Raw genomic sequence first — 72089 nt, forward strand, 5'->3', positions numbered from 1 at the left:
AACATAAATGAAGATATGGATAACTGCATTTATGTTTAAGTGTATAGGATTGACAAGCATATTACTAGGTTTTTGTTGAGTAGTTGAACAGAACTGTTTGCAGTCTCGCTGTTTGAATTCCCACTTTATATGTTCCATTTTTGTATCTTGAACAACTATTTGTAAAAGGACAGTATGTAAACATTAACTAGTGATTTCTCACTGTTTATTTTTTCTCTGAACATATGTATTATTTCTACACATTTTCTACTTTGTTTAGTCTTTCTTTAAATAAAATTTTAAAAAATAATTATATTAGACTAACCTGTCTGTTTGAATATTCACCAATATTAATGTGCATGCATACCTATCATTTATATATATTCCAGAATATATAGTATGCATAATCCAGCATTTTCTTCTGTTCATAGGTTTGACTGGAAAAAATCAACTCCATAAAGTATTGCACAATATATGAATGAAAAGACAATACTGAACCAAAAGATTGTGTGGAATATTGTCTGTAATGTTCAGATCCTTTTCTGTTGATTATGTTGATGTATCAGATTTAGACTCATATCATTTTAACTACAGTCATGATTAATTGAAATCTTTTGTTAAGTGTTTCTAAAATATAAAACCACAAAGTGCCTTGGCAATATATTAAAATTTTACATGCAGTTTTAGCTAGGGAGGGCCTTTTCCTTTCCATTCCTCATACTCAGAAACCAGGTCACTGTTTCTGGAATAATCAGCTCTGGCATTAACCTAGTTTGAGAAGCAGGAACAGAGCCTTACACACACAGAGCTTTCATTCAAAGTGAGCCTCCCAGGCCTGAAATCTCTGGTATATAAGCTCCATCTATGCCTGAAAGCTCTGGTTTGTAAGCTCCATGTAGGCTCATATTCTTGGCACTACAGATCCTCCTTCTGACACCTCCTCAGCTCATTCCTGCTCCTGTCCATTCAAACATCTTCCCCCTGAGCACTCAATTCTGCAATCACAGTCTGTCTGACAAGGCAGAGACCCACAGTATCACAAGTTGCAAGGCTACGATGATATTTACTTCTTGTCTGTTCAGCTCATTCCACTGTCCACTCTTCTCACTATTCGTTGGGCTCTGGAGTGATCCCCCTGCCCGCTGTGTGCACTGGCCTCCGTGAATTTGCTTATGTTGCCTCTTTTGTTGGAACTGCATTCCTCTAAACCCTCTCACTGCTCTGATTCCATTACTCAAATTCCACAACCAGCCACCATTGCTTGCTTGACCTCCCGGTCTGAGACACCATCCCATCCCTTTGCCTTCTCTTCTCTGGTGCAGTTATCCCGGTGTGGCATATTATGTATTGATATTTTGTAATATGCTTGAGATAGTGGATCATCAAGAGTTATTTGCAGATCAGAGTCATTATATGACATGTATTTTGGAAAAAATAAAAAAAAATACAAACTAGGGGACTATTTCCTTCACCTCAAAGTATCCTTCAGTTCTCTAAGTTTCCTCTGACTGCATTCAGTCATGTCGAATGTTTCTGGACCTCACCTGGACTTCATCATCAATCACATTTTATATTATGTTAATAGTTATGACTTCCTCTCATGGAACCTACAAAATCTATAGTCCTGAACATCCCTGAAACCTACCAACCTACCTCTACTATTTGTTTTCCCATCCTTTAAATTCTAAAGGAAAATAATCTTCCAGTCATATATATTGTACCCTCTGTAAGTTTATACTTCATCTTCATGGACATTTAAAACTTCTTACAAATATTTCTTTATTGGAGTGAGAGTTTACTGTTTCTTTCTCTCTCCACTCCCTCTCTGTCTCTGTCTCTCTCTGTGTCTGTCTCTCTCTGTGTCTGTCTCTGTCTCTGTTTGTCTCTGTCTCTGTCTGTCTCTGTCTCTCTGTCTCTGTCTCTCTGTCTCTCTCTCTCTGTCTCTCTCTGTCTCTCTCTCTCTGTCTCTCTCTCTCTCTCTCTCTCTCTCTCTCTCTCTCTCTCTCTCTCTGTCTCTCCCTCTCCTGTCCTCTCCTACTCTTCCTTCCATTCATCATTAGGAAAGAATCTCCTTCTCTCTAGATTAAAAAAATTTTTAAAACCTAGCATATGCCACATCAGCCTGCCCAAGTGCTCTGTACATTGTGCAGTGTGATTCATATACATCACTTCAGCTGATTGTCACCATCACGAAAGACCACACAGTAGAACCACAAGATGTCACTTGCCCCCAGTGGACTGCTCTGTTCTGTCACATAAATCCTACATTTCTGCAACCCACCTTGAAATCCCTTTCGCTTGAATACTCCTGCCACGTATGTTGCATTTGTTTTTTATTCTCTTAATATAGATGTTCTGCAAGGTTGTCACCCCTGCTTTCTTCTTTTCTGTCTACACACATTGTTTATTCTCATCTCAATGTGAAAACTAACCGTCACCTATGAACTCATGGTGTCTAAATCTTTAGATATAGTGCTGAATTTCTACATCCCATTTTGATTAATGCACCCTTTAACTCTTGCATATTTCTACTTTCATATGTTCCAAATTAAAATATAATCACCTTGAGTAACTTATTATAATGTAATTTTATTATAATAAAGTGAAAGAGGAAGATATTGTTTACCATGGGTGCACTTGCAGATAAGAAAACAGGCTTCCAGGATGTAAACTGGCTTCTAGGACTCTCCACATTCAAACTCTTTTTATGTATGTGTGTTGGCAATGAGAGAATTTTTTCTCCACTAACTGGAGTAGTTTATTAATTAATTAATAGTTTTAATTGTAATGAAGTTTTAATTATAACAAAATATACAATAAAAATCTTGCCATTTCACCCTGTGTCACCATCTGTATAAAAGTATAACAGCTCTTTGTTGAATATTTGTGTCTTCTAAGTAAAGTATTTTTTAAAATGTGGAGATAGGTGTCTTTTTCGCCTTTATCACAAAATAATAGGACATTTTCCCATTAATGCTCTAAAATCATCTGGTCATGGAAGATGACTTTGTAAACAACACAAAAATAGCAGTTTTGTGTTATTGACTTTTCTTGTTTTTGGGTAGTAAATATTATCCTCACACTTCCTGTATTGTTAAAGAGAGGGAAATAAAGAAAGCCTCTATTTTAGTGTTGTAAACTAAAATAGTCATCTAGTTACCTTCAAATTTGGTGACTCAACTTACTTTATGAAGATAGTTGTTGCTTTCAGCCTCTAATTTTCAAGTGCCTTTTAATCTCTGGATTATATATTGCTTTTTATTCAATGAGTCACGTAATCCTTATATAATAGTAACTTGAATAAGACCTAGCAACTTTTGTTTGAAGCAGTAAATAAAAACAGAAAAAAATAGAAAGTAAGAAATGGAAATAAAGCACTCTTTGACTAAACATGCTGAAGCTCATCAAAATGATTAATGCAAGGTAGATTTTTTTTTAAAAATTATTGCCCTAATTATAAAGGCTGTAGTAAAAAAATTATGTACAATGTGGAGCAGCTTCCACTGATAAAATGCTTAGAAATCTCTTCCCAAAATTAGTAAATCGAATCATTTAGTTGCCTTCTCTAAATATGCATTTGTCTCTATATTAAGAAAAGTAGCAAGAGGTGAAACAGCTTCCCATAGGGATTTTTCAATATACTTTACATGTGTTTTCTTTAAAACACATGATACAAAGTCAGATTTCAGGTTTAACTTTAAACTCAAACCAATGAATGCTATACTACTGGAGTTATACTTCTATAACCAAAACAAAATCAATGAAAATATTCTTTCTGTTGTGACTATATTCAATTATCCTACTAGAAGGATATAAATTTTCCTAGAGAGACCAGGAAAATAGTTACTCTTCCATCATGTAAGCATACCACCACAAGTCACCCTGAAGCCCTCCCTCTGGCCTCCTGTGTCTGCAGTCTTCTGAGAACCCATCCCTGGTACCAAAAATGGTTTGTGGTTGGGGAGCACAAATTCACAATGGTTAATTTGGCTTACTTCCCTAAAGGATAAAATGGAGGTTTGGGATTATTCGCACCAGCCATCGAGATTTCCCATTGACTCTTCTTAGCATAACCTATCTGTGCCCTCGTGAGTCAAGCAGGATTGTACTCCAGGACAAGACCCTTCTTAGCATATGATATTCTACACCTTCTTGAGTCATCTCAGGATTATATTGCCCATAAAGTCATAAATGTCTGAGTCTTCTGCCAAATTGGAATCTTTCACTAAGCTCACGTATCTCTGTATAAACCCAGTAAATGGTGGCTGTTTAGGAGATGAGGAGGAGAACTCACCTAGAGACACTGACTTCCCAGCCATTACTAAACTTGTGTCTGCATTTTATTTTTCTTGCCATACCCTTAACACAATCAGGACTCTTCATCTGGTCCCAAATTGCTTGTGATCTCTGTGAGCCTAGAACATGCATTTTTTTTCCAAATCCATTTTATTCAAAGATAAATAGAAAAAAAGGAGAAGAAAAATAAAACTATAACACAATTTCAAAGCACATCAATCAGGGGGTAACAATGGTATGTCAATTGTGCATTATAGGACATGCATTTTACAGAAGACAAGTTTATCAAATCTTTAAGAAATTAGATTTTTACTGGAGGTATAATCATTTTATTGTTCTAAAGAACTGATACAAAATAATCTGGCACAAGTACTATGAATAAAACCTACCTTAAAAAGTAACAAGTCTAATTCTATTTGATATTTATCCTCAGATATGAGAAAATGGCAGTTAACAAAATTTTAGGTTTACCTCTTAGTACAAAGACATGAGGTTTTAGAAATGTAAAGCAATAGTCTCTTCAGGCACGTGTGACCTTCTAATTCACTTCTAAACTGAGATTACTCTAACAGTGACTTCCCAAATAGGCTGACATATTGACATGAAACATTGACATGAAACATTATAACTGAGCTTATTTGGTTTGTGACGCTCTACTGTAATAAACTTTTTATCTTACTTCCCAATACCCAGTGGGACTACATTCAACTATCATAATTGCATCTCACAACTGACATTATTTATTGCATCAAGATAATGTTTCCCATGAATTTTAATAGATTGACAGACCTGAAAAACACGTTATTTATTAGGTCTTCAAGAAAGTTAGAGACCTTAGTCTTGATCCCAACAAAAAGATGTTCATATATAGTATATGGTGCCTGTTTTCAAGTGTTTGCTGACTGCCACTGTTAGAATAAACTGACTTACAAAATTATGCATCTGTAATAGTATTATTTATAAAGAAAACATTTAAGAAGTAAAAATTATACAGAAGTGTAAAGGTTTCTTTCAGCACTTACCCATTATTTAATCAGCAATAACAATTACTGTACAAAATCAGAAAAGAGTAAAATGTATGAATCAATTCTGATATATCTGTAGCACCATAAAAACTCTTTTATAACAAACTTATTTCTGTTACATAATTTTATTATTCACATTTTAATAGCAACATGAAATTGAAACTTTAGCTCTATATGGTAAACAAATGCACACATACACACACACACACACACAAACATGTATTCTCTGTGATATCAGAAGTATATTATCTGTAAGTTTATTATTTCAAAGTTTAATAAAATTTTCAAGATATTCTATTTCCACCTCTAAAATTTCTTGTCTTTTTTTATCACTTCCTGTGTTAAAACCAATTTCCTTTGCTCTGAATAGTTATTACTGTGTAAAAATGAGATCATTTTTATTTGCCTTTTGTAGTTTTTATTCCATTTATTCATTTGAACTATATATAAAGTAATTCATTCTTTAAATATTATTGTTATTTGATAAATATGTATGTTTATGTGTTAAGAATTAGAAATTTTTAGAAAAAAATTTTTTATTTTCCTATTATAAAATCCTTGAATAATATGTTGTTTTTATTCAATAAATTCACTTACAAGGGTAAATTCACTTACAAGTTTTTTTACTTTTTTAGTTAATGGGGCAAAATGACAATTTTATTCCTGTGATTAAGTTATATAATAAAGCATTGTACTTTAAGATAGAAATGTAACTCACAGAAAGGCAACATGTGTATATTGCATATAACAAAATAATATAAGGCAGGTTATATAAATTGACTATTCTAAAATATTTTGGAGTATACCGGTCATGGTGGCACACATCTGCAATCCTAGCACTCAGGAGGCTGAGGAGAATGATCATAAAGAGTTGAAGGTCAGTCTGGGCTACATAGTAAGTTCAAGGTCCGCCTGAACTAGGTAGTGAGAAAAATAAAGTGAAAATATTTTGAAGTAGGTCGTGAGCAGGCTGTCTGGAGGAGAGCCAAACGCCAGCCCTCTCTTGTGAGTCGACACCATTTGTAGACTCTAGGGGAGGAGAACAGAAGTTAAGACCTCCTTCAAGTCAATGGCGTGTGTGGGCTGACTGCAAAGATGCCAGCCCCTCTGGCATGTGGTCAGGGAGACGAGAAGAGGCCATGTCCCCTCTATCCCATCCCATAGGTAACCAGCTGATTCAGAGAAACACAGGCTGGGGGATAGCTAATGAGGTAAAATAAAACGTGAAGCTTGTAGTGTTTAGTGTTTCACTGACTTTGTAAGCCTAAAGCTAATAGTCTGATCAGCTAGTAAGAGGGTAACAATACGCAGTGTGGCATGTATGTGGGCTCTCCTGCTGAAGGTGGTAGCCGTTATTAATTCCCTATTATGCTATTTCAAAATCCTATATCATTTTCATTGTTTTTTCATTGGGTTTCATTGTTTTATCTTGTTTGCTTTTGTTGTATCTGATGGCATGGGTAGCTATGTTGAAGATAACAAGATATATTATGGTAGCCACTTTGGATTTACTATTATCTTGCTGTGAAGTCCTGTATTGCACTCATTGTTTTGTTTTTATTGATTCTAGTCTGTTCTATTTCATTTGGTTTTACTATGTCTGAAAGAATGGGCAGCTATTTTGAAGACAACAAGCATTTTTGTAGCCAGTGTTGATTTCCTATTACCTTGTGTTGAAATCCTGTGTCACTTACATTGTCTTGTTTTGATTGGCTTTATTCTGCTTTGCTTTGTTTTATTCTCTTTAAAATGAAAATTTTAAACAATATTTAAATGCTATATTATACAATTCTCACAGAGTATGTAAATATCCTCCTGTAGCTCAGTGAGTCAATCAACATACTGTCTCTGCTGCCCCTGCATTTCCTCCGCCTGTTTCCTCCTCATTGCCCTTCACCCACTGCCAGTGTCCACACTCGTGTGACCTCCTAAGAGTCCCTCGCCATCCTTTCCTAGTTGTTCATCTATGCTTTTATTTTCCTATGATCTTTTCTTCCTCATGGCTGAGGTGATCTTTCAGGAAATCCTATGTTCCCTACATTCCACGTGTTGTCTAAAACTCCTTTAAGACTCCCGCTGGCCTCTAACAAAATTTTAAACCTTTTGTCAAGGAAAAGTGCTGAGGTGTCTGCCCTGCTGACCTTGGTCCACAGCTCTGGGCGCACCTCCCCCCACCCCGCCCCGCTTGCATCCATCCCTGAGCCTGCATGTCCATGTCCTCCCTGGTCTCTGTGGTTTTTTTGAACTGGCATATTCTTTTTCTTTCTTTATTCCACACTTTGCTCTGCTGATGCTGAGACCCAGCTAAATACATACTTTTTCTTTTCAAGAATCACTTCTTGTTGCAATCAACACATTATATTTGTATATATTTATGGAGCATAGAGTGATATTATGATTTATGATCACATGTACTAATCGAGTCAAGCTGATTAACATACCCGTCATTTTAATACATTTTTCTGTGAAGTATTTAAAATTTATTCTGAATTTATTACTTATTCTGAAATGCAATATATAGCATTATTTACTATATTGATCCAAGTCTTCTTTTACACAGGCTATGTAAGATTAGCCTTTTAGTCATAACATTTTATAAATATTTCTATCAGCACACTTTTAGGATTTATTCATATATGTCAAATCTTTTGGATTTGAAATCTTTGATTTCAATGAAATTATGTTGTTTTTTGAGTCTCTAGTAGATAGTGCAGTAATTGAGAAGAAAGTACAGTCAGTAAAAATCCACCAAATAAATAAAATAATGAACTCCTGATTCACTCTATTCTTTCTTAGGACACCGACATTACATTTCTAACCTCAATAGCTAATGCAATCTTTAAAAACGACGATAAAGTTAAAGAGATCACACTAGCTGATTTCCAATTATATTGGAAAGCTATAGTGAGATAATCAAGCTTTGGTGTAGTGTCAGCTCTGACCCATGGAACAGAACAAAATGACTAAAAATAAACTTAACAATGTCTTTGAAAAGGTTACCAAGAATATACGCTGGAAACAGATAGTCTTTTTAGAAATGGTATATAGAAAAATGTGATATCTGCATCCAAAAACAAAAAAAAATTATATTTTTGCACAAGCATAAATTACATATTTAAATGAAAATATGTAAAAACAGATTCCATATTTAAATGTAAGGTATGAAACTGGAAAGAAACATAGGAGGAAAGTTCCATGATATTGGTAATGAGTTTTTGAATTAACTGCTTTTTTCTTTTTATCAGTACGGGGGATTGAACTCACGATCGCCTGCTTGCAAGGCAGGCGCTTATGCCGCTGAGCTAAATCCCCAGCCCCGGTAATGATTTTTTGAAGAAGGTATCAAAAGCACAAGAAGGCAAAAATTAACAAGTGGAAGTATGTCCAACTGGAAAGGTTCTGTACAGCAAAGGAAACAATCAAAAAAAAAAAACAAAGCAACGCCCGCCTCTTTGCTTTGGACCTGTCCTCCCTGACAACGCTCCAACCCGGAATCTGAAATCTCCTGCTGCTGCTATTCTAGCCAAGCAGCTAGATTCTAAGGGAAAGTGTGTCCTGTACAATTTCCCTTCCTTAATTTTATTTTCTATGTTGATTATACACTTGTGATACTCTTTATTGAACTTTTCTTGTTAGAGCTAGAGTTAACTATCTTTTCTGTTTTATTTTTTTGTTTGATTTTTGTTTTAGAAAAGCAATTAGTAGATTCTTTATCCTTCTCAGGCCTTCCATTTATTACTATTACATTCATTAATAGAAAATAATTTTCATTTCTCCTTTGTTGAAAACATGAAAGCCATTAAACAATCCGTGTTCTAGCCAGATCCTTGCTTAACCCATTCAATCCAAATCTGAACTTTCCTTCCAACTCAAATGATGTGCTGATTCTTCCCTACTTAAAGCTGATTTCTGTCTTCTTATTCTTTGCACAGGCCAATTTCACTGTGCAGTGGGATTTATATGCATTTTCACATTTTATTTTTATAACTGTTAATTGTCACATCTTGCAGATAAGAAAATAGCAAAAGAAAGAAATTAATTTCTCCTTGAGATCTCTATTTTATTCAATTGTGTTTATGATTTACTGCATGGCAATTCTCTTTATAAATTTCTGCATGCGATTATTTCTTTCAGATACTTTCATGGACTCTGCTGCTTTCCTGCATATAGTATTAATTTTGTATAGGATTCTCACTTCAGCATACTTATCTGACTCTCCACTTTTCCCGAGTCATCTTACTCACATTAATGAATTTAATATTACCTCTATCTTATGACTCCCAAATACACCAGCCTATCTCCTGTGCATCTCTGAATGGTTTATTTATCTTCCAGAACAGTAAGGAAGTACGACGATGTCAATGCTAATATCTTTATCCCTTCCGTCTCTTGGACTCAAACTGTGTCATCCTCCAGTTGTATTCAAAGGTTGTTTCAAACTTGTCAGTCTTCATATTTCTATATTACAGGAAAGTGAAATGATAATATAACACACCTAAATTCTTTAGGGTCTTAGAAATGAATTTCTTGAATATGTCAAATAATTTAGCAGAAGCGTTTTTAAGAACTCACTGGCTTTGTGTTTCTCTTATTAATATGAATTGACGGTTGAACATCACCCAATCATTGTAGGAAATTTCAAATCATAGAACAGCAAAGCATGTGACAAAAATTGGCCATGAGTCATATCCTTGTGCAATTACGCTTCTGAGGTAACAATATCTCTTTGTTGAGTTCTATCTTATAAGTGAGGTACATTAGCATTTTCAAGGACACAGAGTTTGGTCTTGTAGGCACATGAATTGCTTTTCTTTTATGGAAAGACAGCAGTAGATTGTTGGTACATCCGTTTTCTAAACTCATTCACTAGTCATGGAATATAAACTGTCTATAAGAATGACAGTATTCAGCTTTTGCAGTTTTTGTTTCCTAATATCATTGATAATCCACACTCTTATCTTGTTGAATGTTAAATCAACGAACTAAATAGTGGAACTGAGTCATATTTCATAATTTAGCGCGCCACCATAAAATGTGGCACAGTGAAGTTTATAAGCATTTTCAGTAATTAAGAACGACGTCTTTATCATGTGCTGAGATACTTAGATTGATGTCACGTATTAAATATTATTAATAAACACAAAAATGTAGGTTTTGAGATAGTGTTTTGATTTCCTTTGGGTGAAAATAACCACAAGTTAGATTTCTGGGTCATGCGGTAGTGTCAGTCTTAATTTTTTGGAGTACCTGCTTAGTAATTTCTATAATGGCTATTTTACCTTACGTTCCTCTAACAGTGTCCGAGATCACCCCTTCTCTACATCCTCACATACATTTGCTGTTTTATAATATGTTTTATATAATTTTATATAATATGTTTTATATAATTTTTAAATATTTACATTTGCTTATTTTATAATATCCATCCTAACAGCTAGAACATATCATATCTTCATCTATTTAAAATTAGCATTTGAACTTTAATTGTAAATTCCTTATGTTCAGTATACCCATATACTCCTTCTTGTCTCCCCAGAAATGTGACCTCAGTGTCTATACCACTGCTGAATCTATGTCATTTGCAAACATGGGAAGAACTACAAGGAGAAAAGAATGAAAGGAGAGTGGAAAGGAAAAAAATTATAAGGAAAAGAATATAATCAATCTCGTTGGAAATAGTTTTTTTTTAATTTCTAATAATTTTAAGTAATTATTTAAAATTAGCAGCGCAGATATTAAAAAGCACATTTACTCTTAACACTTCTGTAGAAGGAGTCTGCATATATACAATACTTAAAATTCAAATACCAAAAAGCTTGATTGAATTATCTAACTTTCACACTCAAACACACATGCTCATTTCTTTTTGACCCAGGGAAAAAAGTCAATTTCCAGTGGTGAGAAGGTCACTAATTTTTGTTATGAGAATCTGAATGCTTATTAATTGAAAGTCTAATATGTAACTATATATTTATTATATATTTATATATTTATTATGAAATTTGATTTTGATTTTCAAAGTTAATTCAGGATTCTCACATGTATAGAGACATATACATGTATGTAATATACGCACAGATGAACATACGGAAAGTGATGTTTTCACAAACTTACTGTTTTAAAGTTTGACCTGCTCCTTTCTGAATTTTGCTTTCTCTTTTCGTTTTATTTTTACCATGAAAACACTTATTTTGCATAATTAATGGCACAAAAATTTCTTCCCTGTTTTATTAATTCATTTTATTTGACTCAGTTTTTTAAAAAGAAGGAAAGTTATTTTGTTAAGCGATTGTACTATGTATTAACTAACTTGTGAACTGATTGTATCCTTTGAATTTGTTTTTCCAACGCCAGGAAATACGATCCTTGGACAGGAAAGATAAATCTAAGGAGAGAGCGTCCTCATTCTGAGAGGCACAGTCTGGCGCTCTGCTCGGGGCGCAGCCGGCCCCAAATCCTGTGCAGCGAGCGCCCCCGTGAGGACAAACTTCACCCGGAGACTTACCGCTTCCTGTTGCAAACACCTCGGCTATAGCAGTAAATGGTGAGAACCAGCAGCTAGAAACCAAAGCAACATAAAAGGAATCATTTTTCCCTTGCGGGCTTCCAGCCCCCTGCTCATCTGCTCCCCACAATCTTCTGGCTCCGGAAATGTCCCCCGCGTCCACTCTGGAGGCTATCAAGAGTTTCAGCGCTGGCGCAGCGTTTGGGCTTCTGAGCACATCCCATTACAGCACTTTGGTTAGCATATTGTATCTTAATTTTCTTGGTATCACTAACATTACAATACTTTAGCACACAGAATTTGCAGTGCATTCTTGACAAAGGAATAAATCAGCTGCTACTCTCATATCAATTTTATCAACTTCCAATAAATTTAAGTTTCTATTCTTTCCTTTATCCTTGTTCTGATGGCATCTGTATCTACAAGCACATGCTAAAATTGGCAGGAAATAATTCTCATAAAGTACATTAGCAGCATCTGTTCTGAATTATGTTTGTATTTACCTGCTTGTTATTAAATGATATTGTTTGCACATGAACAATTTCCTCAATTTAGTTTACAAAAACTCCTTAAGGTAACAAATACATTTTCACACACCCAGAGATGCATCTGACACAAAGTCAAAATTTAAAAGAATTAGTCAGTAAAATATGGGTAGACGAGCTGACAGAGTGTTTGTAAATGTCAAAAGCTCTGGAACAAAAGTCAGTGTTTCCTGACATGAGGCCAGCTGTCTCCATGGCCTTTCCTGTGGCTTCCTGGATCCACCTTCCACTTCTGGCAAGTCGAGAGGAGTGTGTGTCCTCTGACACTCCTGGCGCTGGGCTCCCGGAAGGCCGAGTGTGCCCAGGGGCTGTGCTCACAGAACCCTCCGCTCTGAGTTTTGAATGAAATGAATTATGAAAACTTAGGCACAGATATTTTTTCTTTCAATGTTTATTTCATCTTCAGACTCAATCTTCATCAAATTACCAACTACAGAAAGACATTTATCCCTTTTGAAGTCATGACTTGATTCATCAGAGAAATAAATATAACCTGGAGAAATACTGAGGTTTTGATATTATTAAGATCAACCTAGTTTAGGATCCTAATGATATCTTTGATATTGTGTTCCTCTTTTTAATGATGGCAATCATTTAAATTGATTATCATAAATAAGAACCCATAATGTAATGTTATTTCTGAATTTCATTTATCTTAACGTTTTACTAATCAGATATAATTTTGCTATCTCATAACAGCTATGGCCTATCATTGTAGAACCTCAAAGCTGTCTTCTACCTACCTTATGTATTAAATAAATAGTAGCTGTAGTAAATTTAAGGTGTAAAACTTTGTCCAGAAACACTACAATTAAAGTAATAGAGACAAGTAAATTTAAGACTTTTTAAAAAAAATACACAGATTAGCATGCATCTTCTTTCGTCTTTAAAAAATACAAATTAAAACCAGCATGATGTACAACTGTGTGCATGACAGATTAGCCAAAAGCAAAAGGACTGAAAAACCCAAATGCCCATTGGCGGCGTAGTAGCTGGAGCTCTCACACATTGGTAGTGGAAGGGGCAAGTGACCTGAAATACTACTGCAGCAAACTGCTGCGCACATTTTTAAATATTAGTTGTGCATTTTCTGTACCACATAATACCATTCCTGTCTTATCCAAGAAAAAAATAAAACATGTCTTCAAAATTCCTTGTACAAGCAGTAACATTGGGCATTTTTATCCATATACTTTCAAGCCAAACATATCTGGATTGTCTTCGATAGAAGATGGATGGCACACTGTGTATAATCAAGCAGTGGATGACACAGAAACCTCTTGAGCAACACAGACAAATCTTAAAAACATGCTGCCGTGTGAGTGAAGCTAGATCCCGCAGAGTGAGCGCCACGCAGTCACAGCAAGTGTTCTGCTAACCCTGCAGCAGCCTCAGCAGTGACCCAGCAGTGACCCAGCAATGACCCTGGGAAAGGGTCAGAGGAGGCTTTCTGGGTGGTGGAAATTTTAAACACATCTGCCCTGATATCTAACAACTGACACAACTAAGCTACTTTATGATCCCTAATTACAACTCAAGTCACGTATTGAGTTGAAAAACTGAGCGACTGAATCTTCGTCCTCCCGAAACCAAGCTGTGAATTAGGCCTCCTGTCCCAAGCCCTCCACCACCCTGCGCTACACAAGCCAGTTACTTTGACGCAAGGAGATGTGTGAGCTCAGAATCCTTTAATATGTAATAATGTAACATTTTTACTGTTTTCAGAATCAAAAACTGTTACGTTTTGAGTTTTAAGATAAGATTGCTTTCATAGATTTCTCAAAGCATTCCAAAATATATATCATAAATTAATTCTTCAGTTTAGAAAAAAATTGTTAGGAAACATTAGTAAGACATTGTTCACCACCCAGAGTAATTCAGTGTGGGGTTTGTTCCCTACCAAGGACTGTCTTCTTTCTCTCAGACTCAGAAATGAATGAAAGTTCCAACCATTTCCAAGGTGCTGGTATTCAGCAATCAGTGAATTAGCTCTTTTAATTAGTGAATTCATTAGAACTAGTCAATTTTGTTCTTTTGTTTTCTTAAAATTTTGTTCAATATATGTACTGCCTTTTAGGATAATCAAACAGTATGAAATAGTAATTTTTAAACTTGACTGGTACACATTAGTTACACAGAACGGTGTGTTTTACCTTGGCACATTCACACATGATACAATGCACCTTATTTTCAACTCTCTGCTGATTTACATCCCTTCATCCTCTCTGATACCACACTTTCTTAAAGACAACTGACATTTCTTTACTTCTAGCTCAATTAACTAACCTTCAATTTTTACTTGCATTTTTCTGAAGCACTTAGTCTTTCATTTGTTTGTTTTTTTAAGATTTACCCCTCAGTTCTCTCAGCTTTGCAAACGCACTCACCCTTCTGTTCTACGTGACTCATACACCTCAGGACGTTTCTGCTGTACAGAGTCTCGGGGAAATGTCAGTATCTTCACTCTCAGCTGTGCGTGGGCTTTGTACACAGAGAATATTTTGAATAGTTTTAATTTATTGCAAACGTGTTTTAAAATGTTTTAGAGAACAAATTTTAAATGCAGGTGACAACAGCAGGCCTTTTGCCTCACAGGGCAGTTGATAAACTGAGTGTTAGCTTTTCCCTGTGGCCAGGCCTCACTGTGGGACGACCCTGGGAACCAGCTGCCTGCCTCTCTCGGAAGCTGCCTTGGGTGCCCCCTCACCTCACAGTCACTTGGGCTGCTTTATATTGGACCCCCCAGAAAACTAGGTGCCAACTCTCCACATGTATGGTATTGTTAGCCATTAAACATTATAAATTGGATGAAATATGTCTATTACTACCATATGAACATAGAAATGTCTAACAGAAGAAAGTAAATGCTTATGAAAGTTACTATTATTGAGTAAGAGAACTGAATTTCCCTTTATATCACCTATACTTGCACATGATTAAACCTCTTTTTACTGTTGAAAAATTGTAAACCGTGGGCAAAGAACATATTGTTTAATCTCTACATAAAATTCTAATTAAAATATCAAAAATTTTATTGCAGACTGTCATTCTAGGTGCCATGACCTAGAGGAAACTGCCTCTAGGAAAAATACAAACTTACTTTGGACAACATAACTAATTCATGGCAGAAGCGAACTACACAAACACAGAACACAGATAAGTATTATGCATTATAACATCCTTGTTTCATGTTATCGTGTTCTAAATCAACCTGAAGGGTAGTAATCCTTGGAATAAGTGGTACAAGAACAGATGGAGAAACAATTTCTAATCATCATAACTTCTTAGAATTCAAAGCCTTTTTAGGTATTTGAAAACCACACAATTACCATACAGTGGAGTATCAGGGTTTAAATAGTGCTGTGCTAACTCTGTGCAGAGCTACCTGGCCTTCTTGTCTTCCACTTGGGAAATAAGGTAATATTTTCATTTTCTTGGTTGTTCTGTGTGACAAATAATATTGTTAAACTTACTAGTGTTCTACAAAAATTCTAAAGAAATAAATATAATCATACCTTAAATTGTTTTGAGAAATTGTTTTATAATAATTTAAAACACCTAATGATTTATTTTCTTTCGATATTGCTTGATGGAATTAGCATAGAGAAATTGGGAACTGTCTATTATACTGCTCTATCTTATGAAAAAATACCATATTTTAAAGACAAGGTCACCATAAAGAAGCCTGTGGAAATCCAACCATTCTTTCTTGACTCACTTCCTAAAGTACTTTATTTGTCTGACAGCCAAAACATTTACCTAACAGTTTTTCTGGAGACAAGATGTAATATATATATATATATATATATATATATATATATATAATACCTAGCATAACATCTGAGATGGAATAGATACTTAGTAATTTCACCTATGATTGACTACATTTTTATTGTACCATTCTAAAAGCATTTCTTTAACTTCCACTTACCATTTGTCTGTGTTCTAATTTCTTTCATCTATGGAATATGAAATGTATAACAAAAATTAAATTGAACTGCCATATATACTAAAGTAATTTCAGACATCGAGGAAATTAAATAATATATATATACATATCTTCTAGTTCCATGTATAAAAGCATATATAGCTGAGATACTGTATGACATTAATAATAAATATTAAAAGATTAATAATTGATTTAGGCAATGCAAATCATTTTTAAGAACGAATATAATTCTATTTGTACACACTCTAGATTTGTATAATTACAGGTCACTGGCATATTTAATAGTTTGAGGAAAGAAATGTATCTGTTAACAATAATTATTTGTAGGACATAAACTACAAGATAATATTATATACCAAAAATGCATTAGAATACTTTTATTTCAATTATCAGTTTACCAGAGGAAAAGCTTGTGCATCTGCATGCAGTTGTAGTGTTGGAGAGCGAATGAGCTGACGGCGTTTAGAAACTTCATAAAGCCTCTCATTAACCTGAGCATGAAACTAGGGGCAGCGGCACTCGGTGCCTGCCCACTTCTCAGAACCCAGCTCTAGGTCAAACTGTGACCCTGAGGGACTCTGAGCCTTCCACCCATCTCCACTTCAGTCTGTTGGCTGACGGAGCCATATGATCTCGTGCAGCACAGCTGAAAACGGGTTTACAAATGAGCTCCCTTTGAACTTTGCACTTTTGGTCATTGTTTGCATCAGCATGGGAGAGAATTTGTGAATAAAATGGTCTGAAAACCATCTATCAGGTGCATCACTGCAGCATCAAGTCAGTGATAGTAATCTGGCATGTGGTAGCAAGTACTCATCGAGTAGGCTAATAAACAAACCGATTATACACAGAGCCAGTAATCTTAGTAATTTCGTAGGACTGAAAGGATTTTTCACATTTTAGAAGCCAAGTTTTTTATTATAATGTTAATAAATTTCTCCTTAAAAAGAATTTGTCATATTTGTATTCATGTGATTGAATTTGTTTCTGTCAACCTTCAGTTCCTTTTCCCTGCTATTTGAGACAAAAATGAAAGGATACATAATGAACAATGACACAGGATTCTTAAGGACGGTAGAATATTATTGCTTGTCTATTTTACAGGACTCAGTAACCATGAAGCTCTTCATCTTCACCTGCCTCTTGGCTGTGGCTCTCGCAAAGCACGTAAGTGATGCCCTATTTATGAAAATCTGTTACCCAAATATCAAACAACAAACCCATTATAAGAGGGGGTTCCAGCCACGGGCAACAAGAGATAGAGATGAAGGACGCAACCCTCTAAACCTAGAGTCAAAGAAAACCTTGGCCCTCTTTACAGGACATATGCAGGCAGATGCGCTCTTTATAGAGAATTTTCCTGGTAAGGTTAGGGGCTGATTTAGTTATAGGTTACAAGGCATTTGCTTCCTTTGACATCTGTTTGAATTTACCAGAGGACTAGTTTCACGCCCCTAGTATATTTATCTGATAGCACAAGAAAGCAACAAATAAAAACCCAGATTTGAAAAACTATATCTAAAACACATGACACACCATTCATCTTGATCTCAGTAATCCAGAATCTGAGATGATTAGATAAGAAACATGGGTAACTTTTAAATACTTGCCAAATAGCATAACACAAAACAGTTCTATAACTTCCCAAAGCATCATCTTCTTTAGGTGAGAGTACTGTCATGAAATTCACCTTGCAAAGCGCTGAGCTCAGTACTGTATGTAAAGTGTTTTTAAAACACACCAATCATCTACTCACTGGTCAAGAGTATTCAGCGTCTCCCCTTCCCCAGGAACCCACACCCCGCCTCTTGTTCCCTCCCTGGATATCACCCCGGCAGTGCAGGACGACCCCTGAGGTGTTCAGAGTTCTCTGCCTCCCCTGTGACTCCACATCTCACACGTCAGTCTTGACAAGCATTTGTCATTTCTTCTCTCTTTTAGAGCTAATGCAATGACAAACTTTGAGTTTCAGTTAGAGCCAGGTACATAGAGCACCCCTGACCACGTCTCAGGGGCCACCTTACCCTCGGTGTCCCCGTGCGGGCATCACACCTGCCCCCTGCTTTCTGTCTTTCTCTCTATCAGTAAATGCCCTCAATGTTCCCTACACCAGAGCAAACTCATCCAGCTAAAACTACAGCCGTGTCCGGCAAGTGTTAGATCGGAGGCAAAAAATTAGATTTTACTACAATCTAATTGGGATCAGAGGTACAGAGTTACGTTTGTACAACTATTCATACTGAGAAATGAACTTAATTCTCATCATTCCTGTTACTGATAGAAGTGCCAGACTAGTACTTTTAATAAAAGCATTGTAAACTAGATGAGATAAAATACAGCATTCCAGCATTAAATCATCTTAAAATTCTTTGGGAACATCTATGTATATACAAAATTCCAATCTGTGACAAGATTAATACTTAAACACGGAGACCTGAACCACTTCCTGAAACCAAGAATTCTAGTGAGCTATAGCAGGAATGTATCTGAAGTACCTATCATTTGCTTATTAATATTGCAGGAAAACAAAAGAATACTATAAAGCAACTTCATTCAACTATAGGATCCCAGAAATCTATACAAAATTTCCCTACCAGAACACACACACACATATGCACACACACGTGCACACACACACACACAAAGTGACAGCTTCACATTTTAAATAAGCCATAAAAGTGAAATTTGCACTTTTTTTTTTATAGAAGACAGAGCAACAGTCCTCCAGTGAGGTAAGACATTTTAATATAAAGACAAAATCCTTTAATTTGGTAAACACATGATATACCCTAAACCAACAAGTGTGCATGTGAGTGTGTGTGTGTACACACGCACACATTCCATTCTACATTTCTGGAGCCAGAACTCAGGCTGCTCTAGGTATGTATAAAATGCTGATTTCCAAATGGCTTCCAGAGCCTGCATTTACAGCCAATACCTAGAGATGCCCTTACCAGTCATTGCAAGGACTTTGCTGTTTTTCAGGTCCTAAAAAAAGAAAAGAATAAAAAGGTGTGGGGAGGGGTTAGAAATTGTGCACAGGAAGCAGAAAATATTTTCTTTTGGTGTTTAATACTTAAGAAAACTCTGTTTCTCTTGTTTGTAAACCAAAGTTGATCAGGAACACTGCGTGGTCCTGTACAGAGTGAAGCTTCAGCCAGCTCTGTCCTCAGTACAGACACATATTACCTGCCTGCGGGGCTGGGTGGGCACTGAGGCTTTGCAGCAGTCCTAAATGCAATGAGGTAAATAATTACTATTTCTTTTTAACTTTTCTAAGGAATCTGTCAGCATCTCCCAGGAAGTAAGTTTTTTAATTTCTTAACTAAAATATATATTAACTTTTTTTAGTAAATCAAGATATTAAAATAAAACTTTATTTTGTAGAAATTTAAGGACAAGAATATGGACACTATTTCTAGTGAGGTAAAATTCAATTACTTTGGTCTATTAATCTTTGATGAATACCTGTTTCTGTAAAACATAAGTATGTCTCACTCAACAAAAAATGAGTTATTTAACTATAATTGTGAAAATATTTATCTTTTCATTGTTTTACCAAAATGTTATAGACCAGTGTAAATGAGTATCCAGGAAAGACTTGCTGGCTGTTTGTTTCCTCGTGCGATTAAAACAGAAAGTATTTGAAAGAATTTATTCTTCATGGCCCATCAGCTTCATTCTGCCTCCCTACAAAGTTGTGTTTTCTTTGCTATTACTTTAGGTAAAAATATATTATGTTGTAATTCAATAAATCATATATCATTCTTCTTTTTTTTTCTTCTTTAGGAGACCATTTGTGCCTCCCTCTGCAAGGTATGTATGATACAGAGAACATAAAGGAAAAATAGTGTTGCTTTGAGCAAAATTGAAATTAATTTGGATTAGGGAAATATATTTTGTCTTTCAAATTTGTAAACCATGATTATTATTAAAAATAAGGGCAAAATTAATTTTCTTACTTCAATCTGTAAATAATTCTATTGAAGAAAACACTTTTTTGCAAAAATCAGTTAACATACTTTATTATGAGATTCCATGAAAACTAGACAATCTCTTACTAAGAGTTAAAAATATTTCTTTCGATCTTTACATACTCCTTTCTCCATTTTATTTTCCTGTTTCAGTAAAGATGCATTGTTGCTCTTGAAACTGGTTCATCAAAATTTAAATCAGTATGTTTATAATAGAAGCATAATTTGTTACCAAAAATACATTCACTGGCTATTCTGATATAGTTCAACATGACTCAAAAACTGAAAATAATTCTGTTCTCATGCTTTACATTAGGAGGAGGGATTTCTCCCTTGTGTTCAAGAGAAAATATTTTATAAACAATGCTATAGAGAAAATACATCTAATTATTTTTCTTTTTTATTTAAGGAAGCTACAAAGAACACACCTAAAATGGTAAGAAACTTTATTTGAATAATTTTTATTCTTTCAATATGTGAAATTTAGTATTAATGGCATCTGGGAAAATCTTTAGTTTTTACTTTATTAAGCTAGAAAATGATTAAACTTGCTTTAAAATGACAATTTATCCTTTCCCACATTAATATTAACTTGAGACACTTCTTAAAAAATAAAGTGCTTTATCTCTTATTTGGTTACCAAAGTTGATCACTAATTGCAGTGACAAAACCTGATTTTATTTTTTCCTTCAATCCTTTTAACTTATATTAATGAGCATATAGATAATCTGAGAACTATTTGAAATAAACTTTAAATAAATAATGAGGGTTTAACGCAGTCACCATATTTTAATTATTATTTATTATTTCTCAAGGCATTCTTTAGCAGATCTTCTAGCGAGGTAAGAGATACTTTCTTTTCACCCCAAAATCAAGTGCATTCAGAGAGAGCAGGTTTCTAGCAGTGACACTGTACAGGAAATTGTTACCCAAATTTAATGTGATTGTGGAAAGATTGAAACCGACGCAGTGAACACTGGTTTCCTGTGCCATTTCTTTGACAAGCGTATGAGAGGAGATGAAAGTGCAGGGTACCTCAAGCCTGGGTCAAGTCAGAAGCAGAGCATTGGCCCTCAGAAGCCATGCGCTGTTTCCCGGAGCGCTGGTTCTCAAAGCACAGCCCACAGCTGGCAGCAAGGTGCTCCGAAGCATCTTAAAATCTGAAGGAGGGTCAGCTAGGTCATCACTACAAGGAAGCCCCACCACAGTTGAGATAGTCAGCAGCTCATCATGATGCACAAAGGCATCCGTGCAGGACAGAGCACAGCCTGGAGGCTCTCGGTGCACACTGAACTCTCCTCCCAGGGGCCAGGAACCAACCTTCATCTTCTAAGATGCAAGCACCAGGGCCGAAGGGAGTACCAGGGGTCACGTACAGGTAGCGAGTGCATCCCCTAGAAAACACGAGGACTGTGGGCACATGCGTCGCCCGCCGTGTGTGCAACACTTTGGGTCACTTCCTCTCTTCTGGGGGCCCTGGAGATTGAGATTGTATAAAGTAGGCATAATTAATGAAAACTTTCAAGCAAAAAATATATTTTAGTCATGAAATGTTATTTTGATATAGAATGACAGCTCAGAATATAAATGTTTTAATTTATTACGTTTCTAATAAGCAATGTAATTTCTCAGTAGTAATGGACTGGGCCATAAATGCTGAATTGTCTCTTGTACACTAGTACGAATCCATGACTAAATCATACAACTAATGTTAATTCTTCTTTCCTAAGGAATTTGCTGACATTCACAGAGAGGTAAGTGATTTTCCCTCAAACAATGTGGTAATGAATTCTCTGATGTTTTGTGGGATTTTATACCATTTTTTTTCTTACCACAACATTAAATTCACTGTGGAAGAAAAGCACTACAGAAAACAAATGTAATTTTCTCTTAAGTAACATACAGCCATTCCTTCAAATGTTCACGCAGTTTGCTCCATCCCTGTTGGACATTTACTCCCCGAATTTGTAGAAACTAATGTATCTTCCTATTCTCATTTTTACCATTTCTAACTAATATACTATCAAATAGACATGGATATTTGTGCTAAGAAGAATAAGTAAGCTATTATCCAACTGATTTGAAAATAATTAAGATATCAGTGCAGTCATTTTGCATTATTACTCATTAAATTTCACAATACTATCATAAATACATATCTACAAAAAAAGATTTCAAGGACACGGATGTTTGTGTAATTTTTCCTGTGGTCTAGAGGACTTTACTGTGTGCACAGGGAAATACTATATGATACTAATTCCAAAATTTATAGCAGAAATATTTAAAAATAGGGCATTCTAAATAAGACACTCTTAAGGAAATTTTAATTGTTTTAAGAGTCCTTCCTTGTATTTTGAGAAAATTCTTGAAGTAGCATTCTCACTTTATGCTACCTTTAATTATGTTTCTATTAACAAATATCCCAAGGTAATTGTAAAGTTTCATTGAGTTTCTAGGAATCTGTTTATTTTCACTCACTATAAAACAAAAATTCTTCTGAGACAAGATGCTTTTTTGATTTCATATTTAATCTCGAAAAATACCTTAATGAAGTCAGGTCCAAAGGTCTGGGACTTACCAGCATGTTAACTAGCAAAATGCTGTGTACTGTTTATTTTAACTGGTGTCATCCTCCATTACGTTTGCTGTGATAAAAAAGTTTAATCAGAGTCATGGTTTCCAGTGTCCATGGTCACACAAATTAAAGTTTGGTTCCTTTTCATTTCAAGGACCACACAAGTTTCTGACACAGATAAAGAAAAAAGAATGATAAACTTTTTGAAATGAGCACACAGAAAGAAAAGAGACATTGTGTAATGCAATATTTTTCCTTCTTTATACAAACGTCTGGTTATTTAAAGCAGATTTGTTTCCTCTGTAGAACCCTAAATAATGCCTTTATCTCTATAACCACCTATCAATGTTCACAGTTACAATCAATGTATGTATCTTAACTATTCTTGTGCTGGGTACATTTTCCACCATACATAAATTATTCAAAGTTCACTGAGTGCTACTAACATTTATTTGGGGCTATGGAAAGCAAAGTATGTAAATACTGATGATTCTCTTCTGCAGAACAAAAAAGATCAACTTTATCAGAAGTGGATGGTACCCCAGTATAACCCGGATTTTTACCAACGTCCCGTTGTCATGAGCCCGTGGAATCAGATTTACACAAGACCCTACCCCATTGTGCTTCCCACTTTGGTGAGTTCTGTGTTTTGGGAGGGCAGGAAGCACACAGAATGTAAAATCAGATACCTTAAATTTTAACTTAAATAGTAGAACAACTGTGAATAATAAAATCTCTTAGTCTAGAAATGAAGTTTCAAACAATATAATTCAAATACAGTAACAGCTGTAGCAATTGTGACATAAAAGTAATTGTAATATAATAGTAATTTAAATGTAATATACATGTCTTAAATAATTGTTCAGATATCATGTTACTTGGTCCCTCAAAATATTACTTAACATAAGAGAAGGTAGAACTTATTGTCTTAATCTAATGATAACAAAAAGTTATAATGTAATGTAAGAAAATGCAAGAAATAAATTTCCAAGCTCTAAGTAACATTTCCATTTGTTTCATAAAATGATTTTGTCTTAAGGAATATTTTTTTACATGAAGAATAATCACATCTGTTCTTGGCCTTTTCATCACAAACAAAAATTGCACTTTTTTCTTTTAATACAGGGCAAAGAACAGATCTCCACCATTGAGGTAAAGCAGTTTTCCATGAGGCAATTTTCTATGAATCCCTTTGTAACTAGCAAGATGTTACATAGTGTGCTAGATTGGATTTATCTTCACTTTCTTAAGCAATTACTCTAAATTTAAGGAATCCGGGAGAGCTGAACAACAACCTTGTAGAAAAATCAGGGGGACAGACCGAAAACACACACACCCAAGGATTCAGATAGAAATGTGATAAAAGATACCACCAAACATTTTGACACTATTTCCTTTCTAAAGGCATCCTTTAATATCATCATTACCCTGGGAGAGTGTGCTCCTGAAATTTTATAAATAAAATGAGAGGAATCACATGTGTGTTTCCTTTAAGCACTTTGTCAAAGTTAGGTATTACTGAAAGGGTACTCCTGGCCCATTTCTTGCTGTTTTTCTAAAGAACGCTAGAATGGCACTATATCCCTTTGAAACAGGACACAATTTTTAAAAATATTTTTCAAGAACAGAGCTCTCAGTACAATCCTAGGAGACCATCCTCCAAAATTTAAGAGATGCAGCAACTGAATTGTAATGTTTTTGATCAAAACCAGAAGTAAAGCAGACTTAGAACAGGTACAAATATCAAGCATTATTTGGAAAATAAGTCTGGCACAGTGGAACACATCTGTAATTCCTACATTCAGAAGGCTGAGGCAGGAGAATCCTTGCAAGTTTGAAACCTGCCTGGACTACAAAGTGAGCTGAAAGGCTAAAACTCCATCTCAGAAAGACAAAAAAAAGAAAAAAAAAAAGAAAGAAAAAAAAAAGAAAGAAAGAAAGAGAAACAAAACAAAAAAAAAAAGAAAGAAAAGCTTTTCTTTTTTAAAATTTATTATTTTAGGTTTTTCAGGCTAATAGGTATAGTATTACATCAGTATTTGAATACATCAAAGGTATTCTGTGTAAAAATACAATAATATTAGTCTAGTATTACTCATCCACCTGTGCAGTATCCCCTTGCAGGCCCCCTGGCCAGCAGGTTGGACAGATTCCCGTAACCACACTCAGCTTCTCAGCACCTCGCACCCCTCGTCTGTATGCTCAGAAATGCAGGAAAGTCAGTTGCTGTTTTCGTTCCAGCCCATGATACAGTGGATTTTAATTTAAAACCAGTGAACAGTTTACTAGGTAGGGAAATGTCGCCATTTCATGCAGATCAATCTTCTGAAAAGAATTATTGAATTAATCTGAGTCTACTAGATATTTGAACACATAAAAATTAAAAATCATTTCTATGTTCCATATCCTTGCTCTCAGAAAAATTAATGTATTTTATTTTTGCCTATTAAATGCAAGCAGGCATATGAGTATAGGCACAAATATATGCATATATTTTTCTTAGAATATCCTTTTCCTATAAACTGATTTTCCTCTTACTGATGACCACTGAAATTTTGAGTACGATAACTCAGAAATAATGAAGGCAACTACTTGTAAGAATATGATAAATAATCAATTAAAAAGATTTAATCATATGTAAACCAATTGATCAAGCTGAATTTGTCACTTTCCATAAGGAATAGAAACCTGATTGTTGAGTGACTTTTATTCTTTATTCTTTAAATTTTTTTAATTAATTACACTCTAGAGTGTGGCATGAAGGCTCACACTTTGTCATCTCAGCATGTGGGAGGCTGAGGCAGGAAGATTTCAGCAAGTTCTAGGAGAGCATGGGATACTTACTGAGTTCAAGACCAGTCTGCAGCCCTTAGTGAGGACCTAGCTCAGACTTCATGGAGTCCTCACGGCCATCACCGCTGAAAGGTTTCTAGCACACACATTAGTAGTGGCACCTGCAGCACAATCTCCTTTCACAGCGTTGAGAATGTTGCATGATTTAGTTTTTCTAGCTCCTGTTACAACTCATTTGGGTTTGTTTTATGTTTGAAAATATTTATTTCTAATTTTAATATATATTTGGGTGGACTCATGTTTTTCCAACACACGAGAATTCACAGTAGCTTTTTGCTGAGTTTAGCTGGTGGTTCTGAAGTAATACTGCAGATTTCAGCGCAGTTCTAGGAACTCTTCTTGCCTGTTATTAAGAAGATCTCTGCTCCAAGCAGGCTACAGTACGTGCAATGAGAGCAGCCCCAGATCACTTCATCAAGAGGAAGGAGCTAGTAGGTTTATCAGTACTTGAAAAACGTGCTTTTTAACCTCCCTAACACACCCATGTGTGATTTCCACCATGGATGGTTTTCTGAGTTCATTAGAGGTGCAAATAAAAAAGATTTTTCCAGCTCTGAAAGAACTCATTGATGGCAGAGATGGTAAGAGGCAGATTAACAGCAAGGAGGAGATCAGACCCCAAGAAGAAACCCCACCTGTGGTCACCGCAACACTGGGACCCGGGCACTGGGCAAGCAAGGATTTCACAAGCGAGTGACAAGGGAGAGAGGGACCAGCACCCACACGTCTTGCTTTTTGCTTGCAAGAGTAGCTTCAAAGAATTCAGGTCTTCTCTGGTAGGGAATCCCTGCACTAGGTACTTTTTCCTTTAAATTTGGACTCTATTAAATTTCGAGCTTTACCATGTGATTTGCCCCTTTACCTACCTAAACTATACTTTATTTAATATTTTCTTGAAATTGCTCATTTGAAAATTAGTCATAGAAATTTGATGCATATATATTTCACTCGACTCACACATTTGATTATACAGCCATTTTGAAAATAAACATAATTTTTTAATTATCACAATATGTCAATTTAAATTATTTGCGAACAATCTTTTGAATGCATTCACTCATTTATTCATTTTCTAGAAGATACATTTAATAAACACTGTGTTTCTTACATATTTGCATACCTGGTGAATACAGAAGTGATTAAAAGAAGAAACACAAATGGATTTATATTTCCTTTGTTAGCTTTACAAATAAAGAATGTTCTTGCATATGTCCAAGAGGAAATGATACACAACCAACAGAGTAAAAATAATGTATCTAACTCTTTTATTATTTCTTTTAAGGACATCCTAAAGAAGACTACTGCTGTGGTAATGTATTATTTCTATGTGAAGTTATATGTCACTCCTTTTCTAAAATCTAACATCAAAATATACATGCTTTTTAAATATTCTTTTAACAGGATAGAATATTCACTTTTAAAATATTTTATTTTTAAATGGCACACATATTATACAAGATACAGAGCATACAGTTATATATCAACACATATATGCAATGTGTAATGATCAAATCAGGGTAATTTGATATTAACATTTCAAGTTATTTAAAAATATGATTCCTTGCGATCCTTTGCCTGAAGTTGTCTCAACTCATCTGAATTGTTTTTGTTAACACCTATCACGTAAGCAAGACCCTTCTGTAGTGGTGCTTTCAAAGTGGTGCTTTCTTTTTTTAAAAAAAAAATCAGGTTTTTAATGCTTTTTAAACTAATAATTTAACTAGTAATTAGTCTTACCATATTGCTTCCTTGTATATGAGAAAGCGCTTCTATTCTACAAATACTGAAAATATTTTGCTAAAGACTCAACTACTATTCCTAGGTTTTATGATTATTAATTATTATTTTATTGTTTTATTTCTCTAGGAATCCTCTAGCAGTTCATCTACGGAGGTAAGTGACTTTTAAAATCAACTAACCAGCAAGTTCATTGAGAAATAGTTTTCCTGCTGTTGGGTAATTATTTTAATAAATTAAATGTTGCTAAATTTTAGCAGCACTACAGCAAAATATACCGTAGAAATAAAGGAAAGGCCTCATAGGAAATAAACCCAAGCTCAGTGAGAGGTGAGAAAGGGGCCCCCTCCACCGCCCTTCCGCCTCACACTCAGACAAAGCGCAGCACATGCTGGGCCTTGGAAATACCACTTTTTAACGACACCGAAGTTTAATCGGGACTGCCTTCACCACAGCTTTATCCAAAACCGTCTCTCCTTAGCTTGCCACGCTAGAAAGGGGCTGGATTGTGAGCTGCGTAAATCTGTTTCCATAAACACCTGCTGCCTGCCTGAGCACAGCGGACAGCACCCTGCCCTGGAGAGCTTGGTCACAGGCCGGTGCGGCCACAGGCAGGCTGACTGCCCTCTCTCAGAGCTTGGGGTGTGCTTTGCTGGAGAAGCACCACAGTCTCCAGGAGAGGGCACGCAGACTCCAACTCAGTGAGAGCAGTGATCCCTCCCCTTCCTTCCTGTCCCCCCTCCTCTCCTGTCTCCCCTGCCCTGCTCCTCCTTCTCCTATAGTTTAGGAAATATGACATTTCATTACATGAACAGTGAAGATAATGTAATCAACCAAGCACCATTACGTTAAAGAAAAGCTTTCTCTGATAATGAGTATTTAAACTCATTTAATGCATATTAAGTTCCTGTAAGGTAGGACTTTGATTTTTGGTAACAATGGCATGGCCTTGCAAATCTAGCCCTAACTCCCTAGTGCTGCAGATAAATTACTGGTGGATTATAAAGCTGATTTTCATTTTCTTTCTCTAAGAAATCCACTGACGTATTTATTAAGGTGAGTCATTTTCCTTCGCTGAGATTATCTAACGTATACCCAGAATACTTTCATTTGTATCTAATAATATTTTTTATTATTAACAGAAAACTAAGATGGATGAAGTACAAAAGCTTATCCAAAGTCTCCTGGTGAGTTTTCATTACAAACATTCACAACACAACTCAACACTGTTTATACATTTTCAAGTTGCTGTTTTTATGACAAAAGAAAACTATTTTAAATAAATTCCAGTTTCCCTGTGTCTTCCTTATGCCTGTGAAAACTGTTACAGAAGTATTTATCCTCTATATTAATTATATCACAGGGAGGTATCTGCCCAACTGTTATGCTCTGGGAATTCTGAAACACATTAATTTTCCACTTCATAAAAATGGGGCCAGGGATATGGCTCAGCAGCACAGCGCCTGCCTGGCAAGCATGAGGCTGTGAGTTTGAGTTATAGTACCAAAAAAAAAAAAAAAAAAAAAAATGGAAGTGTATCCCAAAGAAGGGTGCCGCTGTTTAATTACAATTTGAATCCCTACAGTAACCTCTGACCAGGCCATTTAGAGAGTTCAAAACAGAAGGAAAGGAGCGGAGTGCCTGGGGATCAGAAGCTGCGTGACAGGCACCCAGCAAACGCTCTCTCTGTATTAATTCACTTACGTCTGCAAGATAAATAACTGAGAGATGTGACTTGGCTCAAGGTCACGGGGTCTACTAATAAATCCACATTCTCCCTGATTCTAAGGACTGGTTTTTCTGCTGGACATGGAAGAGAAACAACCTGAGACATTTAGTAAATCAGGACATTTCCTTTCACATAAGCATTTTGGCCTTAAGAGTCTGAATTCACCACATGATTCTTTCAGTACCAGAGTTCATCCTGAGAATGTAGACAGAGTTAATGGTATACAAATAATCTTCCTTTTGGTTAGGTCTATTTGGTATCATTTAGAACTTAACCAAATATAGTTTCAATTCACTTGGTTAAACTCAAGTCTGCTCTGACACGTAGAATACAGAGATAATTATTTACATGTTTTTCCAGAACATAATTCATGAATATTCCCAGAAGGCCTTCTGGTCCCAGACCCTAGAAGATGTTGACCAGTATCTGAAATTTGTAATGCCGTGGAATCACTATAATACAAATGCTGACCAAGTCGATGCCTCTCAGGTAAGTTCTTTCTTTTTATTTTTAATTTTAAAATTAGTTATATTTTGTGATAAAAGCTACAGAAATGAGAGAAAACTTCAACAAGCTATCAATGAGAAACTGAGACAAAATTAAATAAAAATCTCTAGAATCAAAATTCAGTTAGGAATCATAGTGCAAACACAGCTATAATAAATGAAAATAAAAATTATACGTTGGATTTACATTGGATTAAAATTTAAATATTCACTCACAACATTTTAGTTCATTCCTGTAACAGTTCTTTGTGTGTGTGTGTGTATGTGTCTGTGTCTGTGTCTTTTTGAAACAGGGCCTCACAGGGGCTGGGGATTTAGCTCAGCAGCATAAGCGCCTGCCTTGTAAAGCAGGCAGTCGTGAGTTCGACCCCTGGTACCGATAAAAAGGAAAAAGAAAAAAAAAAAAAGAGAGAGAGAGAGAGACAGGGCCTCACTATGCAGTTCAGGCTGGCCTTGAGCTCACTTTGTAGCTCAGAGTGGTCTCGAACATTCAAGGATCCTCCTGCCTCAGCCTCCAGAGTGCTAGGATTATAGGCATGCCCACCACACCCAGCTCCTATAACAAGTCTTAGAGATCAAAATAGAAAATATTATTTCCTTTTTATAAAAATAACTGAAATTATAAAAATGCCTGAAACAAGCTGTATTTGCATTTATTTTCCATTTTATTTTTAGAAAGTAACATTTAGGAAAGAGTTTTCTCAGATATGAGAAATCAATGGAAAAACAACAGTGGATTGACAAGACAGAACTGATAACACTAATTCCTATCACCTGTGAGTTAGAACCAGAAGACTTGATGTAAACAAACATATGATTTTAGACAAGTCACTGTTTCCCAGAATAATTTTACAGTTTAATTTTAGATAGATAGCCATGTAATGTTTAAAGATATCTTCATATTATTATGGATGCTCAGTACCTACGCCTATGTTTGCTTATTGACATGACAAAGATTGCCCTAACCATTCCCATGGAAAAAATAAACATTTTGGGGCATTATTTATCAGAAATATTTTTAAAAATGAAATGTGCTATTTCTTTCCTTTTAAGGAGAGACAAGCTTGATTCTTGGATTAACTGTTTTTACCTTGTCTTGGTAAGTATGCCGCTGTGCCTAAAATGAAATGATAATTCAAGCAGGATTTTTATGTGATCACACTGTGAAGAACGTGATTTTAAATCTTTTGTTAAGCACTGTATTTCAGATTTCATTTTAGCTCAAGAAATATTTTAGATTCCAAGCATATCTTTTTGACTCACAAGTGCAAGTTATCATTGCATCATGCACACGTGTGGTTTATAAATATTTCTTAAATAATCAGCAGTGAGCTCCGGTAGCTAATGGCAGGTTCCCTGAAGCCAGGCCCCGGAGGAAACAGTCACAGGGGTACTCTTCACACAGTGTGGCCCCCACCTAGCTGTCTGCCAGGCCGCTCTGACTCAGCATTTCCATTTGCTGAAGATTCCTAACAATCTACCGGACCGCTGGCTCCTTGGCCTCTTCCCTTCAATGGTATAAAGTATTTTGAAAGGCCATCTTGTTATCTACAGAAGCTAACTTCATTACACCAAGACAGTTCACAAAACGCAGCCCAGCCAACACAGGGCCGCGGGTGGGATGAGCCTCCCAGACAGCACCCAGTCACACAAACCTAGAGCACCTCAGGATAAGTCCCTGCTTCTCCCCCACCCCATCCTCTGTCCTCGTCCCTCTCTGCTCCTAGTCAGAGTGGACTGGGAGGTAGTGAATGCTGTCTCAGTGCGGTCACCTGTGCTCTCCTCACAGATGCTATTTTTTAGATCTTAAATATACACTTTAAACATGACAAAGGGGCTTTCAAAAAAATGTAGTCTAGTTCAGTGAATACTTGCCTAATGTACACAACCTGAGTTTGAGCCCTAGCACCCCACGCGTGCATGCACAAAGTAACGTCTATCGTAACTTACTAAGAGCTTATGACTTACCAGCCACAGTTCTAGCCCTGTGCCTATATTAACTAATTTAATGTTCATAAAATCTACGACAAAGCTAATATTATTATTTGAGATAAGGGGACTGAGATCCAATTGGCATTGAATAAATTATTCAAAATAATTTAATAAGTGGCAGATCCAAAAACTGAATACGGGTTTCTAGCACTGGGCTTAAACACTCCACTATTTATGCCAAACCGTACTCAAAGTATGGCTTGGGAGTGCTGGAGAGGGTTTCATTTCTTGTTTCTCTTTTTAATTTTTGTTAATCAGTTTGAGCAAATTGTTACAAATATTCTTTGCTTTGTCCTGTCATTCTGGCACTCTTAAACAGTGAAGAAGGATCAGGTGAGCTAACCTCAACTGAGAAAAATAATAACATAACCATTATGAGTAAGAGCTGAAAATACGGTTGTATTTTACATTTAAAAAACCAATATCCCCTCTGCTGTCATTATCTATCACAAATGCTACGTTTTCTGTAAAAGCTTCTGATGTGCCCCAGGTTTTGAGTAACTTAAGGATAGGGAACTAAGATACCAAACGTACTCTCTTTAAGCCTGTTTAAATAATGACACAGAATGAACACTGCCCTGATAAACACTCCTATAGAGGTAGAATGCAGTAGCACAAGGTTGAGAAAAAATAAGGCACAGGATATTGAACTCACAGAAAAAATATAAAATAAACAAAGAAAACCTGAAAAGTATACCATAACTTTGAATTCACTTTTAAAATGACTTAATGAAATATCCTCACCAAGTCATTTTGCACTATAAAGTTATTTTACTGAAATCTAGATTCTAATTATATCAAAAACTTTAAAATATATGAAGCAGACATATTTTGTTTTCCCAATAAGCTATGCCCAAAATAAGAATAATTAAAACGTTCCTTCAAATTAATATGTAGCTATCATTTATTAAATGCATATAAATACTATTTTATATGGTAGACTGAATACATTATTAACTTATTAATTTGTTCAAATTTACTTTAGCATGAAAAAATTTCCCTTTTTACTTCATAAACTTCATTGAGTCTACCAAGCATAACCACAAAGAACTACTAAAATATTATGTCCAGCTTACATTTCAGGGCCAGACAATACTAACTAATAGTTATAAATGAAAGCAACCGGATAGACCCAGCAGGATATTTGTGTGTGTCCTGTAAATAAGCAAATGTTGACTTTTGGAATATAAATTCAGCACTGCCTTATGCTTTTGCAGGTTTAACTGGAAAATCTACCCTCTACAGTCTCTTTCTCTGCCTTTTAACTTCACGCTCCCAGCATATTTAGACAGACTTACAGACAAGACAGAAATCCTGAGCCAAAGAAGACCCCACAGGGCGCCTTCGGAATTCCAGTCTTTCTGCTGGTCCGTGTCAAATCTGTTGGATCCGTATTGTTGCATAGGAGCTGCGTTGATAACTAATTTAACGTGTTTCTGCAACTTTTTTTTCTGTTAAACCACATTACTTTTCCTCGCAAAATAAAACTCTAAGTGCATCCCTTAGTGCGTGGTTGTCTTTTGCAAAGCTTACGCTGACCCATGAGGCTGCTGATGCTAACAGCAGCAGTCTTTTCATCCCTGACATTCATCATCTGGTGGCTTTCATCACTTTCCCATCACTGGGACAGGGTACCTGACCCTGACTTAAGGAGGAGGGGTTCATTTAAATCAGTTTCCAGCGGGTTCTGTGCAAAGTTGACGAGGTCCAAGGCAGAAACGCGGGATGCAGGAAGACTGCTCATCCCATGCCAGCCAGCAAGCAGAGAGAGCGGGAGGAGCCAGCGCCAGCAGTGCACCCTTTCTGGTCTCTGCCAGGTTGCCTGACTGACTGACCCACCTCAGCATGTGATGCCCCGCACTCCAGCCACCTCCTACACTCTTGAGACTTCAGGGAAATATCTCACATTTAAACCAGAACACATAGCCACCAGAAAAATAATTGTGTATGTTTTGGGGCAGGAAACTTCAGTCTTACTTGCCATAAGCAATAAATCTGAAGACAGCAGATTATACTCCTGTAACCGTAGGGCTCCCAGTACCCTACAGCGGCTCTGACTTAGTCAGCTTTCAGCTGCCACAGAGTTAAACCCAGATCTTCCCCTGACCCTGGGCCCCCCAGGCCACTCCACACCGTCACCCTGTGGTTGGGAGTCAGGCCTGGAGAACATCGGCCTGTAAGCTCTGTTCCTTCCATTCTTCCCCAATACTGGTGCCACCGACTGAAGAGTAAACCAGCAGCTCAGTGTGCACATGGGTTATAAGGGAAGGTACGAGGCCTAAGCATGTCCAGAGAAGACATGGAAGAGACGGAAAATGACAGGAAATAGCATCAAAGAAGAACGAAGAAAGATGAAGGCTGTTTGAGCTTAGGAATTTGTGCTAAGCCTTTGGCTGTGATAGGAAAATATCAGAGGGATGAAAAGACAGTATTTGATGGGTTTATCTCTGACTCCATAAAATACTTCAGTCCCCTTCTAATGAAGTCCCTTCTATTTAGTTCCCAGCAGACCTCAAACTCACAGCGATCCTCCTGCCTCAGCCTCTGAAGTCCTGGGCTTACAGATGTACCCACCATGCCCACCATGGCTCCTTTCTTATGCAGGCTGGTCTCTGAAGAGTTTTTCAGAAGGTGAAATGTGACATATTTTGAAAAGTGGAACAGTTAAAAACTAGAACTTTCCTTCCTCTTTGTGGAAAGCTTAGTATGTAATGTATTACCTGATAGTTGACGTAACTGCTCTGTTACCTACACCAAACCAGCTTTTTCTGCAAAACACTTCTCCCTGTTAAACTGCAAGCCTGTTTCTACAGCCAAACCTTAAAGGATTTTTAAACATTGTTGTTTACTAATGATAGTGAACATTTTATCCTTGTCTAGCTAGCTAGCTGTCTTCCGCAACTCTCCTTAAGCTTCAAAGATTCCTCTGGCCAGGAAGCAATGGTCCTGTCCATAGCACAGCCTAAGATCACAAACTTTACTCACCTGCTTACCTCAATAACCTGAACTGAATCTGAAAATAACTGTAGCTCTCTTTGAGCCCCAAAACGTATGGAACTTTCTCTGATGTTCTTTGAAGCATTTTCTTCATTAATCTATCAGTTTTAGTGATTTACCTTACAGCAAACAGATGAATGATGTGAGGCATGATGGCACAAATCTGTAGTCTCAGCACTCAGGAAGCCGAGACAGAAGGATCACTGTGAGTTCAAGGACAGCCTGCACCACATAGTGAGACTTGACCTCAAAAAATAAATGTAGTGTGACTATAATGCCTGAAACTGACCTGCCAACATCATGAAGTTACATTTTATGCATTTGTCTCCAACTTATTTGTATTAAAATTCTACTACAGTACGTTGCTGGTAGAACTATTAATATTATACCTTGAGATGAGAAAATTGAAGCATAAATGAAACATTTCCTCCAGCTACACTATTCTATTTGGTCCTTTTGATTATGAAGAATTAATTCTTATAATTTCACCAATTCTCCAAGGTATTTTTTATGGATTCCCTTTCTTTACCCAAAGTTTGGTGCTGGGCCACTTCTTTTATAACACTGCATCTGTTTTATATTTGATGGAATCTGTTTGATCCTTACAATTGACATACCTAATCAGCTGATTAAAATCAGTCCCCATTTTCTAGATTCATCTCTAAGTTGCTGGATTTACCCTAAAATAAAACTAGACACATGTACTATATTGTCTCTTGAAAAACCTTTCATTATTGGTTGGTTTCCAAGATTAAAATGTAACATAAGTATAGGCATCATTTCACTTACATTCTCTTTACTAAAAATGCTATCTAGTACTCAAATTATCAAGTTATTTCTTATTTTGGGTACCTAATATTTTATTATTGTTGAGTCATTATTTTATTGAGTTTTATTATAGGCCCTTAATTATATGAGAAATGAATCTAGTGAGTAAAAGGAATCCAGGGACAAGGTTAGAATAAAGCACATGGAATGTAAAACTCCAAGTCATTACTGTTTTGTTAAAGAAGAAATTGAGAGTTGCATTCAATATGGTTGACATCATACCTCATTTTAGAATGGAAGAGCGAAAACAGGTGTGACTAACTGAAATACAGCATTTTTCACAGCTCCTTCTTGTTATCAGTAAGCATCATGGATTTTTCAAAGACTCTCAAACTCAAGATTATCAGCCTCCAGTATGCAGACCTCCTCTGCATGCTCCCTCATCCAACCCTGCAGCTGAAGGTTTCAGTCCAAAGTCACTCATGGCAAGATCCTGTGCAAGTCCGTATCAGGGTCTGCGATGGAAGACTGAAGCATCCAAGGTGGTGACCAGAGAGCTGACGGGATCTGACGTCCAAGCTGAAGGCAAAGACTGGAGGTCCTCCAAAGAACAGAAGCCAGGCAGTGCTTTCTCATTTCCCTTCTGTACCAGGTGATGAGACACCCTACAGTGGGTCCTCTACACTCTAGGGTGTAGAACTGCTGAGCTAACTTAGTTAAGCTTCTTCTCAAGTTAGCACAATCAATCAACTAGAACAGATGGATAAAGATTTTTACTATAATAAAAATATTGAAACATAAAACAGATATAAAAGCCTAACCAGGGGCTGCATATTTATGGCAAAATATTTAGAAACATATCTTTTTGAAATATATATCTTGTAAATTAAGTGTCAACATTTTCAAGAGCATAACAGTCATTCGCAAAAGAAAAATACCTATTTCCATTACTGTGGAACAGCAGCATGCCTTCTGGGCCACTGATCTTCTAAAATCTACAGTTCATGGAATGTAATATTGTATCAAACAAAAAAGTTATTCATATGCTTACCATTTGTTATTTTTTCCAACTGTTAAACATAATCCACAGACTTTTATCTCTTGTTAATCACAAAATAATGAATTTAGTGACATCTATTTTTAGTATTCCATTCTAAAATAAGGTATCAATCAAATTAAATGCAGGTTTTCAACTATTTCATTAATAAAAATATAATGAGTTGAAACTTTACAGATGATCTATAATAACTTTGATCCTAGAATCCTTTTATCCACTGGATTACATTTCTGAGATACCTCGGGTCCTATTCAATAACAGTAGTGTAAATAACTAAGGGAAAGAAGGAAGAAAGGGTGGAAGAAATGGAGGAAGAGCAAGAAGGAGAAAAAGAAGAAGGAAGAAGGGGACAGTAATAGAAAAGAAAAAACTACAGGAAGGGAAGAAGGATATAAGCAAAAATAGAAAGGAAAAGGCAAAATTCTGAAAATAAAAATTACCAATTGGCGGCTACAGTTGAAGAAGAAGAAAACAGTTGACTACAAAAGGGTCACACGTGGAAGTTAGAGGGAGGTAGAATTCTTATGTGCAGTGAGGTGGTGGACACATCACTAACAACTTGTCAATACTTAGCCATTAAGAAGACTAAGCCATTAAAAGTATTATCAATCACAATCAAGTAGCACACTGTTACATATACATGGTGTAGCTGCATCAGAGAGTGTAGGAGGAAAGCAAATCACCCAAGAAACTTTAAAAGTGCCTTGATATCATGCTGGGAAATGAAGAAACAGTAAAAAGAATATTTGCTAACTTATCTTCAGATAGCTTCTTTGAACTGTAAATTATTTGAAGGTATGAATCTTAATTTTCAAATATTTGGTAATTTTGTATGCTTTTTCATCTTAATATTAGCTTAATTGTACTGGGTTGACAAGATGCTTCATAGAATTTTATTATTGCGTTTAGGATTGTCACCTGATGACAGATATGTTCCTTGTTGTGGTTTGGTTCTTGTGATCCTTAGAACACTGTGTATTCCACTGCTGTTCAGCAGAGCATTAAATAAATGTCAGTCATATCCAGTTCAAAAGCGTGGATCAGACCATTTTTCTTTGTTGATCTTTTCCCTCAGGTGTTTTTCAGAAAAATTTCTCCTTTATTTGAAAGATATTTTTCCAGGACATAAAATTACATGTTGACAATATTCTTCCTTCATCCCTGTTAGCATATTATTTTTTTCTAACTTACACAGTCTTTAGTAAATTGCTATACAATGATCTTTATTTTTCTGTAGGTAATTTGTGTTTCTTATGTTGCTATCTTCCAATTTTTCTTTGTTTTTGTTTCCCAGCAGTTTTAATAATATAAATAGTGTGTGTGTGTGTGTGTGTGTGTGTGTGTGTGTATGTGTGTGTGTGTGTTAGATGGCCTTCCTGTTGCTAAGACACAGTACAGAACACTCACAATTTTTGGTGTAAGGTTTAATTCAGTGTGTGATGTCTAGGGATGTAGTTCACGTTTGGCTGCTCCAAGGCAGAGACATTATGGTGCAGGTGGCTAATGGATCAAAACTGTTTAGTTCATGGAGGTTTGGAAGAAGAACAAAGAGCTCTACCAGAGAGAAAGGGGCCAGGGAATACAGGGACTACATTTGGTACCCAAGGTCTCACTCCAAGAGCCACCAAGACACGCCCACAAGTGCACCTGACTAATCATCTAGCTATGTGTGGGTGGGTAGGTGGGTGGGCTTGAACTCATGTCTTCACAGGCTTACCAGGCCAGCACTTGAAATGCTGAGCTAAATCCCTGGCCCCTAACCTAGGTGTTTCTTAATTCAATGAAGTCACTTTATGGGTAACCATTACAGATTGCATTGTATATGTGTGTATAGAATTAGCCTTTCTTAGTGTTCTCTGGGCATTTTGTATCTGTGTTTTTGGTCTCTGTCGTTAAGCTTGAAAATTTCTTGGCCATTATTTCTTTAAATATTTATTCTTCTCTGTTGTCTCTTTTTATTCCTAGGTTTACAATTTCACCTATGTTAGTTCAGTTGCTATTTTTAATGTGTGTTTCAATTGGTAAGTTCTATAGCACATCTTCACACTGTCTGACTCTGTCCTGAGCTGAGTCTGACTGATGGGCTTCTAGCATTCCCATTTGGTTCTTTCTTGTATTTCCCATCTCTGGTACAATTATTCCTATGTTTTTGCCTCTTGTCTGCCTTCACCACAGGAATCTTCAATGTGTTCATCAGAGTACTTAAATATGCTGAATGAGTTCTCCAACCTTTGTATTAACAGCTAACTCTGATTCTAACTATTGTTTTTTGAATACTCAGACTTTTTTCTTACCATTCTTCATTTCTTAAGACTTTTACTGAATGCCAGATATAGAGAGACAGATAGATATACTGAAAACTATAATTAGTATACAATAACTATGAACATAAATACGCTTTCACTTGTGTGAGGCTTTTAGTGTGAAAAGTTGTTGTGCTGCTCTAGTTCACAAGAAAAAAATACAAAAAATATATACAGGAAATGAGGGTCCTCTCCCCCGGCAAACACTGTACTCACTGTTACAGTCCAATAGGGAACCAAAGGAAGTCACTTCAAATGTGCGAATCTGACACTGCCAGCCAGTGCTATAATTGTCATCATTATCATTTCTCACTTGATACTGCTTATCATGAGAGATACCAAATGGCCAATAGTAAATTCACAAACGAAAGGGTCCTTCTAGCTTTTGAATTTGTAATAGATAATTCATATATATAACTCTATACAGGAAAAAAAATGTCATTGTTGGTCAAAAATATTCTATTTAGTTGCATGCTTAAAATAAGGTGAAAAAAAATAAAGTTCTTCTATTGCACTAAATGATGCCAAGATGCAGTCAGGTACTGAAAATTTTCAGAGCGCACTTAGGAATTAAATTAAAATAGTTCCTAAGTTAGTCTTTTATTGTCATGTGTGATATTAACGTCTTTAGTTGTAAAGTTCTCTGAAACAAAAGGAAGTAATTCACAACCAAATTGATGTCTTTTTGACATTTTTTTGTGTTTAATGTTTATTTACTTTAAACACATAGAATAAACATAAAATTAAGGACATACTATAATTGTCCCTGCAGGAAAAGAAGTGAGGCACATTATTCAGTCAAGACCAGGACCTCCAGCCTTTACTTTCTACCCTGGGAATAACTCATCTTTTTCATATTAAGATCTTTCTTGCATTTTTAAGAGTCTCTCCTTGATTGTAGGTGATTTGGTATTTTATATTTTCTTCTGGTTTGGAGAGGTTGGTACCATGGGGTATTGTGTAAGTCTAATATGAATACAACTCCATTCCCATTTTAATATTGGGGGTATTTATCAAATGGATTTTTTCCCTTTAAATCTGGTGGGAAAAATTAAAGAACAATACGACCAAAAAAATTCAGTATGTCATACAATTTATCTTGAACATATAAGCAGCTGATCCAAAATAAAATTCAAGAAGGAAATAGCTGGTGCATGTCTCTTCCCGGACTTCTTCCATAAATACGGTTTTTCCATGGACTTTGGTAACTATCAGGGGAAAAAATTCACAGTCCTCATCTACAAAACTCAAGAAGACATCACAATACTAGAACTGGTATGGTATAAAAGTAATTCTTTTATTTACAGAAAATAGAAAATAATGAGAATAATCATAAAAAATCATCATCTAGTTTAAAACAAACTGTTAGGCACTTTAGCAATGTTTAAAGCTTCAATCAGCAATAACACAATTTAGTAGTAAATTGTGGCTGTAATATATTATAACTAATAAAACATTTCTTTAACACTTACATTTTTCACATTTTGAGGTTCTATATAATGCCACTTATCCTCACATGTACATTTTCTGTAAGAAAAGAAACATGCTTTTGAAGAAGGGAAAAGATAGTAACCTTTGCTAAACTTTAATAATCACTCAACTGGAGATTGGTTTTATGTCTTGAGAGAATGCAGAGCATAAACAGGACACACCTGCGTAGGTAACCTCCCTCTACTCTTTAAAGACAGAGGAAAACTTTCAGCCATTGAACACCTGAAGATTTATGCCACAAGGGATTTGTCAAAAAAAATTCAGGACTATGAGTTTTTCCAAGTAGGTGATACCAGTTTCCCAATGGGTACAGAAAAACAAAATCTCCTGAGGCAGGAGGACCATTGCAAGTTCAAAACCAGACTGCACTAAAAAGTGAGCTCATGGCCAGGCTGAAATGCATAGTGAGACTCTGTCTCAAAGAGACAAAAAAAAAAAAAAAAAAAAGCAGCCATAGAATGGCTCTTTCTAGACAATTGTATTTCATGGAAAAGTCCTCCAAGACAAATTAATTGCAGAATGCATCCATGGGCAACTAGATGAACGAACTTTCACTAAACTAATTTATCTAATTGTTGAATAATAGCTCATCAAAAACTTAACTTTGATTTTAGTATCACTCCTGTTAATATTTCATTGAAATCCCAATATTGAATATTGTAATTCAAATAGTGTATATTGTAATTATTATAATCCCTTTTCCAGTCCTCCTAACAATTTCAAAAGTTGCATTTGAAATCCCATTGAAATATTATTGAAATTACAGCAAGTTAATTCCAACTTACTACCTCCAATGCAACCCACAGTGAGAGTAAAGACACTAATCATGTTCAGTTATGGGCAGCCAAGAGGTCTCAAGTCTGAGCCAAGTGAGGATATACAAAGACCTTGATCCAAGGCCTCTCCCAGAATTTCTTATCTCACAAAGAAGGAAGTGGTTCAAAGATGAGTGACAATGAGGCAGGAATTCATGAGTAACTTGAGCTTTCTAGCCAGCAGGGGAGAAAAGCATCTTTGCAATATGTAGAAGAATGATATGTAGAAGGATCAGTCTGCATAATTTAATTAGGGTAGTATTTGATTTGTTTTAGGAAGCTGTTGTACTAGTAATACTAAAATGAAATTTAAAAAGCATAGCAATGTCATAACAGTCAAATAATTTTGACAGTGATTCATGCTAAAGTAAATTTGCTGCACTGTTTATAAAAATACTATAGAGAAACATATTGACGGGTATGAAAGTTGCTATGTCAGACTCTTCAAAGGATATTTTAAAAAGCAAAATAATAAAATTACAAAATTGGAAACAACAGCAAAGAATAATTTGAGATCAGAAATGTGGTGGGCTAGAGGATAAAAGAATTATAGGTAAACAAATCTAGTGTAGACAATTTTAACAGTGTATTTCTTCAAATTATGGAATGGTGGAGTTGTCCCCTCTAACAATGACATCTCATTATGAGTTATTTATGCAGAGTCACAAGAATGTTTTATAGGTTAGAAGCTAATGAACAAAGAGGACTTTATTGCAATATAGATAGATGAAACTCTAGAATAATAAATATCTGTGGGAAAATTCTTAATCTTACCCCATGAGTGTGGTAACCAACATCTTTGAGAAAACAGTAAGATAATTATGCGAAGTACTTAGCAGACTATTTAGTAGATAGCAGATATGTTGATGCTTTTGCTATTATTATAATGTAGTCCAAATTTCAAAGTATTATTCTAGTCCTTAAATTTACTTGAATTAAAATCTAATCCTGAGATATTATTTTAGTCCCTAAATTTACTTAAATTAAAATCTAATCCTGAAAATGGTAAATAATGAACTTCCTATACTAGTTTCATTCTATAGCGCATGATTTGTGGTGAACTCATAAAACATAGCAAACTTCCAAAGAAGAACAATTGGCTATGTGGCCCTTGGTATTAGGAAGAGATAGCAACAGAGCACACACACACAGCCATGCACATGCACACACACACACACCACACACACACACACACACACACACACACACACTAGAGGCTGAGTGGAAAGCAGAACAAAAAACAGCTTCTCTGAGAGTTATCATCCAGGTACTACAAGAGTATATTAGAAAATAGAGAGCTAACCCATGCTCTTGGGTAGGAAAAAACAATACATTGAAAATGGCCATGCTTCCACAAGTGTTATACAGATTCAGTGCAATCCCAGTAGAAATTCCAGTAGCGTATTTCACAGGATTAGAGAAAACAATCCTAAAGTTCATCTGAAACCATAAGAGATCTAGAGTAGCAAAAGCCATCCTGAGCAGCAAAGACAAGACAGAGGACATCAAAATTATTGATTTCAACTTATACCATAAAGCTACTATGATAAAAACAGTGTGATGCTGGCAAAAAGTCAGACTTGAAGATCAATGAAACAGATTAGAAGATGCATAAACAACAGTAGACTCACTAAGCCACCTTATCTTTGAAAGGTGCAAAACACATTCACTGGAAGGAAATACAATAAAAAGTGCTTTAATAAAAAGTGCTGGAAAAATTGGCCCTACACATGCTGAAGATTAAAACTGGACCCTTCCCTTTCACCATGTACCAAGCTAAAATTAGAGTGAGATCAAAGATCTTAATATTAAAACAGAAACATTAAATCTGCTGGAAGATAGAGTAGGTAAAACTCTTGAAAACATTGGTGCAGCAAAGACCTTATGAACAAAATCCCAGTTGCACAGGAACTATCACAAAGAATCAACCACTGGTATCTCATTCTATTGAAAAGCTTTTACACAGCAAGAGAAACCACCAAGAATGAAGAGACAACCCACAAAGTGGGAGAAATATTTGCCAGCTGTTCCTCAGACAAAGGATTACTATCAAGAACATGCAAAGAACTCAAAAAAATCAGTTCTCCCAGATTTTAAAATTCAATCCAAAAATGAGCATCTGAGATGAATACATACTTCTCAGATGAAGAAATACAAATGGCAAATAAATATGTGAAAAAATGTTCAGCATCACTGGTCATTTGAGGGATGCAAATTAAAACAACACTGAGATTCTACTTCACCTTAGAAACAATGTCTGGTATCAAGAAACCAAGAAATAACAAATGCTGGAGGGACTGTGGAGAAAAAGAACCTTTCTCCACTGTTGGTGAAATCAATGTGGAGATTCTTCAAAAAACTAGAAATAGCAGTCCTATTCAATCCAGCTTTTCCCCTTCTGTGTATCTTCCCAAAAGAATTAAAAAACATCATACCACAGTGATATATGTGCACCCATGTTTAAAGTAGCAGAATTTGTAATAGCCAGAGCCTGGAAACAACCTAAGTGTCCATCAACTGAGGAATGGATAAAAAAGATGTGGTATTTTTATGCAATGGAGTACTACTCAGCCACAAAGAAAAATAACTAGAGACTTTTATAGGTAAATGGCTGCCATTTACCATACTCATTAGTGAGATAAATAAGGTACACATGTGTAAGCATCTTATTGTCTTATTAGTATGGGAAGCTGAAAGAAACAACATACATATATGTTTGTGTGTATATATGCATATTTGTGTGTTTAAGGTCATGAAACATGACTTAAACTTAAACTTAAAATGACTTAAACTTAAAATGGTTTCTGTGACTTCTTACTTACATGGAAAAGATAAACCTAGTGCACTGCAGCCCAAGGGAAATATCCAGGTCCTACCAAGAGAAATCATACGCATTTCAATGACAAATTTGCGACAGTGTTCTTGGGGTCCTCATTGACAACACAAAGGCCATGGGAGTTAAAGATGAAAGCCAAGCACCAAAATGAAGACAAAAACCCCCACCCCATAAAACTGAATGCACTAATAATAAATAAATCACTTTTTAAAAAGACTATGCTGAGGAAACCTAAACCCAGTACTAGGAAATGAAGTATACTTTGTTGTGTATGGAAAGATATTTTTTTCTTTTTCAGGTAAAGAAATAAAATTGTCTATAGAACATTGCATTTGTTTCCATAAGTGATACATAAGTAACAAGACTCAGAAATCAAGGCATGCTGGGAACCACAGAGTCCCAAGGGCTAATTCTGCATCCTTCCCTAAGGGATAAATGGAGGCTTGGGATTATGGTATCATCTTTTTGAGACTTTTTATTCACCCTTTAGGGATGAACCACCCTCTCCCGCCCACTAAGACTAAACTGGAATCACTGGGATTAAAAAGCACACCAGGACAAGATCCCTCCAGCAAGGATCATCTCCGCAGTCTTAAATCGTCTCAGGTTTATCATTGCCACTGAGTCGTGGACCTCTGAGTCTTCTGCAGAATTTGAATCTTTCACTAGCCCTGCTTATCACTGAACACACCCAACAAACTATGGCTGATTTGCAGTGTTTTTGTCTCTTTTGTCTTGGGGCACTGACCTCCCTGCCCCGCTTCATGCATTACTAAATTTGTTGTTTCGTCCTTTTGCCGGTACCCTTTTACAGGCAGTTGGGGATCTCAGCCAGATCCCTGATAAGGGAAAAGACCAAGTCTCATCTTCTAAACAAGCTTTGAGCATTTTACTATACGAAAATAAAAAAATTGGTACCGGCGCCCAGAAACTCTGAAATGATGAACTCTTGTCCCATGTAAAGAATTCAGGCTAGTTGAGGACAGCTGGAAAGTTCTCCTTTAAATTGATCCAGGTTGATTGTGATTTGAATATTGAAAAATAATAGAGATAATATAGAAAGACATAGGGAACAGGGAATTGAAATGTGATCTAGAAGAGGTGCTGTTTGTTAAATTCTCACACATCCTTCTCCAGGCTCTGTGTCACATGCATAAATGTGTCTACCTTAGTTACTCCACTTGGAGAGCCACCATGTTAGGAAACAATTGGGAACTGAAGTCTCCCGGCCTCTACCTGCACCCCTTACACACATCCCACTCCTCTCCAAGACACATGCTTTGCTATGCAGAAAGGCTCCGGCCAAAAGTCCACTTGCATCCATTCAGTCATTTGATCAGGAAATAAGTGAGAAACTAGCTATTTAATTCCCAACTCACATTCCTTTGTCCCTTCCTAATACTGTTACAAATTACTATTATAAATACTCAGTAAGCAGAAATATGGAAAGATTATAGCTGTCAACCAAGAACGTGAGACAAGGCACACAGTAAAACATGCAATTAGAAATGCCAGGTAGAAAAGGATTGAGAATAAAACCTCACCTGATGACTGAAAACTAGTTACAGATTTTTTTTGGTACCAGGAATCGAACTCATGAATGCACACTTGCCAGGCAGGTTCTGTGCCACTGAACCATATCCCCAGCCCTGCAGATATAAATTGGATGCATCTTTCATCCAACGTATATTCAGCACCTGCTATCATCATGCTAGAGGTGACATTTGAGTTCAAGAGACTAGTCTAGAAAACCTGTTTTAAAAAATTACTATTTCTACTGCCATTTTATGTAATATTAAGACAATCAAAAGCTTTTGTTTTATGTAGCCATTATCTGGTGATTGGACATTTACTACATATTAAATATGTGACATACAGAGACCAGGACACTTGTTTCTAAGAGTTTGCTGCCTAACGTTAGAGAATCAATGACATAGTATAACATGATGAGCAGAAAAACCACCTGATCATAGGAATGTGTATCTCGAGCTGGGCATGGTGGTTCACATATGTAATCCCAGTACTCAGGAAGCTGAAGCAGGAGGATTGTCTTGAGTTCCGGGCCAGTTTAGATTACATAGTGAGTTCAAGGCCAGCCTGGATTACAAGATGAAACCCGGTCTCAAAAAACAAAAAAAAAGAAAAAAGAAAAAATGTAGTTCTCAAAAAATCCAGACTTCCTTAAATAATAAACAATAAATTCAAATTTGAGATGACTTTATTTCCATCCTTATAGTCAAATAGGGACTAATGCTAATTTGATTTAGTCAGGAATCTGCAGAACAGAGACCATTGATAATACTTCTCTGTCTTATATAGTTAGTATGCACTTATAAATAACTTCATGATACATTTATTATCACATATTATAGCCATTTTTAATGATTGGATTGTGAAGGGTCTGGCTAGAGTTTTTTGGTATAAATTAAAGCATTATGGAAGAAAACACAAATGTAAGTGGATAAGAAACAAGATGATGAAGAAATGAACCAATATATAAATACCAAGCAGCTATAAAGCTTTGCTAAATCTTAATTGTTAGCTGAAGATGTTTATAGTATCACAATTAGGGGTCTGGGGATTTAGCTCAGCGGCATAAGTGCCTGCCTTGCAAGTGTGCAGTCGTGAGTTCAATCCCTGGTACTGATAAAAATGAAAAAGACAAAAAAAATAGTATCACAATTAGAATGTGATCTTCTGATTAGTTTTTCATGAAGTGGCAGGAAATATTTAATCTAGGAAAAATTTTTGTTCATTTAGTGTTCTTGACTGCATTGACACAGGTTACACTGGGTGAAATGTGAACATGAATACCATCAATTCATCTCATTTCTGTTGTGAAGAACAAACTGCTAAAAGTGAAAAACAGAAAACAAATCTCAGACTTGAAAGAAAATTCATCCAAACCAGAAGATTGGGAATTTTCGCAGTAACCTTGTCTTCTGTATTAGAAAACTTGATTTGTCGAAAAATCTCATTAGTGATATGTTTTAAAAAGTTTACTCTTTTTAGTGAGGTCTCTAACACATTTTAATAAGTCAATGCAAATGTATGTCATCATGAGTAACCCTAAGCAGACACACTTGTAACTACTTCCGTCTGGACAGTTCACGCTGTTAGGAAACATTTCTATCCCTTCAAATCCTACTCAGTGTCCTTAATCCACCTTCTTCCCTTACGTGACTTACATATCTGTGCACTGAGGCGTCCCAATGTGTGTCTAGAGACTGGTTGTGTCCTCTGCATTCTGGACTCATCTATTCAGCTCCTTGCCTGACTTTTCCACTGAAAGCACTCCAAGCATTTCAGATATTCTGTCTGTCAATGATAAACTCTCAATTTGTCGCCAACTAGTTTGTTCCTTCCATCTCTTTCTGGTGCCATTTTTTCAATTGCTGGAGACTTACTTAACATTGTCTTTGATTCTTTTTCTAAAGTTATTCCCTTAATCTTTCAATAAATTCACTCAATAAATTTCCACACCATAATATAAAAGACTAATTTTAGGGGAAAGATAAAGGTCATGGAACCTCAGTGATGGGCTTAGTTTTCTTGATGTGAGCTGAGATTCAATTTCACAGCTATTTAAATTCTTGCAACATTGAAATCACATGTGTTCTCTTACTAATGTCAATATTTTCATTCAAGCATCATCAGAACTCAGTAAAATAACTATTAAATTTCATGGCCTTTATCTTTCCCCTAAAATTAGCAATAGTCTGGAGGAAGAGACAATGATAAGTAAGAGCAAACCTACCTTTATTTCTTGGGCAAAGGGTTGATGCTTCATCACCTGGAACAGGAATTTACATTTCAGTGGACATGACAACACTGTGACACATGACCACCAGTGTGATTTTGGAAGTATGAAAAAAGGGTTCCCAGCCATGAGTAGAAGCAGCACTCAATCCCTGGGCGGGCCCCGGAGACCCTGGCCTGCACCAGCTGATCTCATGACACACGAAGGGCTGGGGGCAGAATGGCATTCTCACAGAGGCTCTTTGAAGCACTGAACAGTAAAGTGAGACTAGGGAATGATATCTCCAGAGAGGAGGAGCTTTTGTTGGGAGAGTCACTGCCCAAGTAAAGTTTCTCTAATTCTCTAATTTAGAAAGAGAATTAGTAGTGTGTCATGTGAAATATTGAATTCAATGAAAAGGTAGTATTTTAACATTTTAGCAATTAAATGTAACTTTTAATATTTTAAGTTTTCATTGCCATATTTACAACTCACTGTTTTATTTTATTTAAAGAAAGACTAAACAAAACAGAAAATAGGTAGAAATAATACATACGTTCAGAGAAAAAAATAAACAGTAAGAAATCACTAGTTGATGTTTACATATTATCGTTTTACAAATAGCTGTTCAAGATACAAAAATGGAATATGTAAAGAGGGAATTCAAACAGCAAGACTGCAAACAGTTCTGTTCAACTGTCCAACAAAAACTTAGTAACATGGTTGTCAATTCTATATGCTTAAACATACATGCAGTTATCCAAATCTTCATTTATGTTGAGATTGAACAAACCCAAGCAGGTTAAAATCATTCTGAACAAAGAATAATAGTACTGCTGGATTTAACATCATGATACTCCATGATCAGCCCTGGATACTGTAGTGTCTTTTTTAAAAACTTTATTTAAAGAAAGACCAAACAAAACAGAAAATGGGTAGAAATAATACATAATTTCAAAGAAAAAATAAACAGTAAGAAAGCACTACGTGATGATTACAGATTGTCTTCTTACAAAGAGTTATTCAAAATACTAAAAAGGAGCATATAAAGTGGGGATTCAAACAGTGAAATTGCAACCATTTCTGTTCAACTATCCAACAAAAACTTAGAAATATGGTTATCAGTCCTATACATTTAAACATACATGCAATTATCCATATCTTCAATTATGTTGAGATTGAACAAACTCAAGCAGGCTAATATCACTCTGAACAAACAATAACACTATTTCTGAGTTTCACATTATGACACTCCAGGATCAGCACTGGGTATTTTAGTGTCTCTTTTTCTTCAAAGTATCTGTTCATTTCATCATGTATCATAAGATCAGTTCTCAAAAACTGTTTATAGATTCTACACATGCATGAGTCTTCACATGTATTTCTATCCTTTCTATATTAGAGGGAGAAACAAAACAAAATATATTCCTATAAACACACGAAATGAAATAAACATATAAGACCGTTGTACAAAGAGTTCTACCATGGTTCCTGTGTTGTCTCTTGGTATCTCCAATAGAATTGGCTATATCATCAGACAAAGTACAATTGAATATGTCAGTACATAACAGTATTAATAAAAACACAACTTTGTATATAGTATAGAACTTCAAAGACTGGCAGTTATCAAACCAGGATGTATTATCGTTAAGTCTTGTCATCTTCAGTGTAGTTGCCTATACTCTCAGACTTGATACTATCCATCATATCAGTTTTGAATAAAATCTTCTCTGCCTCATTTCTGTTATGCTCTTTTTTGCCATCAGTTGTCTGCTTATCTTCTTCATTCTGTTTTCTGACCCATTCATTGACACCTCTGTGCCACTGTTCCTGGAATCCTAGTACTTTTCTCTCTCTCTAGAATGCCCTGCAGTATTCTGTGTAGACTTGGATTGGTGGTTGCAAATTTCCCAAGTTCCTCTTTGTCTTGGAAGCATCTTGTTTCTCCATTAATTTCTAGAGCAGTTTAGCAGGGTATATCAATCTTGGATGGAGGTTATTTTCTTTCAGGGCTTGGAATATTTCACTCCAGGCTCTTCTTGACTTCATGGTTTGTGTTGAGAAGTCAAGCCATGATTATGATGGGCCTTGCTTTATAGGTTATCTGCTTCTTGTCTTTAGCAGCTTTTAATACCTGTTCTTATATTGAATTTCTAGGGTCTTGAATACTATATGGCTAGGTGTAGCTCTGTTTTGGTTGTAGGTGGCTGGAGTTCTATATGCCTCATATATCAGAATATCATTTTCTTTTCCTATGTTTGGGAAGTTTTCCTTAATTATTTCTGTGAATAACCTTTGAAGTTCCTTTGTTTGTACCCCTGCTTCTTCATTCACATTCTTTATTCTCAAGTTATAGATCCTCTTGTCATCTTCTAGCCTTTGTATTGTTACTGCTTGTTTCCTTGTTATTTTTAAGAAGTTTTTCCTTTCATAATCCCACATTGCAAAACTGTCCTCCAGTTTGGATAATCTATCCTCAGTTCTTTCAAGTTGATTTGCCATCTTTTCATAGAGTTTTTAATTTTCTGGTAATCTCTTTGAATATGTTTCATGTATTCTATATTTTTTTATATTCTTCATCAAATGGTTCTCTTTGTTTGAGTTCCTCCCTTCTTCCATCTGTGTCTGCTTGAGGGGTGCTTAGTATCTCTTTATTAATCTCCTTATATCTTGCTTTACTTGGCTAAATATTTCACTTTTGAACTTGTCTATGAGGTCCCAAATATATCTCTTTATGTCCATTGGTGCCATGTCTGATATTGCATGTTTGCTGTTCTCATTATCCTTTGTATTTACCTGTCCTGGGTCAATGTTCTCGGGGTTGGGACCTGGGGACTTTTTATTGTTGCTTCCTCTTCCCACCTTTTTGCTTCTTTCTGGAGGCCCCAATTTCTTTCTTTGTGGGTTACAATTCTGAAGCACACTGGCTAGGTGACCCTTCCCATTGTCATGTGCTAATGAGTTGCAGACAGGGACAGCATATGCTGGCCCCTCCCCTCCAGATCAGTCAAGCTGCTGTGGCCTGCACTGTATTACTTTTGCGCTGCCTCCCCTGTGGGTCAGATAAACTTTTGAGGCTTCACTGGGTTAGTGTGGTTAGTGTGCGCCACCACTGTAGGGACTTGATTTCTGATAACCTATTGAGTCTCGGCCAGGTGGCATGACCCAGACCTAGCTCACTCCACCAATCCCATTTGGGAAGGGAACAATTGACTGAAGTAACTGCTGCCCCTTTTTCTTTTCTTTCTTTTTTTTTTAATTTTATTTAAGGAGAAAAAGAAAAAAAAACAAAAACAGTAGAAGTTATACAGAATCTCAGAAAAAACAAACAGTAAGAAATCACTAGCTAACAGATTACATATTGTCATCTTAGAAATAGCTGTTCAAGTTACAACATCAAAGCATAGAAAGTGGACATTCAAGCAGTGAGACTGCAAACAGTTCTGTTCAATGATCCAACAAAACTCAGTAAATATGGTTATCTATCTTATACAGTTAAATATACATTCTGCCCATAATTTTGATAGAAATTTTGTTTTTTTGAATTTCTTTTTAGAGCCTTTTTTTTATTTAAGGAGAAAAGAAAAAAAGTGAAAGGGTACAAGTTATACAGATTTACAGAAGAAAAAAATGAACAGTAGGAAATCACTAGTTAATGGATTACATATTGCCATCTTAAAAATAATTGTTCAAGTCACAAAATTAAAGCTTATAGAGTGGACATTCCAACAATGATACTGCAAACAGTTCTGTTCAATGATCCAATAAAACTCTGTGATATCATTTTCTATCTTACACACTTAAATATACATGCAGTTATATGCCCCTTTTTCTTACCAGTCCTGCCCAGTCCCAGAATGTCATCTGCCGGAGCCCTGCTTTCTGTGGAATGGCCCCACTCCCATCACTCACCACAGGTTGATGCAGGCACCTCACCAGCTCAGCTCTCTGTTTGGCTCACTGACCCCTGAACTCAATGTAACTTCACCTCCAGTGAGTCAAAGCAGCGGGTCCTTGGACGGCTCGGCAAGTTGCCCACTGCGGTGGGAGCACTGAACCTTTAGCTCCAATAATTTAGTTCCAATAATGGCACTGGGACTGTATGTTTGATTGGTTCTTCCCACCTTAATTTCTTCTTGGGACAAAAGAATTCATCTCTCTCTATTTGGGGCTCCCCACTCTGTATTATGTTGAATTCTAAGTTGACTATCTCAGAGAGCCTCTGTAGCCAGTTGTTATCTATCCACCATCCTTGCTCTTCCCCCTACAACTCACTTATAACTCTCAAGTTATTATGGTCATTGTCAAAATCTAAAGTTAATAATATATTCATTAATTTTAGAATTTTTCTATTTTGAAAGGAATATTAGACAAAATAAAACAGAATAAAGCCAATCAGAAAAGAACAATAAAAGTAATGCAGGACTTCAAAACAAGATAATGAAAATCAACAAAGATTGCCACAATATATCTTGTTATCTTCAAAATAACTGTCCATACCATCAGACAAAAGAGACAGAATAAAATTAAACAAAATGAAGCAATGAAAATGATACAAGACTGCAAAACAAATTAACAAGAAATTAATAATGGCTCCCACTTTCCTTTTTAAACATATCCTCCCTATCACTTGGGCAATATCTATTGTATATTTTGGATCCCACGAACTCCTTCAGTTTTTTATGCTGGGAGACAACACAATGTTCACCCATATGAGTCAGAACCATTTCACCCATGCAAATGATCTCTAGTTGCATCCATTTACTTACAAGAGCCTTGAAATTATCCTTCTTTATAGCTGAGTAGCTTTCCTTTGTATAAAAGTATCGTATCTTTCTTATCCATTCTGTATGGGCAAGCTATTGCTGCTTTTTCCTGGTTTCCTGTCACATAGAGCATCATTTTCTCTCTTTTGATTTTCAGTCTATGAATGTCCTTTCAAGTTAAATGTGTTTCTTGTACACAGTATATTGATGGATCTTGTTTCTTGATCCACTCTCCCTTTGTTTCTTTTTATTGGTGAATGGAGGCCATCTACATTAATAATTACAACTGGCATGCATGGGTTCATTCTGCCATGTTACCCTCCTGTCGTTGGTCCCCCACTTTTCCCCTCTGTTTAGTTGCCTGACCTGTTCAGTGATCCTCTTTGCTGCTGTTCCTGGAACCGTGGTCATCTTTATATCTCTCTAGAATATCTCTCAGCACTAATTGTAGGATTGGTTTGGTGGTCATGGATTCTTTCAGTTTTTCTTTATTGTGGAAGTATCTTATTTCTCCATTAATTTTGAAAAATAGTTTTGCAGAGTACATCATTCTGGATTGAAGATTGTTTTCTTTCAGGGTTTGAAACATTGCATTCCACACTCTTCTTGGCTTGATGGTTGTGTTGAGAAGTCTGCTGTGATTCTGATCAGTTTTCGTTTATAGGTGTTCTGTTTCTGTTCTCTAACAGCTTTTATATTTGGTTCTTGTCATGAGATTCTGGGATCTTGATTATTGTATGTCTGGGTGTAAATTTACTTTGGTTATGGTAGTTGGAGTTCTATATGATTCACTTATCTGTAAGCCTGGTCCTTTTCCCATGTTTGGCAAGTTTCTTGCTATTACTTCTGTAAATAGTCTTTTTATGACATTTGTGTTGACTCCTGCTTTTTCATTGACACCTATAAGCCTTAAATTATTTTTCTTTGTGTCATCTTGCAGGTATTGGATTGCTATTTCTTGGCTCCTTATTGTTTTTAAGAGATTGTTCCCTTCTCAATCACTAGCTGCAATCTTGTTTTCAAGGTCTGAAAGTCTGTCTTCAGTCTCTTTCATGTGGTTCTGTCAGCTTTTGATTGACATTTTAGTTTCCTGGATATCTCATTGAATGTTTCATGCATTATAATTCCTTCCTAGATTGTTCATTCAAGGTTTCCATCATTTTCCTGTGCTCCTCTTTTTCATCTGTCTTCTTTAAATATGCTCAGTAGTTCTTTCATTATGATTGTCATTTCTTTTTTTTACTTGAGATATTATTTCTAATCTGATTACTTTTACAGTCTCATGAATTTTTTTCTTTTACCTTTCAAGTGTAGGTCAGGCATGGTGGCACACGCCTGTAACTCCAACACTAGGGGGGCTAAATCAGGAGGATTATTGCAAGTTCAAGACCAGCCTGGGTTGTAAAGTATGCTCAAGGCCAACATGAACTGCATAGTGTGACCAGGTCTCAAAAAAAAATAAATAAATAAAAGATTTCAGTTGTGTTACTTCTATTTCCTTCCATGTCTGTATCTCCAAGACTTGTTCTGTGTGTGCTGGAGATCTGAGATTCTTTTTCTCCTTTGTACTGACATTTTCCTGCGTTCTTCCCAGCAAGCTGGTTGTAGAGTCCCAGGTGCTTCCTACATCAGCTATCCCTCTGCAGTGTGGGGTAAGGAGCCAGGCCCTTGAGTTTCTCCAAACCTAGGTTCCTGGGAAGGTAATGGAGTGTGGGACAGGCATTTTCAGACCCACACAAGCTACTCTGAGGCTTCCTTGATGGTCATGGGTGCATGGTGGTGGTGCTGTTTCTTCTCTCAGCCCACATGGCTACACCAGAGTTCCCCAGTGACAGCAGGTGCACAGGGACATGTTTGTCTGAGTCTTCCAGCCTGTGCTGGCTACCCATGTGAAAGAAGCATCTCCAATGGCATCCTCTGAGTGCACAGGGCATATCTTTAGTGTCTCCCTGCAACACTGGTTACCTGAGGGAAGCAGGCATCCAGATGGGGGCAGGCACATAGGAACAGTTCTGGCTGTTTCTCCAGGCCTGTGCTGGCTCTCTTCATTAATATTTTTAAATTTTTTATTTTAAAAAATATTAAGATAAAAGAGGACATAACAAAACAGGTCAGAACAAAACAATTTAGGCAACATAGTGTTTCACCACAAGACAACCTGACACAAGTGTCTCTTTCCTTGAAATATTTGAGTACACCTTCATACACTATAGTATCAAACATAACAAAACAGTATAAAACCATTCAAGAAAATGAAAGTATTACAGGGTATTCAGAACCAACTAACAATGGTTACTATATTATCTCCTTGTCCATAAAAAATTTTGTTTATACTATCACATATAATAAAATCCAATAAGACACAACATGATAAAACCAATGGAGACAAAAGAACAGAAGCTTCATGGGACTTTGAAACAAGATGATATTAAATCAGCACTAGCTATTATAATGTCTTGTTTTCTTCAAAATACTCATTAATTTTAAAATCAATATAAAATCAGAAAATAAAGTTCTCCATTTTTAATGAGCTCAGCTAAATATTCTACAATGTTTAAATTTCTCTAATTTAAGGATGTTAGTTGAATAAAAGAACATGAAAGAACAGGACATGCTAAGTCCTAATTGCATATTTTAAGTTTGATTGAAATATTAATCTTCCCACTTTTCTAGTAGAGTAATATACCAGTAGGATGTGCAATGTGGAAATCACCCAGTGATATTTTAAATTGGAAAACTTCTCCACTCTCCTGCCACAATCCCGTCTTCTACAATATCATGTTTGCTTAAACCTACACAAATACACATTTCTCCAGAAAAATAGCTTTTTATAGCCACAATTGAAACTACTAATTTATTATAAAGAAACAATAAGAGATATGAAGGAGGTTAAATTTCCTTTTCAAAGTAACTATAAAGACACCCTACATTTTAATTGTGGAACTAATTAATGAATGTCTTAATTTAAAAAAAGAAATTTCTATTCTTCAGATTTTTAAAGTCATACTGTTATGGTATAATATGAATACTCAGCACCATGGAACATTCTGGAAGACATCTGGGAGTTAAAAGATATTCTGGCAGGGGAAGAGGCTCCCTCTCCAAATGGACTCTTCCTTCATGTAACATCTTCATTTACTTTCTGCATCTGCTATCTTCATCAGCTGCTAACTCCAGAGAAAGCCTGGGGTGCCCACTCACTGAATATGTAAAGGCATTCAGGTAGGCAAGGAGGATTATACAAAGATATTTGGCAGGTCTTCATAGCAGAAATAACTGGCAGCAGCCTGTCTGGGAACCGTAGAAAGAGTATATCCAAAAACCTGGCTTCAAAGCTGGAACCAGCAAGACCAAAGTCAGAATGCTCTTCTCATCACCTTAATAAACATTTTATTTCTCATTTGTCAGTCTTATCCTTAGGATTCACTTGTCTCCAGTGATGATGACTTCACATAGTCACCTCTAGAAGATAATTGCTTGATCCTCCAGCATATGAGGACTCTCTACTTTTTCCACACCTCTAATGAAAACAAATTAACTGAAAGTTTATCTACAAATGTGATGCATCACCTCTGAAATGAATTTTGGACAAATAAAATGTTTAGGCTCAGGTAGGGTAACTGTGATAAGCCATAGAATTTAACCGCAAAATAAGGGATTCTGACCTCAGACTGGGTTGAGCCACTGCTGAAGATCAGCAGAGCCTGAGAGGTCTCTGTAACAAATTGCTGGCCCTCTTCATCCTTTCATTTCCACATCTATAAAGTGGGGAAAACACTGGTATAAAACCAGGGCTTGGTACTAGGTATGGTAATAGGGTTTTAAGTACCATAAATGATAAAGTAATAATGAGTGATAGACATTATTGCTCCAAGATTTATTAACAGAACCATTTCTCCTGTAATGAATCTCTTTGTGATTAAATCACTAAAACCACAATAAGTATAATCAGGTATAGAATAATATTCATTTTAGTTCTAGCTCCTTATGACACAGAAATAAAAGCAAAAGGGTTTTTTTTTTTTTAGCTTTTTATAACATACAAAGGCCAAATTGTAGATGTGGCACACTTTCAAATACATGAAAATACCAAATTTTCTCTTTTTTAGCATAAATAAATTCTCAAAGGCAAGTATTAAAACCCTATATATCCTAGGCATTCTCCTTGAAACTATCTCTTAAGATATAATTTTTATAACAGTTTTAGTATTGCCTGACTCGTTTTATTGATGAGAAAACTAAAACACAGATTGCTAATTTGTGTGAAATCAAATTGTCAGTGGATGACAGAGGACTGACGCAAACTACTTTAAATTTCTGACTTTTTTTTTTCTGTAGGACCCAAATTTCCTCTTTGTGTCACACTAAGATTATGAAGTGAAAATGGAGATATTCTATTTACAATAAATAAATAAAAAGCCTAGTTCATGAAGGGCTCTGATAGAAAAAATATAAGGAATATGCTTTTCAGGGATAATACAACTACAAGTCTAGGAATGCTATATTTTTAAAATCTCCACTAACACATATTTTGACTATACCATAAGTTAGACATAATTCTGTAGTCTTATTACTTCTGATGGGCTATGAATTTCTGTAACAAATAATTCCCAAATCCCCAAAATCGTCATGTCTTACGTAAGACTGTTTCTCCCTCTCATCACATAACATCTGATGTAGGTATAATATATGAATTTCATGTTTCCTCGAGTATATGAACATGGGACCACTGGAGTTTCACATCAGGTGAGACCGAGGGGACACCAGATCTCAGTGGACTTAGCCAGGAAATGGCACAGATAACCTCTCACGGCCCACTCTTCAGTAGACACCAGTCTCACCCCCCGCAGCCTGCCCGTGAGGAAGTCTGGGAAATATAATAGAGAAAATGGAGCATTTGTTCAGTCTACAGGATAACACTGCCTGATAGTGTGGATTCGTGGTGGTGGAGGCTGGGGAGGATTAGAGATAAGCAAACAATTTATCAAAGTTCTGCTCTCAAATTTTGAATCACTAGTGTACCTATTTCTTAATTTTCTGGTAAAAATCTCTGAAACATCTCCCTTCTAGCACAGTGGTTTATACACCTCTTCTACCAAATTAAAATTTGATTTCATATTTATTACTCAAGAGTGATAGCATCTGCAGAACATGTCACATACAGTGATAGAAATGAGTAGTAACTGTAACAGCTTGGAATTTGAATTTCTTTACTTTTACCAATAAATATCCTGCAAGCATATAATTAATTGCCACATTATATATAATTTTTCCAGGACCTATCTATAACAAATAACCCAATTTTATTGGCTTCTCTAAATTTATATCTCCATTTGCTTCAACTATATAGATGTTACATAATGCATCAGAACCCTTACCATTTACCTAAAAGTAGCTTGTTTCTCCTACAAAATAAGAACCAAAATAGCAAACCAGACACTAAAAACACTTATCTAAAGGAGTGAGTTGTTACTCAACATGCATCTTCCAGGTTCCTTGTGTATTTTTGATGTGTGCCCAAAAACATAGGCAATGAAATTAGCAAGGAGCATCTTCACCTGCAGACTGTGTTACAGTAAAGCCAGGCATAAATCAAACAACAAGAATCAGAGTGAGGATTACTATGTGCTTAAAAAAAACAAAAAGGACCATGCTAAGCAAAGTATTGACACAAAATTTAAGGATCTCACTGACAATACTTTAGTGTATAAATTCATTTTCTAAATCTTCTCCATAACCAAACAGAAGGATTTTCATAAGGAACCTCCATATTTCCTTTTCTGCTCTTTCACCCATCATCACATAAACATCCTCCAGCAAAATTTAAAACATAAAGAAAGACCAGATGCCTTGACATGCTTACTCCCATTTAATTCTTCTTATTTATTTTGACTTTCTTTAGCCAAATTTAATCAGGGAAAGATCTGCATTAACAGCATGGACTTTCCATTTGAAATCCATCACACAACTCTGCAGTCTTTTATTTTTTCTGTGCTCCTGAAATGTCCTTGTGGAAGTGGCTGGGACTTCGGCATGATGGGTCCATGGCTCGGTCTTCAGTCTTCCTCTCTTCTTCCTGATGACAGCCCTGCTGGGACTCTCAGCCCTTTCACAACCTGCACACACGTTTAATGCTGGCACGAAGGTCACTACCACAATGTAGGTGTTAAAAGGTTGCATTGCATTTCTCATGGTTGAATTTGGTTTTTTTCCTGAGTTTCCTAAGTAGAAAAACTTAATCTAGTCACTGCCAAGTAAACAGCCAAGCTAGGTGACACTTCACTAATGCTGACCTTCAACTTGGGGATCCTTGAATATCTTCCTTCTCCCCTCATCAAGTTTCATGGGATAACCAGGTAACATCACATCTGTAATAGTGTATATATTTCAGCCAAAGTCTCTATGCACTCTTTTGGACTTCACCACTGGGCCATAGTCACCTAGACAGTCACATCCTTATGCAATTCCTCCAGAGACTGTTCCTCTTCCCTCTCCTGAGATCCATGCTCACCCACTGGTACGCCCATTGTGTTCTAAACTTCTCTAAACCTTTACATGCTTTGAACAAAGGATCCTTTCAGAAGAATTGTTTTGCTTACTATTAACCTGAAGCATAAATAACTAAAGTGTGATTTCATAATTTTCTTTAGCTCTATGAAGAATAGAGATATCAAATTCATGAGAAATTAACTCCATCTACTTGATGCAGGGAGTAAAACTCGTCTGAATCCAGATGCAAAGGTAACCGCAATGTCAGAGGAGCAGTGTTCCCGGCGGGCAGCCAGAGGATGGCTGCAAACCTTTCACATGAGGCCCATTCCATCCACCCAGAGTCCAGTCCTTTAATTCTAAAACACACATACAGACTTTTCCTCTCCTCATCTACAGCTACAGGCTTCCTATCTGCCAGAGCAGGTGGTCTAGTTGGAACTAGAACTATGAACAGAATTTTAAACACATTTATGTATAGAGTAGGGGAAGAAATATTGAAAAAACATTTAATGTAGTGTGATTACCCAAAAGTTCTTCATATTAAAATCATTAGTAAGCATTTAGCAGGATACGAGCGACACCTTTAAATAAAATGAAAAAGTTACAAGCACGTATTAAATTATGTGCATGATTTTATGTTTTCCACCTAATTTGACAGTGTTGCACAAATTATATTTACATGACACAATCAAAACCCAGGAATTATAATGTGTTTGAAAAAGAATACAAATCTTAAAATAGTCTTAAATAAACAGAAATTTCAAAAATTATTTACATTAGTTAAACTGTTAAATTGTTGAAATCTAGGCATCTAAATTTTGAACACAAGAAAGTCTTTATAAACGTTTTTCTTGAGGGCTGGGTTCTGACTACGAGTGGAGTGCTTGCCTAGTATGTGCAAAGCTCTGGTTTAAATCCCTGGCCTTGCAAAACAATAAACTAAAAAGGCAAAGTATTTCACTTCAAATAGTTCCATTCAGTGGTTTTATTCAGTGGTTTACACCAACTATTAATGTTCTGAGAAATGCCTGGGTCTTTCATAGTGAACATTACTACTTTTGTGGTGAGGATTTTATAAAAAGTGTGTCTTTTTCTATTACATCATCTTCACCCAGTGCTGATGCAATTTGAACCTGCACACATGATCAATGGTTCACTTGACATAAAAAAGCTTTGCTGAGCATGTGAATCATTCTGGTAAGTGTCCAGGGCAATAGCATCTGATATGTTTTTATGTCTTCTGAAATGCTGCGTTTCATTTTCAAGAATGATTCATAAGTACCTTCATCTAATAAAGCAAATTCTGCACTGTATAGCCCATTTTGTAAACACATCAGTTAACACCATCTGACTGACTCCTAATGTGCTAGAAGCTGGAGGGCCAGAGGGTTGAAGGTTCCCCATGGTGCCCTTCTCCTGAGGATAATAACGCTTGTCACTGTCAGTGCTTATAACTGAGGTCTAAGTGGGAGTATTCATCCTGCCATCTTTACCTGTGAAAAATCCGCACAGATTTCTCAGCCAAAATTAGAATTTTTATGGAAAACCTTCAGCTGTCTTGGCAGAAAAGACAGGTACTTACCCTCCAAATGAGTAAAGACAGAATGAATTTGAGGATCCAGAATTAAAAATATGAACACCATATCACTATATGGCTAAAAATCTTGAAATTTTTCAATGTGTATACATATAATTTTACAACCGTATTATTTAAAAAAGATTATTGACTACCAAAGCTTGTTTTTAAAAAGTAATTTGCCACCAAAATACATTGAAGTCATAAAGCCAGAGGAAGTCATTTGTGTCCTTTAGGCATTCAATAACTACTATGCTAATATTATTGTTATAATGACAGTTACAGAGAAATCAATAAAATCTATATGAAATATATATACAGATAGAGATGGAAAAATTGACAAAATTAGTATAAAATCTCAACTTAAATTTTTATTTCTCATTTTACATTTAAAAAATCCTTATCTCTTTTTTTTTCAGCCAGATTAATTATAACAATAATGGTTGTATGTATGAATCATAGCTAGTCTCTTTTAAGAAAATCAATAGATTCTATAACTGTAAAAGATTAATGTTAGAATCTAAACTGTGGTGCCTGGTGGCCTGTAATCCTAGCACTTGGGAGGCTGAGGCAGGAGGATTGTTGCAAGTTCCAGACTAGACTGGGCAAAACTGTAAGTTCAAGGTGAGCCTGAACTGCGTAGTGAGATCCTGTGTTGAAAGGACACGCGCGTGCGTGCGCGCGCACACACACACACACACTCATACACACATGAATCTGAAATTTGCAATGAAAATGAAACTTTATGAAGAAGTGCCACTTCATAAATCATTTAGATCACTTTACTGAATTTTTTTCTGTCATTTCCCAAATCTCTCTGTGAGTGTGAAAGCAGCAGGACAGGAGAATGACCAAGCGTTGATGCAGCCCCATCACTGCCCTGAAGGTGAGTCAGGAGCTTCGTTCATCCTGGCCTCCTCCCGGTGAGCAGTCCGCTCTGTGCTGCAGGCTGCAGGCCTTCCTGCCTCCTTCCTCCGCCGCACCCACGCGTGTCCCCGTCCTCCCTCGCCAGCCCAGGCCATCTCCGCGCTGTGCTTCCACGGCTGTTAAGTCTGATCCGGAATGCGGTCCTGGAACACTTACAGCACAGCCTGCGAGCTGCCTCCTGGGCTTTCACTCGGTGCTGCTGCTAAATTTAAAACACTTGAACCTCTGCTAGATACCTGGCAGTGTCTGAGCTCTTACTGTAGAACTTGTATTTTCACACATTTATTCTGGAGCTTTCAGTATGGCTCTTTTCTATTTTTAATGTTTTGCTGAATTGTTATACCTATTCAAAAATATGCAACTCATAATTTTGCAGTTCAGTGAAACATTACAGTTATTTTATTCTCGTAACAAAATCTGAATGCTTTCCCTCTGAGATTAAGCTGTTCTCTGTATACTCACGATTGCATCATACTAAGTAAAACAGTATTGCCGGACTTGGTGGCTCAGGCCTGAAATCCCAGAACTCAGGAGGATTTTCAGGAGACATTTGAAGCCAGCTGAGGCTACAAAGTAAGTTCAAAACTTGACTGAACTACATAGCAAAAAAAAAAAAAAAAAAAAAAAAAAATGTGTCTAGCTACTCGGGACAAAATCCTGGTGCCTTCCTTTATTCCACTCTTTGTTACATGCACCCAGACCACTAATAAAATCTTAACAGTGCAGATTTCAAAACATATCCAGAATTAATTATACTGTCATCTATACTTGTCTTTATCTATACTGTAGGTGTCTTGTTCATAATCACTTTGTCTGAGGTTTACAGTCACGTCCATCCTTCCCTTTTTGAGCAGTGATGTTTTCAAAGTATCAGTCATATTCTGTCAGTCCCGGGCCCTAAACATCCTGTAGGACCCCTGTGGAGCTCACATTTAAAGACCTTTAAACATCAGCTCTAGACTCTGGTTTTGTCCCCCAGGTTAGTTCCCAATCCTTCTATGGTCAGGGTGGCCTCCCTGCCGTTTTTAAAACACTGGACATCGCTCTCTTTTGGAGCTTTTCGGCCAGCTGTCTCCTTTGCTGCAATCCACATTTTTCCGACTCTGCACTCTCTGGTTGGCTTTGTGTGTGCTTACGCTTCATCAAAAATAAACACATAACAAAATATCCAGTTAATTTGTAGTGGCAAATAAAAAATAACTATTTTAGGATGAAAATGTCACATATTATATTTGAGATATAATTTTACCAAAAAATTAATGATTTATGCGAATTTGACTAAAATCCTTAAGAGAGATGGAAGAAAAACCAACCTCCCTGTTACACCTGTTTTGTTGAAAAATAATCCATTAGTTACTTAAACAGAGAAGCCACGTATGGAGAGTCACTGCGCTCATCCCTAGATGCAGAGAAGACAAGCTTGCTTGAAGCAGGTATCTGCATGAGGCCTATTTCTGCTTGATTTTGCTGCCACTCATATCTCAGTTTACCTCTGCTCCTGTCTCTCAAGACATACTCACCTGTAACCACACCCGCCTCAGCCATGGCCTGCACTTGGATAGGTGCTGACGGCACACCTGGCCGCTGCTAGGATCAAAGTGAAGTAGAAATAACAGCTTTTGTTGAAATTAAAACAAAACGACAGTTTTCTGTGAAAATCTAGCTATAATAAGTGTTTAAACTATGGCAAAAGTAAGTGGACTCAATCTTTGCTCAGAGAAGGAAGTGGTTCCCAAGAGGATAGAACAGGCCAAAGACTAATTAGCAGGCTAATGAAGATACATCACCAAATAGCTGTGTAAAGGAGCGCTCCATCCACTCTGGCAAGTGCAGTGGAAAATTTAAAAGATGAAGAAAGAACTGGACACATGCATGAAAATCCTCCACCCCCCTTCCCAATGTACTAAAGTTTCACAGATACAAAGACAATTTCCAGTGAAATATATGAAAAATGTTTCATTGTCTCTAATTTCCATCTCCAGAGGTTCTTTGGAAACTGTCATCATTGTAATTTCCTCCTGAAGAACCGACACAAAGACTCTTGTGACTCCAGAAAAACCCTGAAGCACTTTCAGACTTCAGCCTGGGAGGAAAGTGACCAGCTGAAGAGTCAAATTACCACCTTCAGGTAATTTCTTGACAGGCGAAAGAACTATCTTCTGGGACCAGCAGATCTCAAGTCTTTCACCTATATGCAGAAATCAATTGCTCGAGTATGTTATTACCTCAGTGTTATGCTTGAGACCCTCCATGAATCTGCCATACACTTCAAGCTAAGTCTAGCCCCAGTAATCCAAATGCTTGATCTTTAGTTGTCTAATTGGGAATGAAATTTCTCTTAGAAAAATTTCTCTTTTAACCTAACAGTGAAACAGGTCAGGAAGATAACAATCTATGAAGAACAATGTTCAAAAGTACAAGTTGCAGAAATAATTCATACCTAATCAGAAGATATCTTTAGTGTCTCCAGGCTCCCAAATTTGTTCTTTTAACCCAAAATATGCTTGCTTTCTTCCTGTTCTGGTCCTCTCAAGCCGATATCTCAAAGATGCTCTCACAAGAAGAGTCACTTTTGCAAAGCATGTTTTCCTAGGTACAGCCTGTCCTTCCATTTCTAGACCCCAGAGATTCAAAATCCTCATTACTTATTCATTTAAAAAAATTTCTAAATATTCCTTTTGAAGAAAAGTCAGCAACTTAGTCAAGTTGAAAGTTAGCATTTTGAATGCTACATATTTCAAAAGCTCAAATACAGAAGAAATCATTCTGTTCCAGAGAAAGTTCTGGCACAATGAGCAGGTGATCAACACAATGGATAGAAAAATAAACTCTGACCTTTGAAATTGCCACACCACCTAAAAAACTGGCAAAAATGCCGTGCAAGCTTGCCTTTGGGTATGTACACAGCTGCTGGTTTCTAGCCACTTTTTAAGCCACAGTGTACCCATACTGTCACTGTTTATGAGATTCTTGAAGGAAACCATTGTGTTGATTTAGGCTGCATTTAGTTTCCCTGGATTTTCGGCCAGACTTTGTTTCCTTTGGCTTCTCTCTGGTTGCCAAGGCAGGTGCTCTGTTCTTGTTTGTAAATGTCTTCATTGATTTTTGCTGTCACACCTATTTTCCTTGTACTAAACTTTAATCCTCGGTATATGTCTCAGGTGAGTTTGTCCTTTTGTGTAAATGAATTATTAGCCCATAGCTTTTTTAATGGAAATCCTACAGTTGCTTGATACATCCCCTAAAGTTTTCATGGGCCTTGAGGAATCACTTTGTAAACTTCTGAATTGGCTCTGAATTTCTCCTAGTATTTAATATTCTAAAAACATGCACATTATAAAATATTAAACTTAGATTTAAACAGATTTGCAATGCAAAAGGTGCCACCGTGTTAGTTTATCTTTTACATGGTTTTGTGGGTTGGTGTTACTAAACCATAGAAATCAAAGAAGTGCAAACTTTCTATCACAGATTTCATAATTAGGTTTCAGTAAAGACAGAGCTCTGCTGACAGGATCAGTTTGATTTTTTTTTTTTTTTTGGTTTTTTAACCTTCATACTTTATTTGCAGAAAAACTGCCAGCTATGAATCCACACTTCCGATTACCAGTAGACCTTAGCCACAAGTGAACCCAGCATAACGTGTCCCTTAGTTTTAGAATCGTTGACTCATCCTATACAACCATTTGCCAAAGATTAGGCTTAAATTAGATAGTTCACTAGAGCAGTGTCTTTTGTAGCATAGATCTGTGTTTATAAAATATAGAATATTGTACTATAAGTTGCAGGGTTTTTTAATTTAAAAATAACTAAAGCCAAAGGAGAAAATATCAAATGCACATGTTGCCAATGGAAAGTGCGCCCTCGTGTGGTAAGGCGCAGCACAGTGTGAGCACATTAAGGAACATACTTTACCTAGCTTTATGTTGATCTCTTGTTTTGGGACGTGTATTATGCCCACTGCAGCCATTAACATTGATTTAGCGTTAAAGTCTATCTCAGCACAAGAATCTGAGCAGCAGGAGACAATTAGTGTAACAGACACTTAAAATCAATTAGCCACAGAAAATTCAGGCAAAATATTCTAAATAACCAGATCCATCCAGAAATAATAAGACTCAATTTGTTAATGTCTCCAATTTTGCATTCATTTCACTTACTTTTTAAAATTTTCATATTCCTGAATGAAAACTTAATTGACAAAAACAAAAAAAAAATTGCTCTGATAACATATTACCAACAATATATTTTCTTTCACAGACACATATACATACACACATGCACCCCATTTCAGTGAGGGAATCCCTTAGCCTATTACCTTTATCTTGTGCTCCTCAAAAGACCCCTAACGGCTTTTATTTTACCGTCCCCCCATCAAGCAACATATGCGTAAATGGAGTTGTATAATGTCTAAGCTAAAATGGCTCTGTAAGTTCATAAACCTGAAGACTCCGCATCCTAAACTAATCTTAGTGACAGACTCTATACAGCGTGTGTTCATTAACGGATCTATCAGATATCTGACAGTGTTTCGAGCATGAAGTCAAATGTGAAGTCATAGTGGTTAACACGTTCTGAGCCTTCTGTGAGATCGGTGGAGAGTAAAGAGATACTGAGCTGAGAGCAGAGTACAGGACCTCAAGACTGCCCATCAGGGAGCAGATTGTCCCTCAGGGGACTCAGGCGCCTCAGGTTTCACAACACCAGGAGGTGACAAGCTGGAAGAGTTAGGAAAGTCCCCAACTTTGATAAGGGCAACATTTCTGTCTAGTGAGTCCTGACTCTGTCGGACAGTGTGCAAAGCACTCCCTAGAATGTTTCTTTCTCACATAGTTCCACTAAACAAACACTATTAATTATAATTTTGAAGTTGAGAAATACAGGGCCTGGAGAGGTGACTGTGAGCACCGCAGGTGAAATGTAGCAGAGGTAGGATGGTCTGCTCCAAGCGCTTTACTGTCCCACTGAAACTGAGACGGGATGAGAAGTCCTAGGAGAAAGCATTCATAGGATTAAAGGGAAAGATCACTAGGTTGGAGAAAGAGGAAGATCAGGGAATTCTGAAAACAAAAATAAAACATTGAAATCCATGATCCATTGTTTTAGCCGTATGTAAATCAAGATATATTTATTCCACTTATCTGTAAGTTCTAGTCTCAAGGTCTATATAACCAAAGGCCAAAATTAGAAGGATCGATAGATAAATTCCTTTCCAAATAAATCAAGAATTTCCTTAAAGATGTTCACCAACTTCCAGAGAGTAAAGCAGCACGGGAAGCAGCTGCCAGGCCCGTCCGGTGCTCCTGGAGACCAGATTCCCTCCACATTCTCGGGGCTGCCAGCTGCAAAAATACTTCTCCCATGCCACAGATGCAGGCACACTCGATGCGCAGTAACAAAGAACACCCAAGCCTCAGGGGCTTGAGGCCATGAGGTCCGTTTCTCTCTTACTCTGTCTTTTGAGGCTTCCTTTGACTCTGCTCCACCGAACTGAACTGGCCAAAAATGCAACAACTGAAATACCACCAGCAGCCAAAACGAAAAGAGAAAGTGGTGCGGCACCTCAGAGCTCCTGGCCAGAGCAGACACGGCTGCTTCTTCATTATATTTACCTGGTAGGAAGAAGTCAGTAAGTCCAAAGTCAAGGCACCAGAATTTTCCAAGCCTTCATCAGGAGGAAGGATGAATTTGGGAGCCATTACTAATGGGTGACGCACGTATTTTCTCACTTAATTGATGGATGTTGACTACGACCGGATAAAATTCTACCTTGTTTGTCTAAAAATATCTTTTTTGATATGATCTCTACCTGCTCTACCTCATCTCTTCTCAATTTCCACAGGCATCCTGTGTTCCAATTATCTTGGATCAGTGGTTACCCCCCAAATTATCTAGCTATGTCATGCCTCAGGCAGTTGGATCTAGTGGACACTCTGCCCTGCGAAATTCTTGTTTCCTGCAGGGACCAGCTTAGGGGTTTCCCACACTAAAAAGCTTGTCAGGCCACATGACCTCTGCTCTGCCCACAGACTGACTTGTCATTATTCTCATTAAAAGCACCACATTCACTTGCTCATATGAGAATGTAAGTTCTCTAAGAGCTGAATTTCTGGATTATTTCTGGCACTTAGCAAATAGTGTTTGGTTGAAGAAATAAAGTCATCTGTATTTAATAGTGATACGGAGGGAAGAAACTCCTCAACTCGTAGGTGTCCATACAAGTTCATGTTCACTAAAATTGAAGAATGAATTCTAGTAACAACAGAGGTTAAGAGCAGAATATATTTATTGAGAGAAAGAAAGCTTCTATATGAGAGACAGACAGGAGGGGGCCCCAGTGGGTCACCAAGGACCCTGCCTTTTCTAGGGATTTTTATAGAGCAAAATCACAAGGTGAGGCGGGTTCAAGGTGGGGGGAAAATGGGAACTCACAAAATGGGCATGAAATGGGATAGAACTGTGGTCAATCAACAAGATTACCAGCATAATTGCTCAGGTAAAATTGATTAACTAGGGATCAAATGGGACAGCTATGTAGCCAGAACAGAGGCTTTTTCTGTAGGGATTGAGTTAGTGGCTCCTGGCTTTCTTAAGGTGACAAAAGCCTATTGAGAATATCAATCCCTGCTGTTTATCCTTAGGTTGGGGGTGCGTTTGTTTTATCTTTTGTTTTGAGGGCTGGCCCACAGCGGGAGTTGCCTGTCTCCTCAGCCATTGCAGTTGCCAGGCATCTGATCTCCTGCACTGGCTTCTTGGAGCATCTAGCCCTGTCTGACTGCCCATAATACTTCTGCCTAGTTCAGCTGCCTTTAACAATAGGACTTACCAGAATTTATCAAAAGAAGTACCATCAACAAACCATGGAATTATAAAAGAAAAATGTGAGACAGCAAAATGATAATAGTAACCTTTCTTTATTTGATACTACCAACATTTTGCCTAAGTAACTGGGTTCTTTTGTAATTCAACCTGGGAGTTATTTTAAATTGGAGTGGAGTGTTCTGTGTACATGAATCCGGTTGGAGGCTTTTTCAAACTCCTTCTTCTTACAGAGACTGGAAAATCACCACGGTGCATCAAATTTCCTCTACTTCTAGCGTGGCTTAATGAAAATCATTACTGTGCTGAGTGATGCAAATTCTTGCAGATACCTGTAAGTAGAGAATCTGTCTAGATCACAGGGAAGTGAACACATTCAGAGAAGTTAGTGAGAATACTCACCTACTAAGGCCTGAATTGGGATTCAAGTCTAAGATGCTTTTATATGTGAATGCCTGCTATCAACATACCACCTACACAACAAATATAGGCAAACACACCGAACTGCACATACAAAAACTTACTCTAGTCATGCAGTAATGGGAATTGGTTGTTAAAAAGAGTTTTAAAAAACCCTACCCTGTGCTTCAATGAGAACCTTCTCTCAATAGTATTTTATCCAGAGGTCACTTATAAATTATAAAAGTCACGTTTTACCACTTATGCCACTGAGGTAGTGCCCCAACTTTTTGCTGATGTCCTGCTTCCTAAGCAGCTGCCATTTTTGTCAGTGTGGCCATGTGAGTGTGTCAGTGCTGATCCTGTGGGTTTGTGACGGTGAAACACCCCACAACTGCCTGGCCATTCCATCCACACCCAGACCCACACACATCCTTGAATGCTTTTTTTTTAAATATGCAAAGGAAAAGAGCAATGCATTTGGTTTCTAAGAATTCTCCCACCAAGAACTGCCAGAGCTTTGTCAAACACTTCCTCCTTTAATGCACACCTTCACTCCAGGCCAGCGTTTCACAATTCCTTTCTAAACTCAGATTGTAGCCATCTGAACCAAATAGGTTTTATCCGACGGCTCATCTAATCCTGAAATCTAAAGTCATTTCTCCGAAGAACCTGTGAAATACACAATGAGGAAATGCTCTCCTGCCACTGTTTCCTACTCCTTCACAGACATTTCTCTATGGAGCCTCTAGAAAAATTTTACTTAGAGATTTTAGTTGTTTCTTTCCTGGGCTTAGCATTTATGTGAAACCTTCAAGCAATGCAAGTTGCTATTTAAACAGGAAGAAAACTTTGCTGGGGAACGTGATTAATGCAGCTACTCAGTGAATGCTGTTTCCTAGGGACCAGAACATGTAATTACTGATGGACGCGTGCCCAGTAGTCAGGCTGCTCCCGTGGACCGTGCAGCCAAACAACTTAACCATGATGCCCCCAAGTGATCTCATGTCACCCACCGTGGTTTGTAACACAGCCATTTGAACCCGACCTAGCATTTACGCAAAGTCTGGACTTACACACAGTTCATCCCCAGACGTTCCATAAATCATTGTGCAATGTCTATTTGTGGACTCCTTTAGTCTCTTTTACAGAGCTTAGTTGTGAATTTAGTGAAGCATAATTGCTAGTAATTTTCCATCTATTCATATCTTTTGGCTTACAATCTGTTTGCTAACAGATGCCTTTAATTGACTTGTGTTCAAAGACACAATTGTTTCAATTTTTGTCTACTGACTAGCAGCAAAAGAAAATCTTTTCCAGAACATTGTATGGTTAGCAACACAACTGAAAAAAGATAGTTTAATGGTAAATTATCAATAAAGGTTAAACATTTTCAACTGTTTTGTATATATATTATAAGTGAAGAAAACCATGCAGCTGTTAGAAACGTAGTTTCACTCAGCATGGTGGTACACATCTGTAATCCCAGCCTTTGGGAGGCTGAGGCAGACCTTGAGTTTGAGCCAGTTTGGGCTACACAGTGAGTTCAACCTAACCTACATAACAAGGTCTTGTTTGAAAAAAAAAAAAAAAAGGAAAACAAAAAAGAAAATAAGGTTCATATCCCAGATACACCCTGTTTGACTCAGAGAATTTGTCAAAACAGAATTTGTCAAAAATCCGTGTATTTGAGCCAGGGATTTAGCTCAGCAGCATAAGCATCTGACTGGCAAGCACAAGGTTGTGACTTTGATCCCCAGTTCCAAAAAAAAAAAAAAAAAGAAAGAAAATCCATGTATTTAACATATAAACATATAAGCTATAAAATAGTTCTTTAAAATTATATTTAAGTATAGTAGACTTGCAAAAGAAGATGATTTTAAAGTTACACTTCAATTGAGACATCAGATTTTATTAACCACATAAACTTATGAAGACATTTTAATTTTAATGGTGCATATATTCCTCACCTCCTCAGTGAAAATAGTAATATCATTTCTAAATCTCAAGATTGTGGTGAGAATTAATAAATGGACCTAATTTATGTAAATAATACACTTAGTACCATTTATGGTACAATCTATGTGTTAGATAAACAATATGTTATTTCTGTTCTAATTAACAATATCAGTTTTGTTACTTTCTGTAGCCATTCTGGAAGTCATCTTTCATGAGTGTCCTTTGGACTTAAACAGTGCTGCTCACAGAATTGCACAGAAAAGCAAGCTCGTAAAAACATGACAGACCCTGGCAAGCACAAGGTCTTCAGTTCAATTCCCAGAAAAATTAAAAAAAAAAAATTAAAAACTTAAAAAACTACTATGGTGTGTCCTCACTCATCTTGTCCACCAGATCTGACTCCCTGCCACTTCTGGTTCTTCCCCAAAGTCAACGTGACCGTGACAGTGAAATGTTTTCAACTGATCCAGCACATCAAGACAGCCATGACAACATAACTGAAGATGCTCATGAAAGAGGATTTCCACAAATGCTCCAGAGCATGGCAAGAATGAGGGGCCAACTGGGTAGGAAATCAGGGGGAGCAGTTTGGCGGGGCATTAATGGTAATGTGTCTTTTACTGTAACATATTTTAAAAATGTAAATACTTACCATATTTTTTATCATGCCACATATGATACTGGTATTTTTAGAGGGTCCCAATGTTCTAAAAGCAGTCAGGTAAGGAAAGTTATCTCTGACATTGACTTATTAGTTCTCACTTTCTATTGCTATAAGTGATTTTCTAGGTGAAAAAGCATTTTGGAAAAAGAAACAAAGAAAATCAAACTTCTTAACTTCTTTCATTAAAATGTAAGCTGAAAAGTGAAGACTATTATTAGATGACTTCATAGTTAGTGATCTCAACTGACAGCATTTCAATTGTTGATTAGAACAATCCTAGATGATTTCCTTATATCAAACTGAGTTCCGTAAGGATCTTGGATAAGCAGTAATGAATTGGCCACCTTAGTTCTGTCTTAGAAAAGTCTCTGATGTTTTAAAACCAGTCATAGAAAATCCAAAAATTGGGTGATGTCATTAAACATAATATATGTCAGGAATTCTATTATTCAGACCTTCTGGGAAATCTTCAACACAAGACAAGAAATAAATTTTAATTGAGACAGTCATAACATTTATTTAATGTATCTCAAAAAATGTATAGGAAAATTACCCAACACTTTATATCTGGATAACACCATAGACTATGGTATTGAAAGAAATGAATAAGGAAATAGACTTTGTTCAGTTCAGTTTTCTGACCTTGGTCAGTAAAGAATATGCCACCTCAGGCAAATTATTAACTTCTCTGAGTCAGTTTTCTAATTATGTCAATGGTGATACTTTATAGATGTTATAAGGATCAATTAAGAAAACGAGTTTAGAAAAGACTGTCAAGTATCTAACATTCACCCTAAACGTGTCTTTAAGTTCCTC

At 36.5% G+C, this 72089-nt stretch overlaps 1 protein-coding gene and 1 long non-coding RNA gene across 2 annotated transcripts; one reads left to right on the plus strand and one right to left on the minus strand.

Moving 5' to 3' along the window:
- The first annotated feature begins 15733 nt into the window (after window positions 1-15733).
- Window positions 15734-33169, plus strand: Csn1s2 (alpha-S2-casein). Its single transcript, NM_001172894.1, is given in 18 exon segments — window positions 15734-15767; window positions 17404-17466; window positions 19005-19031; window positions 19580-19603; window positions 19687-19725; window positions 20089-20115; window positions 20683-20709; window positions 21089-21115; window positions 22004-22027; window positions 23352-23483; window positions 23974-24000; window positions 26984-27010; window positions 27568-27594; window positions 28471-28494; window positions 28581-28625; window positions 29528-29656; window positions 30727-30772; window positions 32883-33169. Coding segments are annotated over 16 exon segments (672 nt in total). The 5' UTR covers window positions 15734-15767; window positions 17404-17415; the 3' UTR covers window positions 30742-30772; window positions 32883-33169.
- A 29908-nt stretch (window positions 33170-63077) lies between these two features.
- Window positions 63078-64243, minus strand: LOC134474061 (uncharacterized). The gene is made up of 2 exons (XR_010044648.1): window positions 63873-64243; window positions 63078-63620 (listed from the first exon to the last, which is right to left on the minus strand). It is a non-coding gene; the product is annotated as an uncharacterized LOC134474061 (long non-coding RNA).
- Between the last annotated feature and the right edge of the window lie 7846 nt (window positions 64244-72089).

This window comes from Cavia porcellus, unplaced genomic scaffold, assembly GCF_034190915.1.
Source record: "Cavia porcellus strain 051 isolate PalLab524CR breed Dunkin Hartley unplaced genomic scaffold, mCavPor4.1 scaffold_30, whole genome shotgun sequence".
Lineage (NCBI taxonomy): Eukaryota > Metazoa > Chordata > Mammalia > Rodentia > Caviidae > Cavia > Cavia porcellus.